The sequence below is a fragment of the Lactuca serriola genome, chromosome 7, assembly GCF_051521515.1.
Source record: "Lactuca serriola cultivar US96UC23 chromosome 7, Lser_US96UC23_V15, whole genome shotgun sequence".
NCBI lineage: Eukaryota > Viridiplantae > Streptophyta > Magnoliopsida > Asterales > Asteraceae > Lactuca > Lactuca serriola.
Window position 1 is genome coordinate 7,007,110 of NC_136414.1, and position 72,089 is coordinate 7,079,198.

Sequence of the window (72,089 nt, forward strand, 5' to 3'; positions counted from 1 at the left end):
AAGTAAATACAACTCATTATTATGCCTTTGTTCATACTATAGAAAGGGTAATCATTTCAGACAAAAGCACATTTTCATGAATACGTGACTTAATTGAGAATCCGTGAGTCATGCATCTTCATTATACCTATCAAGGTATCGCTAGAAAGTCTTGTTTTATTACCAGAGTCTCCTGTCCGGAGAAGGTGATAAGTGTGTATAGATCTATACGGGACTGATGATCCCGTGCTCTGACTGTTAGCTACAGTCCGCGAGGTGACAAATATCATAACACTTCGACGCCAGAACTACGTCGCTACATGCAAATCAATCATAGTACGGTTATGAAAACTCACTGGGTAGACAATTATTATGGTATTATGTTTTCATGGGAAAAGTGATATTACAGTTATCATCACATACAAATACAAGCTTCTTATAGTTTTGTTTTATAATAAGACTATACATCATTATCTTAAGCATGACATATTTGCTTACAAGTTACGGTCTTGGACATTTAAGACTACTCCTCACTTTTAGGAAAATATAAGATTTTCCTGGTTCAAATACATACAATTTATACAACAATCATTCATACTCATTTCATACACTCATAAGAATATATTGGATTTTCTGGAAAACAAACGGGAACTTTCGAATGGCATACATTTTCTCAAAACACTACTTATGAACTCACCAACTTTATTGTTGACACTTGTTCTTTGAAATAACTTGTATTCTCAGGAAAACGCTAAACCAGGTAGCAACTACTTTTGAAGACTAACTCGCTGGCATTAGTAACATATTTTGGATCACCATATTATATTTGATATTCAAACATGTAACACATACAATCATGTAAACTTTTCAAATATATTTATATTATGGTCGTGTGTACTTTCTTTACTATTCAGTTGTTATGATACTGTACATGACGTCCTCCGCCCCGAATGTTTCCGCCATTCTGGTTTGGGGGTGTGACACTTTACGTGCATGCAAGGCCTCACAAGGCTAAAGCATCAAAACTAAGCTTCCTACAAGGTTTTTGTGAATGGAAAGGGCCTAAGCTGGATAAAGTGAGCAACTTTATGTCATTGGGGACCTAGAAAGGTCCAAATCTAGAACCATATCCTTGTGATAAGTCCAGATCTGAGTATGACTCAATTTTATACCAAAAATGGCCATTTACTTCCAAGAAAAGGGATCTAAGCAACTAGAGCTCAAGGTAACGACTTTATACCTCAAGATAGTGGCTAATACAGTGTAGATTTCGGATATGCTGCTTCTCTCCTTGCTCCTTCTTCTTCAAGCTCCAAAATACTTCACAAACACACCAAAATTGCTCACAAAATCTCTTCCTTTCACTCAGGAAGGTGCAAGGTCCAACTAGGGTTTTCTCTGGCTGACAGATTTTGCTCTTTAAATATGGTGCAAACCCTAAAAATTAGGGTTTTCCTTTACAGCGCCTACTCGTCGAGTCGGGGCCTTCTGACTCGTCAAGTAGGATTGAAAATTTGCGTCCTCATAATAACTTCTACTCGCCGAGTTGGAGCTCCCCAACTTGCCGAGTCCATGCACAAAACCCTAAAAAATTAGATAAATTAAATAATACCTAGAACAGGTGTTACAAATCATGTCAATTTCATCAAACACACAAGAAGTTATCCTAGGCTATCAGGTATCATATGTTGGTAAATTGTTTTACTAATTGTATTTAAGTTTAATGGGTTGACTTGTTAACCAAAATCAATTTTGATGAATATTAAACAAGTAAGGAAGGTGCGGAGTGCACACTTGTTTAAGTTTATTCAAGATTCAAAGTACACTATTATTTATGGGCGAAGCCCCTGAACGAACAGGGGTCTAGGGGCAGCACCCCTGGGAACGGGGTCCAAAGGGCGGCAGCCCCTGGCTGGGGTCGAGCTGATTTTTTACTCTTATCCAAATACCCATTTTAACAGTTTTTGTGGTTTGCGACAGTTTGAAACTTTCTTGTGACAGTTTCAAACATAGATTAAAAACCAGTTTTTTGGTCATAATATGGTACTCACGAAATACATACCCTCTCATTCTCTTTCTTTTTCACTGATTTTATCCGAGTCTTATCCAATTGAGGATTTAGGAGTACCACCCAAATACATCGATTTGAAAGTGATAATCACAATTCTCATATTTCCAAGTGTCATTAAACCCATATTTCTAACATCATACATCAGACAATTTTATCATGCAATTCCTGAAGATCCCTATCCCACAAACTAACATGCAATTTTATCATAATCATCATAGCAAATACAGTGTGGGTATCTTGGAGTATACTTTCTTGCTCTGGCTGATCGTACACATCTCATCATTCTCTGGTTACTTTTGAAAATGGTTTCGAAATAAATTCTGACCAATTCGCTTAAACCAGGGTTCTGATACCAACCTATAACATCCCAAAAATCTAGGTAAAATTTTTCATATTTGAAATCAATCCAAAACCATAAGCATTTACAAAATCATAGTTTCCAAAAGTCATAAACATGAATCAACGTATCCCAAAATCATAATCTCATAAAAATCCAAGATGATATGCACGATCAAGCATTCATCTTGCCCCGATCATCCGAAATACCTGAAACATAAAATTGAAACTGTAAGCCAAAGTTTAGTGAGTTCCCCCAAAGTATCACCACACAAACATATAACAACATGTTTATTTGTCACACCCCCAAACCAGAACGGCGGAAACGTTCAGGGGCGGAGGACGTCATATTCAGTATCATAACAGTTCATAGAAAGGAAAGTACACACCACCATACATATTAAGGTTTCCAAAATGTTTACATAATTGTATTCGTTACATGTTCAAAAGATAAATACATAAACATCTTTCAAAAGAAGTAATTAACGTCAGCACGTTAATCCTCAAAAGTTGATTTCCAAACCTGCTTAGCGGTTCCCTGAGAATACAAGTTATTTCAAAGAAAAAGTGTCAACAATTAAGTTGGTGAGTTCATAAGTAGTGTTTTGAGAAAATGTACGCCATTCGAAAGTTCATGTATGTTTTCCAGAAAATGCGGTATTTTCAAATGAAAAGAGTTATGATTCGTTGGGTTGAAAATGAATGTATTAGATCCAGAAAATCCCATATTTTCCCTAATAGTTGAGATATGATTTGTTGTGCTTTTCAAGAAAAACCCTTATTTTCTTATAAAAGTATGAAATGCATATGAATGTTCGTGTTATAAGTTGCAAATAGTTGCACCAAGAAAATCCCTTATTTTCCTATTAGTTGTTTGTTTTAGATGCAGGAAAAACCCTTATTTTCCTAACATAACTGGCAGTCTCTAAGACCGAAAATCGCAAGCAACCGACGTGCTTAAAAGTTGTGGCATAGTTTTATATAATAAAGCTATACGAAGATCGCACTTGTTAGATGAAGAATAGTTTTAATAGCTACTCGTTCATAAAAGCATAATACCATAATAATTGTATATCCGGTGAGTTTTATAACCATACTAAACATAATATGCCTGTACCGACGTTCTTCAGGCGTCGTAGCGTTATGACAAACTGTCACCCCAAAGGACGGACTGTAGCTAACAGTCAGGGCGCGGGATTATGACTTCCCGTATAGATCTATACACATTTGACACGTTCTCCGAACGGGAGACTCTGGTTATAGACAGGACTTGTAGTGATACCTTCTAGCAAAAAGGCAGTGTTTGAAGATGTACTTGTCTCACGGATTCTCAACTAAGTCTGTATTAAAGTAATAGTTTTGTGTGCAAAGATCATCCTTTCTCACAAAGTTTTGACAATGCATAAATCATAAGTTTTTAAAATGTATTAAAACGGTTTAACAACGAAGGATACTTTGGAATTTCTAAATACTTTGTATAAATCTAGTGCATGCAAAGTATGACAAGAGTTTTCACATAGTAGTAATAAATCACAAGTGATTCATTTGATAAAAACGAGTAAAGTGAAATTTTTGATGTAGAAGACAAGTTTGTAAACAAAACATATATATGTATATGGTTATATATATGTATAAGTTTTAAAAGATGATTTGGTATGTTTCGTAATTGGTGTTCATATTCTTACGTTTTTATTAGAAACTTTGCATGAAATAATCCTTAAGTTTGATACTAAAGACCTTTTTGTACTTATCACTTTTGTAAAAATGGTAATTAAACATATTTAAATTATTGTGTTTTAACTTCCTTAATGTATAAACATTGCTCAAAAATGTTAGAAGGTGTTAATAAATCTATAAACCACTTTTGACAGTTTTACCCTTTACTGTCCCTGTTTTTAGAAAACTCATAGAAAAATCATCGTAAGTCAAAAACTGAATCCGTCACCTCTGAGAGTTTATAAAATGAGTCTACTTTGTTCCCAATTTTTATTATGATTTTTAGTGGTCTCAAACTAGTGTGAAAATGAACATCTTCACAGACTAGTCCGAAATCACTTCTGAAATGACAGGCAGTTTTATAAAAATCGCCATAAATTGTAGAAAAATCGTATGAACGCGTGCGAGTAGTCTTTAGAAAGGTATAAACTTGAACTATTTGCATATTGTACAGTTTTGAAATATATTAAGTTTAAGATGGTCAAAACAGTCCGTGAACAGGACTCAACTTTTCTGTAGAAAGCTGTCATTTAAATTTAAGTTATGTTTAGTGTTTTAACTTGTATTCCCCCCCCCCCCCCTTAAAACTTGAAGAAAACATGAAAATGTAGGGGTATGAACTCACCTTATGTGAATACTTGAATAATGGAAGGTTGAAGATGAACTTTTGGTTGTTGGTTTGATGCTCCAAAACAGCCACTCTTTTGGCTATGTTGCTGTCACGAAAATTTCACAGCAAAAGAGCAAGAAAAAGGGTAGTTTACTCACTGTTTTGAATCAATAATTTTGAGTATCATAACAAGTAACTTCCAGGGGTATTTTGTGGTAAAAATATCAAGAAAAAAGGAAGGTGTAGATGGGTGAAATGGTGGCTGAAACACAAAAGGGACAGCAACCCTTTTGTTCATGGTTTTGATGGCTTTGGAAGGAAGTTCTTGTTCTTGAAAATGAGATGAAGGTTGAGAGTAATTCCATGGAGTATTGGCTGGTCAAATGAGGGTAAAATGAAGAGTAAATTTCATGGATACGAAGGAGGAAAGAGTGGAAGAGGATAAGGGGACAAAACCTAGACTAGCTTGTGATGGGATGTGAGTTTAAGTGATGTGATCTTGTCTAGCCACTTGCTTGGGTGGTTGCTTAGAGATAGAGTTAGTTAACTAGCTAACTACTAGTTATTTAGTTAGTTAGGAGTTCTAGGTAAGGAGAGGGAAGGTCTTAATCTTGAAAATTAGAAGAGGGATTAAGAAGCATTCTTAGTAAAATGTCTTAAGTGATTAAGCACTTATTAGTTAAGTTGGCACTTATCTCCACCAATTCTCTTATCTTAATTGATTTAGAAATCATATTCCTTACATGAAATCACTTTAAGTAATGACCCATAACTAGTCATTCACTAGATAATAATACATATGTACAAATACATACATGTATACTTAGTATAAAATAACAATGTAGTTTTTGTGTATTTGAACTTTAATGTTTATGTTTTATTCTTTTTATTCAAAAACACTTAGATACATTTTAATTATACCTTATAATAATTCATTTTATATTTTAATTTATTTAAATATAAAATTTATTGACCAATGTATAATTTCGTGACATTTAACCGGTTAACCATATCGTTAAACACGTTTTGTCACTTTGGTTCGTATATTTGTCGAATTTAGATCCTACACAACTATTAAGCACACGTTTTACATAGAACCTAACTTAATTATCAACTAGATACATGTTGATACAAAAATTAAGTTTGTTGCGTTCAAATGATGTTATATGCTAATTTCACAAACCGGTGATGGTTCGTAGCCATACATCATAACGAAATTTATCAATAGCTACTTGTTTTATATTTCACAATAACTTATTTAAATAAAAGCGGTTAAATTCCTTCAACAATTCTTGATAAAATACTCATATTGCTTAATAATCAAAACATAGCATCGTACGATCGTTCCTATTTTTACCAAATGTTACATTATTGGGTCCACAACTAACAGACTGGATTACCCATGACCCACAACATGAGTCTTGCTTGCCTTCCGACCCACAACTCATGTATGGCTTACTCCATAGTCAACAACATAAATTTGGCTCGCCTTTCGGCCCACAACTTATGTCTGGCTTACTCCCGAGCCCACAATAGAAGTCTGACTTGCCTTTCGGACCCACATATTATGCCTGGCTTGCTCCTTGGTTTGTTGGCTTCCGCACAAAGAAGCATTGCCTCAACCCAACCATATTATGTCGACATATACATAACAAATAACATATATCCAGTAAACAGATAATGATATAACCAGTCAACAGACTAACAGATATATCTAATGATCACTCTCGCATGACAACATCTTATATACCAGGAATCACTTCTAACAGATCAATACAACATAACAACATCCTCTATTCTAGGATATATAACCTAGTGGGCCGACATTGGTGCCTTCAACCCATAAGTACAGTGAGGAAAACTTACCTCACAGTGTGACAAAATAGTTGAGCAATGCGTTGCTCCGAATACCAACTCTACAGGTCACCCATACAAAAAACAATGGCAAAATCTCAACCCACAGCTCAAAATACCCAAAATGCCCTTAAGCTAAACTTGGCAAACCCTTGGTTAAAGGTTAAAGTCAAAAACTCAAAGAAGTCAAACTGACTGAGTACGCTAAGCGTACTTAGTAACTACGTCCGACATAGTGTATCCTTGACCAAAACATGGGACCTTGACTAGGTACGTGCAACGTACCCGTTGGTACGCCCAACGTACTAAGTCTGGACACCCTCCTTCTCATTAAGTGTTTATTCCTTAAGGTCATTCCATCCAGACTCGTATTTAGACTCAACACATCGACTTAAGTCATAAAGTTTCCACATTTATGACTTTCCATGGCTAGAAAAGGTCCAGATGCTAAAACCCTAACTATTAATCCATTCAAACATCATAACTCTTGCATGGAAGGGATAGAAGGACCAAGATCACATTTGTATGGTTCCTAATAGCTCCATAATGGTTAAAGTTTCCAACTTTATCCATTATAATGGTCCAAACAACCAAGATCTAGTATTTAAGTCTTAAAGGGACCAAAAATGCATCTTTCTCAACTTAATTCATTAAGTCCAAATCTCCAACCTTCATATCTAAATCAATATGATATGTAGATGGATAAAGTTTCCAACTTTATCCATAAACAAGGTCACAAACTTTCAAGATCTAAACTTTATGCACTAAAGTGATGTGACATCCCCATTTTCACAGCCAGAAAAGACTGATTTGTTTATGCTTTGTTTTATAAAATCAGAGTAATCTTTTAAAGAAAACGGTTGAGGAATTTGTTCCCAAAAAAAGATATGATAATAACTTATCAAAACATTTCTCAAAGAGAATGTATTTTCATTTAATAATAAAACCTCGGGATGTCATGTTCCGATACAGACATATAAGCATAAACAGAACTTACATTCAATTACACTAATGATTTACATCTCCTTTAATCTCTCAGTGTAAAGCAGCTTCGTATCGATACCTGTGATACAATTAAACTGAGTGGGTCAGGCTTGGGAGCCTGGTGAGCATATAGGGTTTTCAACCCACAATAATATAATTATTATATTCAATCATCAAACAATCAACCCAATTACCCATCCCCATTATCTTCTTTTAATCTTCCCTAAAGATATTATCCTAAGGGTCATCTCCTATATCATATTTACCGCTCATCTCCTTACATCTTATATCCTTATATGCTTGTTCCTAAGAACTTTTCCTAAGGATCATCGCTTATATCATATAGACAATGCTAATTCGGGGATCACTCCCTCAATATATGTCTAGTAAGGGTTAGGGTACCATCGCATGATTTCACAGCCACAACATCGCTGGACTCGTAAATCATAATAAGGGTTAGACTATCATCGCATGAATATGCAGCCACAACATCGCCTGGACTCGTAATTCATAATAAGGGATAGACTATCATCGCATGAATACGTAGCCACAACATCGCCTGGACTGGTAATTCATCACCTATCTATCATCACCTAATTATCATCACCATTACATCCTCACCTTTCTCTTATCACATTCTTTCAACACACATCAACTATTTCATCTACCCATGTTCTACCCAACATATTTGTAGATATAAATTATATATATAGTTTAAATCATTTAACACCCATATAAAAACATCAATTCCAAACCCATCTCATATAGACAATTAATATATAACACATAGCACGTATTTCATAGCTAATACTTTATATTTATGTGTTTAGAAGAGAGTAACCACACACTCATACATATAAACAACTTTATATTATACACATAACACATATTTCGTATAAAATATTTCATAATTATGCGTTAGAAGAAAGTAACTATATACTCACTTGATCAGAAGATGATCAGACAGCACTACGGCTTGTAGAAGTAGTATTCTTCGGCAGATCTGGAAGATCTTCACAAAAACCGGACTCCTCGCGGGCAGAGCTTCGGCTCGGGAATTGCACTTCTCGGGATCTTCGGGGCCTCGGGACTTGCTTCGGGGCTCGGGAATGATACCGGGGCTTCGGGATAATTCTTGCACGAAAAACGATGCAAAAACGCGAGAAAAAGGGAAGAAATGAGCAATGAACTCGGTTGCCCTCGACCTCCTTTTATAGGGGCTGGAAGGTCGAATTACGCTGGGCATAACGACGATAAGATCGTTGACTCCCCCCCCCCCTTCGGATAATATATATATATATATATATATATATATATATATATATATATATATATATATATATATAAAATATCGAAAATATTTAATAAACTTCAAAAATTCATATCTTCCTCATACAAACTTCGTTTTCGACGTTCTTTATATCCACGCGTAGGTGAGACTACGATCTACAACTTTCATTTAGACTCCCTCGGCTAATTTTGATTTATTTTTTATTATTTATTTTTAATAAGCCGGGACAGGAAAACTCCGTTATAAAATCATAACTTCTTCATCCGACGTCCGTTTTCGCCTATATTTTTTATCGTTTTACTACAATTAATGAGATATTTGATTCTCATTTAGATTGTTTCGACTAAAAACCGTCCGGTCTCAAATCGAGTATTCGGGCTGCATACCGCTAAGTCGAAACTTCGAAAAATCATAACTTCCTCATACGAAGTCAGATTTGGGCGTTCTTTTTATGCACGCTCACGGTTTAACGTATTCTACGACTTTCATTTAGATTGCTAAGGCTAAATATCGCTCTAACGTAAATTCACTTTTTACATCGCGCTGTGTCGTGCCGGTTCTGTCGCGAAACTTCGACAGGTCATAACTTCTTCGTTATAACTCGGATTTCGGCGTTCTTTATATGTACAGAATCCTTGTAACATATACTACAACTTAGTTAAGATTATTCATTCTAAATAATCTTTCATCAAAAAGTCATTTTTGACGCTTAACGTCTCTAAATTGACTAGCCCTGATCTACGGGCGTTACAAGTGACCAAAAAGCTCAAAACACCCAAGACTAGGTAGATCTAACAAATGCATCATCAAGATTCAAACTTTATACCTTCTAGAGTTGAGAAAAGCAATGTAGGCTCTAGATCCACAAGATTGAGCTTCAACAATCAACAAGCGTGAACTTCTCTTTTTATCCAAAATGCACTCAAAACACATAGAAAGGCTCAAGATTTGTTCTAGAGGGCTATGGTTTCGAGTTTGAGGCTCAAGAGGGTTGAGGCTGATGTTAGGAAGGACCCCAAGGGGTTTAAGTCCTTAAATATGGCTCAAAACCATGAAAATAGGGTTTTCACTATGCGACGGTACGCCCAACTTACCTAAAATTACAACTAGTGTAATGCCCTAAACACATGACTCCTCAACCTAGTACGCCCAACGTACTACCAAACTTTCTTCTTCCGGCTTAACTTCAAACAACCATAACTTCTTCGTTGCAACTCCGATTTTGGCGTTCTTTATGTGCACGAAAATGTATTGAAGATTCCCACAATCCTATCTAATTACTTTTAACTTAAAACATACCGAACTAAAATCCTTATTCCAAGAAAGAAGTCTGAAACATCACTTTTCCCGTTTTACCCTTTGACTCTAAAGCACAAACCAATGGCTCAGGTCTCATAACCAATATCATAAATAATCCAATAGGTTCTAAACCCTACTCCTTTGAAGCCCAAGAACTTTACTTGATCCATTTATTGTCTATAATCTTAAAATAAGAAACTTCTTGAAATAGGATGTTACAAGATATTACGATTTTAAGATCCCATAAGTCAAAAACGATCCTAACCTCATTATAATCCATTTGAAGCAAGATCTATAGTGGGATCTTAAGATTTCGACTACGATCTTAAGATTTTAACAAAATATGATCCCACCTCTCTAGTTTATTATATAGTTAGAGCCTCAAAATTTTGTCTAGGCAATTACACTAATGATATTCAGTTTGTGATCTTAAGCCTTTAGTCGTATATGATCATAATGATCTTGCTTCTTTTTGCAATTAAGATTTTCTTTCTATTTTTATTATTTGCAGCAAATAAAATTATTGTTTATGTTGAAAAATTAAAGTTAACTCCATATCAACGTCTTAATCAACATAAATGTATAATATATATTCTACACCCAATACCTTACAAACAAATCTAAATATGAGTTCATTTTGGTAGGATCATACAATCCCGATCACGATCTTGCAAAACATAAAACGATCTTTGGTAAGATCCTGATCTTGCCAACATTGGTCGGAAGAGTTAGGATCATTTGGGTTATAGGAAGTCATTTTGAGCCAACATTGGTCGGAAGAGTTAGGATCATTTGGGTTATAGGAAGTCATTTTGAAGAAAATGTGTGTCAAAGGTTTGTATACAGTGATAAAATGGTAAAAGTTGTGAATATAGATAATGATAAATGTTTTAGAAAAAGCATTAATTACATTTTTTTTTCTTTTGAAATTATGTACTTTTGCCGTTGGATAATTGCCGCCGACAAATTAGAGTATCAGGAGGCGTAGCTTGCCGACGGCATTCAACCCTCCACACCGTGCAATATTAATGGTCGGGTTTGAACACATTTTGGTGATTTTTATAGCTTAGGAAAAACAATTAATTTGAGTAGAAGTGTAGAACTATTGTATGTGTTCACGATACGATAGTGTCAATTTTGATGCAATAAAGGTTGTATAATTCTTGTCGACTAAAGATTGTATAATTCTTGTCGATTATTTTTTAATGAGAAAAGACAATGAGGTGATACGTGTTCTATTTCTTTTATCGGAATTATCCTATGATTAATTCTCCACAATCATCGTGTCTAAATTCTTTTCTTTTAAAAGACCTCACAAGTCACAAGACAAAAATTTATTGTTTATATCGTAAATTCATAATCCACTTTTAAAGTTAGGTAACAAAGGAATTACGTTTTGACCATATTAGTAACTAATTTAACTTATTTGATTTAGGCAATGTGCCATAGACGTGAAATTAAATATTATTTTATTTTTTCTTTCTATTTATTTTCCTATAAATATTATACTATAAATGTTTTAAAATATTATTAATTTTATCATGCTTTAGTGGGTATTATTTTTGTTGCCACTGAAATATGTTGGCGTCAATTTTTTTCTCTTGAGTGTTGACTTGTGAAGTTAGTGATACGAAATTTAACATTTATTATAAATATATATAAAAAGTAATTTTTTCTTTGTAAGAAAAGTTATTGTAGCTAAATGAATAATTCGTTTTTTCTCTTTAAGTGTTTGACTTGTAAAGTTAGTGATACAAAATTTAACATTTATTATAAATATATATAAAATGTAATTTTTTTTCCTTTGTAAGAAAAGTAGTAGCTAAATGAATAATTTTCAGGCACAAGATACAATTATATTAATACTTACATTGCAATGTTACTCCTAAACTTTATATAATCTGCTTATTTGCAATCTTTTTATTTTATAAAATAATATTTTTGATCTCTATATTTTTTAGAATATCATTTTTATCTCTCCATCTTCAATTTTATAGAATATCACTTTCACACATTTCATCTTTCATCCCTCAATTTTGTATAATCTGTCACTTACAACCCTTTATTTTTGTAAAATGATATATTTCATCCCTATACTTTTAAAATATCAATTTCACCCTCTCCACCTTTAACTTTGTAAAATATAACTTTCATCTTTCATTTTCTAAACTTTTGTGTTTATCCCCCGTCCCCCTACTATATATAATATGATTTTTTTTCTCCTATATTTTCTTAATACGCAACAGACACACATAAAAATCCGCAGCAAAATACAAGCTCAATTACTAGTTTTGAGATACATACTAAAAATTAAATAAATTAAAACATTTTAATACTTTAATACTTGAAATAAAACCAAAACTGCATAGAAAATCTAGAACTCAAACCAAACAGTCAAGAGGGGGGGGGGGGGGGGGGGTTACGTCTGCATGGACCATCCAAAGTCCAAACATCCCAACTCGTTGAACCCAACATGCGCATAGTTGAATCAAAGGGTCAACATTATTGAAATGTAAAATCGCACTGATTAGTTTATAATATTTTTATAGATAAAACTCAAATCTTCTAGCATTTTGAGATCAAAACAAGAAGATTTTCATAAGTTAATAAAGGATCATTGCAAAATCATCTATTTATATCTCTAATTTAATCACTTGTAAGAACTAATCATCTTACTATGTATGTTAAATGGTATAATGATCACCTTGCACCCATCTAACACCCGGTTAATCTGCACAAACTTAGTGTTAAACGTTAATGTATCTCTTTTAATATATGAAAATGGTTTCTTTGAAATTTCACAAGTCTATCGTTTATCAAAATCTTTGTTATCCTATTTTAAAATTCGTTTAGTTTGCATTTTTAGATGTTTTTCACATGGGTGTGATAAACATGCATTTCGTTATTTAAAAAAAAAAAGTGTTACCATAAAACACTATTGCCTTTGAGTTTTCAACAATTAACATTATTACTACCAACACTGGACGCTAGACTACGAACATCCTTCATTACACATGACCTACCCTCATCGCTAAGGCAAATATGAAACATACCACCACAATTGTTTGTCTTCTCAACATAAATAATGCCTTTACTGATCTCAATCCTCACAAATTCCGTATTGAACACAATTTTATCAAACTTGCCCGCAAAACACAAACCCATTGACATGGTTGGAATATGAAGAACATCTCGAATGGTAACCTCTCAACCACGCCTGAACTTTAGCCTCATGTCATCTCTTCCAAATAGGTGGTCGGCCACACAAACCACGACTTTCTCTGGGGTGCAATACGATAAGTTCGGACAGGGGCGGACCTAGGGGTAGTCCACGGTGGCACCGGCAACCCCTAACTTTTTTGGCCGCAGTGGAGACATATTGATTTTGACTTCTTGATAGGGAGATTGTTGTACGGATGTAACCCATGTCCTCAAAGGTATTTACAACACTCTGTATAACCCCATGATTTTATGGAAGAAACAATCAAAGCAAAAACAATAACCGAAAACCATAAAGAAACAATCAAAGCAAAGCAATCAATCCAAAACCGTGAAGAAACAAAATTAGTGCAATTATGTGCTTACAAACGCTCAAAAGGAAAGAGGAGAGGAGATGAGAAATCGTTGCATGAGAACAAATGGGGCTTCGAAGGGCGTATTTATATTAGTTTGAAACCTTATGAATCAATTTAAACATGGAAAGCCCAATCAAAGAGTGCTATATGAGACTATCTAACAACCCTAGGAGGTGCTGTCCTTTTTTATAATGGAAGACGAGAGTTATCATCACAAAGCTGTATTCCTCATCCACGTTGACATCTAGGTATATGCTTGTGGGTTTGACCACCACCGAATACTTCACAAGTTTAAAAAGAGAAAAAACTTATAAACCCATTATTGTTTCTCTATGTTAACCTTTAAAATTTCCAACACTAGCACCTGGTTAATGTACACACACAAACATGGTTTTTCTAACATGCAAGTAATATTTCCATATCTTAAAAGCAAGTCATACACAGAATACTAATATGATAAAAACAGGCACGACATACATTATTGCAATTGTTGACTGCAAATAAAAAATCATACAAAAACATTGTATGTAACTGCAATTTATATATTAATAATTATTTTAATTTTTAACAACGTCCACATCTAGCTTTGGGTACTCATCATTCATCTGCTCAAGACGATTTGGACTTGGGTGGTGCTGGAAGCAGCTGCAAAAACCAATACCAATACGTATTTAACAAAAATCTCAAGTTTGGTCTTTTTTTTTTTTGAAATCCTCCTGAAGTTGTTCGTAAGTTTACATTTTGTTGCACATTTGGTCCCTCTACTTTACTCAAAATTTACCAGTTTAGTCCATATTTTGAAATCTTCAGAAGTCGTACTTAAGCTTGCATTTCACTCTGACCAAACTTGTCAAACAATCCATAATTGGGGACCAAAAATGTAATTTACTCCTGCTTTTAAGACTTGCATTTCGTTATCAGAGGGATTAAATCCAAAATGCAAACCTAAGGACAACTCATGAAGATTTAAAATTATTGGCCCAACTTGCAATATTGAGTAAAACACAAGGACCAAATTCGTAATATCGTCTAGAAAGTAGAAACTATATAATTACAATGGTATCTAATTTTTCGGGTAAAAACATTTTTTGTCCAAATTTTTTTTGACTTGTATAAATAATTAATGGTTATAAAGTAAGTAAGTACCTGATAACAAGATATGAGGGAGCTGGCAAATCCAAAGGCTCCTGTAACACGAGGAGTCACCTTTTTGGGAGACAACTGGAGCAACCCGGCTGCAACCACAATATCCATGGCTGCTTTGATCAAAGCCAATGACCTCTCGTTTGATGATTTAATTTTAGCACGATACTCTTCATTCTGTATTGATTATTTAATTTCAATTTAAATTTAAATTAACTGAATAAATTATCCAAGAGGTATAACACAAACCTTGTATTTATTGGTATCCTTGAGTTCCTTATCCAATTTCTTCATTGACTTCGAAAGCCTCCCAAGCTCTCCTATCTGAAGACGAGCAAGGGTTGAATATGTAAAATATCAAAGACGAGGGTCAGATATGTAAAATGTTGAAGATGAGGGTTGGATATGTATGTACCTCGACTAAAGTAGTACAGACTGAAGACCCCATCCAACAGAAGAGAGATATCCTGCCAATTATTTCTGCCCGTTCTTTGTTCTAAAATAATAAAACTTCATGAGTCCAAAATGACATTCTGCTTTTATAAAAGTTTCTGTTCTGTTAAATAGTTAAAACGAATAGATAATTAATCAAAACTAGAAAAGATATCACACCTTGTAGATGCCGGATCTATGGAGCCAAACAACTTGGTCAAGGAACAAGAAAGTCGACAGTAATGCATTTTTTGACTGGACAAAAAAAGCATTTTTTTTGATATTAGAAATATTAAAAAGAGAGAATTGACATTTGAAGATAAGAATTAAAGAATGCATACCTTCCCCAATAAAACTATTGGGAGGGGAGTTCCAGGGGAGACTGGACTGATAAGAGCATGCAAATCATTGACAAACTGCAAATATGATTTACAAATAAAATCAGATTCTATATTGTTGTGTTTGGTGCAAAATAGTTTGAATATTGTAACATAATTCAGACCTTAAAAAGACGGAAAACTTTCCTAGCCAAGCTAGTTGACTTGTCAACATTTTGTGCTGTTCCTGGCTCCCCATTACTCACGAATTTTGAGCCGTATTGTATTGCTCTGCAGATCTTGTCTCTGGCTTCAGCTTTGTTCAAATACAGAACAGCAAGAGCAAGTTCTGTCCTCGCAACATCTAATGTACTCATCTTTTATATTTTCTTGTATCTACAAAGCAAACAAAAATAAAACATGATTTTGTGATGTATGCAAGGCATGATTTTATCACTTATATGATGCAAGAATTTGATTCTATCACAAATTTCAATTGGAAAACTGGTTCTATTTCTTCGCCTTTTTGACAATATATCAGAATTTCTATCAAGATAGGTTGGATTTTTGGATATACAAGTTTAAAACGACCAATTATGATTCAATTAAAGTTCAAACAATCAAGAATCTTGTTACTTCTTCAACATGAAACCAAAATGAATCTTTATACAATGGTGTCCAACTCTCCGATGAACACGGAACGCCATCTATGCCATACACACAAAGGTTCTATTCATGGATTGAATTAACAGGAACATATACAGTTAAATAGCAATCATAGTAACAAGCAATTCCTCAGTCTCTTTATATGTTTTTCATCCTTTACCACCAATCAAACATTTTAATCAACAAGTGAAGAAGTATAGCCTTTTATCACACAAAGAAGACAATTCTGTCACATTTTCGTGAAAGGATTCCTTTTATAGTAGTATATACTTGCCTCCTTCCACTTTCTGAAAAATTTTGAATCTAAAGTTTCCTTTTCGCCTATTATTACTTTTACAAATAATTTATACCAACGCTTTTGGTCCACAGATTTTTACTTATTCGAGTGTAATTGAGACATATCCGATTCATCCTCGAGCTTTTCAATTCAGCAGTATGTAAAACCCAACGAAGGAAGTAACCAGTCCAGAAATTCTACTTAATACCTACAGTTTTATCGAGAACTATAACAGAAGCACAAATAATTTAACAACATGAACAGCTCCATATCTGGAAAACCAAGGTCAACATACTAGAAATCTCTTCTTGTTCGAATAATAACCAAAGAAAATCGACAGACAAGCTTGAAGTTATCATAACTAACATACTGATCAACAATCCAATCCAAACAAAAAATTGGAAAACACAGACTGAATCATTAAGAGAACGGATCAGTATTCAATCGAAGTTTGCACAAGAAACATCAATAATTCGATATAAACATCAACTTGTAAGGTGAAGAGAGTAAAGAATTTGTATACCTGTAAGCTGAGAAAGAGATTGATAGCAGAAAATTTAGGGCTCAAAATTTCCACCCTTTATAGAGTACACACATTGAGTGTGTGAGAGAGAAAGCGATCGGATTTGTATTGGCGAATGTGCCGAGCGGTCATCCTTTGAAAATCACAAAAATAAATTAAAAATTAAAAATTAAAAAACAAATTTGTTTTAGAAAAGGGATATGATAAGGCCATGTTTGGTCGTCTATTTTTCTCTAGTAAAATTAGATTGATACGTCACCGTATTTTGGAATTTCTATTTTAAATATAAATTTATTTTTCTAATTAATCAAAGGTTTCCGGTAAAACTTATCTCATGTGATCAACTAACTATATTACGCTATGAAGTTTAAAAATATTATGGTAGGGCTATACAATCAACATAACCAGAATGTTATAAAAGGAGATAAATAAAAAGATATATAAAAAACAATTAAGACTAAAGATTGGTATAAATTCTTCCATGAAAAAAAAAAGACTTTGAGATTGAAATTTCAAATGTAGTGTATATTGTAATTACACAAAAGAGAATGTTTGTAATGTACATAGTGACCATACAAAATAACAAGCCTACAAATTTTAGTTTTTTTTTTCCCCACTAGTGGAGTAATAAGCAATAAAGATACTTCACAAAATCTTGCAATAATTTGACACTTCTTGATATAAATGACCCAGCAAAATTGGTTTGCCCAATAATTGTACCTTTATGGTTTCTAATGACTCTAAATTTTAATGCCTTTTGTGAAATAGGTTATTGGACAAATAAGTGAAAAATAAGTGAAAAATGAATATTCAAATGGGATATGTGACCGAAATAATTACATCATCTTTTTTGTTAGCTTGAACAATAAAACTTGACATTCGATCCGAGTCCGAGCTAAATTCAAGTCTATTAAATTTCCCACTAGTTGATCTCAGGCTTTGAAGATGAGGCTCGAAAGGATCCAACCTCCTCATAAATTTGAACGGGAAGAGCTCAAGCTTGGATAGGGTCGGACTCATATATGCTCATTTACAACCTTAAAAAACATATTGGATATGTTTTAGCTTTGAGAATTGAAAATGTTTTAATTCTTTCTTTGTAGTTCATTTCCACTTTAGAAATCCGATGTAATTTTCAACCCATTGAATGAAAAACTACATTCCATTGAATATGTTGTTTTAAGATTAACACGCTTATAGTTCCATTAATTTGTATTTAACCCTTATTCTACAAACGTATTTAAATCTTTTTGGACGAAAAATGTCCTAATTTGACTTATGTTTTCCAAACTTTTTGAGAATTTTGTTGCATTAACATTTACCTTAAGTTTTGTAAAGATAAGATGTTTACTGAATATTCTCTTATTTGCAAAATAATTACACATAAGAATCCTTATAAGGCATTGTAGTATGGAAAAACCGATCCCAGTCAACGATATATAATGTCAACTATATATAATGTGTTATGCATTTGCATGTCAAGGTGTAAAAAGTTAACATTGTAATTTACTTTGGGACAAATCAGGTGAAGACATTGAGACATGCACAAATTCACAGCATTGTAATATGCATTAGTTCTATTTGCCTATGTTGGCTAAATAGTTAAGTATGTTGCTATTTTACATCATGTTCAGTACTTCAATTCCTAACACCAACAACAATAGTTTTACAATATTTTTAGAATTTCCTAAAAATACCTCCATAAACACGTCCCGTACATATACCTAGTATACATAGATACAGTCTGAAGGTCTTTGATGTCGTGAATAAATATAATTAATAATATTGATGTACGATACACAAATAATTAATAACACCCATGCATATATACACATGAAATATTGAATGTGTTTTGATTTAAAATTACCTACCTTTTTGGTTTCTTCTATGTTGAATCTTTTTATCAACTTTTAGTAATCTTTGTTTCAAATAAGACTAAAGTTTGGTAGTTTGTTCTATTTTATAATTGGACCATATGTTATGTAATTCATATGATGTATTTTATAATCTCTTATAAACTATGAATAAAAAATATAATAATAAATGATTTTTTTTATTTGTTTTAGTACTTTGTTAAGATTTATACCATATTTGATCAATATTTGGATACAATATATCTAAATGTAAGTTCTAAATTGTAATTTCCAGGATATAACAGAATACATGGTGTTATTATATTTTTATAACAAAGAATAAATATTTAATAAAGTATTTTTTAATAAGAAATATATCTTTTTGAAATATAAATATATTAAATATTCCAAATATCTACTTATTTAGTTATTTATAATATCTATCTATTTTAATAAACGAAACCTAAAAATATCACATGTTCATTTTCTAAAATTCCTATTTAACACGTGTCTATTCTATGATTTCTATAATTTTTTTTTTTGTAACAAATCAATTTTAATTCGAATTTTAAAAATACAAAATCCTATCTTAATACTAATATTTTCGAAATATATGATAAAGTATTATATTTATTTTACTTAACAAGTTAATTTAGAATTACTATACACTTATTATCTTTTTGACATTTATTATTTTTTTTCTATATAATAATTTTAAAATACCGACCGTACATGTCAAGTCGTATATCATTACTAAATATTCATGTTTATAATATTACTTTATGGTAAAAATGATAATGTTATAGTTACTTAAATATTATAAGTATTACCTAATAATAAATACTTATAGGAGAGATGGTGATACGAACATAGAGGTTGAAGGGTATAGTCTGAGTGTCTGATCCTTTATCTATTAAAGCTTTCTTTTGTAATCTCTTAACATTTTAATTAATAGGCACATAAGTTGCTAAATGTTTAGCACAATTCTTCTAATTTTGGGGTAAAATTGATTTGTTTTATGAATCCAATAAATTATTGCATAAATATAAGTTAGTGTGTTAAAACTTGGTGTGATATAGAGTTAATGAATACTTTGTGTAAAGTAATTCTTAAATTATGTTTTTTGATGAAAGCATTTATAAGATCATCATACAAAATTTAGGTTAATAACTTAATATCATAAAAAATATTATATATCGAGTTTCTTTTTAAAGCTCTTTTACTTACTCAAAAAAATCTTATATTTTTTTCAATTTAACCATTTTAACAAGTTTACCATATTTTAACAAGTTTAAAGCTCTTTTACTTCCCCCCCCCCCCCCCCCCCCCCCCCCCCCGAAAAATACCCTAAAATGTGACAATTTTTAAATTTAGTTTTAGTTTTTCATGTTTTTCCGATTAGAAATAATTTCAGTCTTGAAAGTGATTTGATCTATAATAGTACCATTATATTTCTTTGAGACTTAATTTTTGTTTCCATTCGAACCAATTTTTTTGTTTTACTTCATAATTATTATGCTTTTTTTTTTTGTTATTTATAGTGTTGTTAACGGTTTTTAGCATTAGAATTTGAAGAGAAAAAAAAACATTTGATACTACTATTATGAAGAACAAGGTCTAAGTTTGTTTGGTATCTTATATGCTCATAGATTACATCAAGTGAAGAACTATGGTCTAAGTTGTTTTGGTATCTTATGTTGTTTTAAAAACAAAAAAGAAAGATTGTCAAGCCAAACTAGGCAGTTGTTCTTCATCTGCTATAATTTTTGTATGAATTTAATGATTTAAAAATAAAATTTTTTACTATGATTGATTTCCGCATTGATTATTACTATTTTACTCTAATGTTTGAGAGATATATTTTACTATCATTGATTTTTGAACTAATGTTTGTATGTATTTAATGATTTAAAAATGAAAAATATTACTAGTATTTTTGGGACATTATAATAATTCGAAACCAAATTTGATGAAGTTAGTGGCAATTTTACCTTTAACATGCCAAATAGATAAAATAAAATAAAAATGTTAAAACCCAAACACGTCAAATAAATAAAAGTCCTATATAATGTATCTTTAATACATTCATGATACATACATGAGTATGAAGATAACAAAATCATCAAGGTTAATAACAGTCAACAAGAATTAAAATCATCAAGGTTAATCAAAGTCAACAATAATTATAAGATCCAGTTATGTAATTAAATCAGGTCAAGAATATGGGTTGTAATCTTATTCTATTGAATTTATTTTATGATTCATATGTTTAAACCTATAAATTTCTTCGAAAAAAATCATTTTCGCTTATATGCATTTTTCCTTTGAAGAATCTGATTTTTGATATTCTTTAACTTATCTGCAAACATCAGCAACGATCCTTGCGTGCTCATCTTCCGTTCTGCATTCAATAGTGGCCCATGGTGATCACCATATTTCCAAGGCAAGTATTCATAAAACTCGAATCCACCTGGAAAAAAAAAACTCTCAAAGATGATCCATGAATCAAGCGTCAAGATTTTCCATAGGAAATAATCATGCTAGCTAAAAAAATAATGTTGGATGTAATTTAGGTACACAACGGTCTGCTTGTTGGATGGCATCTAACTTAGAAGGAGCCCAATCACAATGGAAATCAAACTCTCACATGAACTAATAATCATGTTTAGAACTCACATCCTTTAGACTTTTTTTTTTTTTTTTTTTTTTTTTTTTTTTTTTTTGTCATAGAGCGAGAACATAGCGTTCATAGATATCGAAAGATTTGTGTTTAGAATGACTTTTGAAAAAGTCAACAAAGTCAGTCTCTAGGAAGGGGAGAAGAGCTTCGAGAGCTCCTGTAAATTATACATTAGCATGAAGAACATTTTTTCCTTAATCCCTAAACTTGTCGATATCTTATTTGACGAACTAATATTTACTGATTTTTCAACGGGTTTGAGAGTCTCTTAAAGTTGTTGTGGTCAGTTTGACAATGGTTAAGTTATAGAATTACTTAGAAATGTTAAAGTGAATTTTTAACATGGATATTCATAATAATATTTACTGATTTTTCAACCGGTTTGAGAGTCTCTTAAAGTTGTTGTGGTCAGTTTGACAATGGTTAAGTTATAGAATTACTTAGAAATGTTAAAGTGAATTTTTAACATGGATATTCATAATATTCAATCTCAAAAGCATATTTATACTATTTTCTCTCTAATAAGGGACAACAATTTCTAAATGACTTGGAATATCATTGGAGAGCATATTTGTGTATGATTTGTAATCGTGTCTCATTACATATTAGAAATGGAATTAATTTCCAAATTAGTCGAGCATACAAGATTAAAGAGCGTTTTTATTTGTGTTGAAACGAAACGACCGACTCTTAATTTTTAGATATACTAGAGGGGGCATATGGTCAAAAAGGTAACAAAAATGCCCCAAAATGGCCATTTAGTCGTTACAATAAATAAAATTAAAAAATTCATGAAAAGATATAAGAAATAACTACACGTCCAGTTAGACCATCTCCATTTTTTTCACCATAAATGGAGTAAAAAATGGAGTAAATAGTGTTTCATCTTCAAACCTACTCCATTTTCTACCCCAAAAAATATATTCCTAAAATATTCCATTTTTATAACTTATATATATTGTCAAATACACCCCTCTACTAATTAAACTCTATATTTATGATTAATTAATATAAATTAGTATACAACATGATATTAAAAATATTAAATATTGCATTTAAATTATAATTAGTAGATAAAATAAACTAGAAATATATAAAATAAAAATGAGAGGGACTAAAATTGACAACCAAACTTCACCTCCATTTTTAGAGATATGAATAGTATTCCCACATATATGGGGGAATACTATTCATATCTCAAAAAATGGAGATGAAAATGGGGTAGGGTTGGAGAAGAATGGGGGAAGAAATAAAGTATGAGGGTGGTTTGGAGATACCCTTAGTCCTTAACTTAGTTGGACTTTTCTAATTGTTCCATCATAATTGGCCCCTTAAACAGTCTTTTTTTTTTCAAAACAAATCAACCTTTCAAAGATCAGAAAATGTCTTTCAGGTTGGGCGCGGACCCTTTTTGTCGGGCCCAATGCACCTTTATCGCTCTACTACTACTAGTTGGCAAGGGGCATCGAGGCATGTACAATGTTGAAATAAAAACGCCAAATTTGGTGTATTAAATAATAACTTATTAGTTTACGTTAAATCACCTAATCCCTATAAGCACCAGTGCCAACTAGTAGCCGCAATTTTGGGAGGGCTATGGCAACGGTTAATCACTTTAGTTATTATATAGAATTTTTGTTTTATAATATTTTCATATTTTTCGAACCATTTCCAAGGTTTCAAACGAGGATGGCTCACAAAAATGGACCTGGACACTTGGCCCTGCTGGATTATTCACTGTTTCATCGCTGAGATCCCATATTGACAATATTACCCTTCCCTGTAGCGATGGAAATTGGATGTGGAATCCACTTGTACCAGGGAAGTTAAACATTCTTGCATGGAGAGCATGTAAGGGTAGACTTCCATCTATGGATAATCTTTTCAAATATGGTATCAACTCTTCAAACTGGTGTAAAATGTGTAATGCGGCTCCAAAATTTGCGGATCATATTTTTGTGGGTTGCCTTGTCTCAAGGGAAGTATGGCTGCAAGTGTGTAAATGGTGGCGACTATTGGATTGCTCTTACAACTCATGTCGTGAATTGCTAGACTGTAAATTAAAGATTGGTGGACATCAAAGGCTGCTGATGATTCATGAAGCTATAATGCTAGTATTCATGTGGGTAATCTGGAGTTACAGGAATGTTAAGGCTCATGGATCTAATGCAAAATCACACACGATGTTGGCATCTAAGGTTCAAGCTCTGTCTCATCTATGGATAAATGCTCGAAAGAGGAGAGGTCAAAATATATGCTGGAACGAATGGTGCTCTGACCCGGTTTTGGAATGCTATAGAAAGTTGTAGTTTCTTTTTTACAGTCTTGCGCTTTGCTTTTGTTGTGTTTTACTTTTGTACTTCTCCCTTTTGTATCTCTAGCTCCTGGCTAGCTTTCTTTTTTAATTTTATGCCTGCCGTTCAAAAAAAATATATTTTTAATTAATTCACGTAAGTTGCTAAATGTTTAGCACAATTTTTCTAAACTTAGGGTAACAACGATTTGTTTTTTAATATAATAAATGCATAAATACTGAGCCAGCAATCATTATCACACTAATCATGTAATTCACTATTTAGACCTTGCATGTGTTGGGCCTACCAACAATGCAAAACTAATCATGTAATTCACTATTTATTGGGCTAACAGTTGGTAACGTTAACCCATTAGATAAGTCTCACAATAGAATTGGAAATGATAGAAACCAAATACAAGTTGTCTTTGGATTTACTTTACTTTCGTTTTTGTTATTTTTAGAGATTATGTAAACTTATATATTTATTCTTAAAATATATTCAACAACTAGATTATGACCCGCGTAAAACGCGGGGAACATATAAAAAATACATATAAAAGTATAAAAAGTTGGCACAATAATTAAAAAGAAAGTAAAAGAAATAAAATTAGTTTTATTGGTAACATTGAAAAAAACAATGAAATACTTGAATATCTATAACCGATGAAGGACCTCTTTGTATACAACGTTTTTTGTTTTATTATTTGGACGACCTTGTCACATATGAGTACCTTCAATACTATATCTTTTTAATTTATACTCTTATTAGGTTCAGGAACCAATGTCAGTTGTCTTTTTTCTTTCTTGTTGATATATCAATTAATGCAATACAAATTGGTGCTACATTTGGAGCTTTTAGTGCTATTAGTCGATTTGTTAATGATCTTCCAGTAAGTTCATGTTTTTTTCAAAAAAATTACAACTGTTTATATGTTCTTCAAGTTAATGTTTTATTGATTTGTAATAATAATAATATGATCGGTGTAGGAGGGTCCTTAAACACTTGTGGGAATTACATTTGACTCATTGCAATAGGTTATTTAAAAAAAATAACCTTTAAAAAAGAATTATTCCTTCAAGCTCTTTTGCATTTTTTATTGCAGCCATTGATTTTCTTAGTTCCAGACATATATGATGTTTACACTCCTCTCCCCTCTGATGTTATTGTTCAACTTTCTAAGGTGATGAAGTTACCAAAGACTAGTGTTGACGATCATTGGACAATAGCAAATAACATAAATGCTTTTTCAAGAATCCTATAAGTAAATCTATTTCTAACTCAAGTTACGACAACACCCTTGTGTTTGTCTGTCGTGTGTTTATCATAACATTTATTAAGGGTATTAGTATCAATTTATACATATCTCCAAATATAAGTCAATTTTAATCAAGGGGCAAAATACTCCCTTTTCTTGAGTTGGCAAAAAACTTTAACCTGGAGAACACAAGCGCGACCTATATGAAAACTGTCAAATATCCTCTAGAATCTGAAATGTTATAAGTTGTCGTTGTAGTTGAATTATCTGTAATTTTTCATTTTCATTTAAGTTCTTTTTGGGATTAAACAAAAGGAAAAACAACATAATTTCGTTGTATGAAAAAAATTCAGAGTACAAGGCTACAATTGACATAAAACCCTAAAATGATAGCTCATAACATTGGCCTAACTCATCTAATTTTGTATCATACACTAAAAGAACAAATAAAAGAATAAAAAAGCAGTGGCAATGAAAACCTTTGTTTTGTGTACCAATAAGTTGGCATAAAACTCAACAGTTCTTGAATATAGGAAGAGTCTACTCTTCAAAAATGAAATTGGAAACTATAATAAGTAACCAGTTCATGTAGATGTGCAGTCCGTAATCAAATCTGACCGTCCGAGTATACCTGAAGGGCTAAATTTCTCATGGAGAGCATGACAAAATCACTGATGAGAAATTCCTTTGGTGGCAAGTTAAAAAGCTTTTTGAATGTCGAATTCCTATGAGGTGACTTCATATTGAGCTGTCAAGAAGTTAGAATAATTCGTATAGATGTGTAGTCCATAATCAATACTCCTATAATGCAAAAGTTAAAAGATTTTACAAAAAAAATGAAAATAAAACGCCCTAAAAAAAGAAGTGTAAAAGGGTCATTTACCAAACTTTAGATGGCTGTAAAAAAGAAACGCTCTTTGTTCATACTTACTTCACACAGACATCATTTTAATAATGCAAATGTCAATTTACCTATAAGGAAATTAAAAATAAATAAATAAGCCAAACCTAAGATCCTTTTTGACAACATATGCATCCAACTTAACTATATTGGATCTTGGAAAGCAAATGTATTGGGTAATGCAGGTGAAGAATATGAAATTGATTTTCCAACATCCATTTTGGGTAACATCCACTTTCATATCCCTTTTACACATACTTCGACTCTCATCATGTGCGATTCTTGATTCTGTTAAAAAAATACAAAGTTATACAACCATATAAATCAGATAAGAATTGCACTTTTAGAAAGCATGCATATTATGCAATACGGTTAGAACACGTTTCATCTTCAAATGTAAGAATCTTAAGAATGACCTAACTACAAAGATTCTCAAGTATAGTGTCCCGCGGTTGATTTTTTATTTCAGTGAAAGGGATTGTATCCCATTACCTCGATGGTATATTATCTAAGAAAGTAAGAAATAAGGTCAAATAGAACTTGATGGCAAAACACCATTCTTTCATTGGTTATACTAAAAAATATATAAATTTTATAAATTCTTGGAAGTGGATATATTCTGTTTTGATAATCAACCTTCTATACATAAAAATCCTAAATCTTCCCGATGATAAACTTTGATAGTACACGGTCATTACAATTTTTTTTTGTCTTAATAGCTTAAGCATCTAATAATAGCTTAAGGATATGAATATAAACTAAAGAACTACATACAATACATACCTAATAACCTCAAATGCTCCAGAGCTTCAAATATTCATCTCACACTTCTTCTCTCAACTTTTACATATTGACGGCATGTCTCTAATGGGTTGAAGCGCTTCAAGACTTATGAAATTGTTCATAATCTGTAATGATAACATAATACTTTTTAATCTTAATCCAAATATAAATTCTAATCGAGTACCTAAAAAACTATATTATGGTGTCCCTACTTTACAGTATTAGAAAAATAAATAAAAAAATCTTACCTTTTTTTTGCAACTTTTTCATAAATTGCATAAAAATATCAATCTTTTTTTTGTCAAGGATTTAATCTCCCTCATCATACCAAAATCATAGTATATTAATGACTCATGATTCATGATTTATCTGAGCCAATTGCAAGGTTTCTAGGATGAGGATCAACATGAAAAATAACCGGTTGGTATCTACATAAAATAGGAAAAATATATTAAAAATTCAGTAAAAACTAAAAGCATTTTTTTATTTTTTTTAATGAGCGTATTCATCTGGGTGTTGGGCGTCTTATTTTGGGAGTTTTTTGATACTTTTTTTTAGTCCAAAAGAAAAGTTTCGTTTTATTTTAGAGACAGAATTATAAAATTATTTGACCACTTCTATTTTTTATGATCATACAGACAAATGATGACCATTTTTTTATATTATTTTACCAACTACTCAATTAATCTGAACTCTGAAACTAATAACTCACATAATATCTTTTGACGACAACTTTTCTGTCTATTCTATCGTTTTCTACAACTAAAAACAAATAAAAAATAGAGATATATTTACCTATCATATTACTTGTTCCATCACTAACAACAACAAAAATTTAGCAAGAAACATATTTGAAGATTGAATTGCTACCTGATGCAAATCGACTCCTTTTTTATTCCCTTTTTTGTTTATCTTCATATGCTGATAACATAAAAAATTGGTATTTGCAAGATGATGTTAGATGTTCTTGAGGTACTGAGAGTTGAAATCAAGAACACATATCATAATTGTGTTCAACAAAAACCCAACATCAACATCAAGATAGCCCTGAAGAAAAAGTAAGCACACAAAAGCTATATATATATATATATATATATATATATATATATATATATATATATATATATATATATATATATATATATATATATATATATATATATATATATATATATATAAACAGAAAATGGTGAAAAAAAATGAGGGAAAAGAAGAAAACAGTAACAAAAATCATATAAAATGCAAAGCAAAAGGTTGGAGTGGTGTAGAAAACAAACCTATGAATAAATCAAAAACACGAACGCGTTAACTGTGTGTGTATGTTGTCTTTCTAGTTTCTGCAACATATAGAAAGAGTGAGGCGGAGAAGGAGCGGCGATTCCCTTAATTCCTGAAAGCAAGCGTAGAAATTAAGTTTTTTTTTAACAAAATTGAGAAATAAACACCAGAAATCGAAACATAACAAATCAATTATAAGTTGTTGTGCGGAGAAACAAATAATTGACTGGAAGAAGGAGAACCCTAAGGTGAAACGCAATAAATATGAAGAAAGGGAAGGAGACGAAATATATGAGTGCTTGCGGTTGTGATCATAAGATGAAAGGGATTCGGGGTTACATAAGGATGAATCAAAGAGATAAGATTATGGATTGTCTGCGCATAGAGACTTGGGAAGAGAAATTGTATCTGGATTCGAGGTCGTAGAAGGGAGAATCGGTTGAATCGTTGTGAAAGAAAACGTACTCATCATTGAAATTAGTGGGAGAATCTTTCTTATGTATCTTCCAAACCAGAACAAAAGAAACGGGTAATGACGGGTGTGGTTGACCGAATGATGATGTCATTCATAAATTTCATAATTTTAAAAATAATTTTATTTTTGGTGAGATTTAATTGTCATTAATAGATTTCCTAATTTTAAAAGTAATTTTATTTTTGGTGAGATTTAATTATAATTAATAGATTTCCTAATTTTAAAAATAATTTTATTTTTGGTTAGATTTAATTGTCATTAATAGATTTCCTAATGTTAAAAGTAATTGTCATTAATAGATTTTATAAAATTGGTGGACCAAAAAAAGATTGACCGAATGATGATGTCAGCATAACGATCTAAAGGTAGAAAAGATATGAATGAAACACAATCAATGACCCTGATTGTTGAAAGTGATGTCATAAAATTTCTCTTTTAATAATATTTAAAGATAGATCGTATTTGTATCATGATCATGTTTACTTAGTCGTATTATAAACTTTTTTTTTTATTTTATTAAACAAAAGTTATGATGTAAACATTTTTTCTAGACAAAACTTCAAAAATGGTCCCTGTGGTTTCAAAAAATATCAAGTTTAGTCCCTAAGTTCAAAAAACCTCACAGATGGTCCCTATGGTTTCAAAACTTTTAACAAAGGGTCCTTCCGCCTAACTCCGTCAGCTTTCTACCGTTAAGTGAGGGGCATTTTCGTCATTTCAATACACAGGGACCATTTATGAGGTTTTCTCTATATAAAAAAAAGAAAAAAAATATAATTATTTAATTAAAGGGCCCATCTCTCTCTCAATTTAACCCAATATGAAACAGTTCTTGGATTTGGAAACCCAAGATCGTCATCCCAATTTCCGACCATCTACACTCCGATCAAACCCTTACCCAACATCACCCTCTCCTCCCTTACTCCTTCTCCACAACTATAATTTCCGATTCATACTCAACCCTTTTTCCATCGTCGAATTCTCCACCAAAATTTGGACATGTTCCTTCTGCCTCCACTGCAATCACTTTCCTCACCAATATCAATCCAATTCCGATGATAACCTCCCGATGAAGCTCTCTCTATCTTATACAAATACACAAAATGTCGACTTGTTTTCATCAAATCCTCTCCGTAGAATCAATTGAGAAAACTGGAGGTGACGGGAAAGAAAAGCAAGTAATAAACAGACACACACACACAACTTATACGTATACATCATCAGAGCCGAAGAAACCCAGGAAAGACTTGTCAGAATCAGCCACCAGATTTAAAACCCAAGAATCCCTCGTCGGAATCTCTGATGGGTTTTCAAACCTGTAAAAACAACCCAGATCTAAAACTGGAGATAAAGGAAATCTATTTGGATAAAGGTTGTTGTAATCTCTAGACCAAGTGTCTGATTAAAACAAGCATATATTAGGGATAGAAATAGAGATCGACGTTGTCGATCCTCACGGCAGTCTATGTGAGCCTTCGCCGCCCCCAAGAAAGAATGGATCCTTGTGGTTTTGATTCACTGGACCACCTCATCTTCCGTGTAATTTGATTTGTGGTTTGATCCCATCTCATGACCATCGAACCCTTGACCTCGTCTATGTGGTTCTGCATCACTGTGTTTAATTAACACTAAACCCAAATCTTGAAAATCTTTGAGAATCCCCTGAATCATTGAGCTTAATCCAATGGAAAGCGACATGAATCTGCATGAGCTCAGAAACCAGCAACACCATGAATGATAGGTCCTTGAAGAAACAAATTCGGGTGAGTAATCGACAGGTTTTTTGTAGAGTAAATTACATGAATGGTCCCTATGGTTTGGGGTAATATGCATGCTTGGTCCCTAACTTATTTTTTTTAACTCGGAAGGTCCCTACTGTTTGTTTTCGTTGCATGTTTGGTCCATATTGTTTGTTTTTGTTACACGTTTGATCCCTATCTTACCTAAAAAGACTATTATTTAAATAGTGAAAAATAGTGGGGTATGTAAGGTAAGGCGAGGGGGTGAAGTTGGAGGTGTGTTTATTTAAATAAATCAAAAAATCAAGGGCAAAATAGTCTTTTTTTAGGTAAGACAGGGACCAAGCGTGTAACAAAAACATATACTAGGGACCTTCCGAGTTAAAAAAAATAAGTTAGGGACCAAACGCGCAAATTACCATAAACCATAAGGACTATTCGTGTAATTTACTCTTTTTTTTACTTCAAATCCATTTGATCGATGATCAGAGTAAGTGATGGCAAATGAAAGAGGGCCAAGGAAGGAGGGAGAGAGAGAGAGAGAGAGAGAGAGAGAGAGAGAGAGAGAGAGAGAGAGAAAGAGAGAGAGAGAGAGGGTGGGGCCCTTTAATTAAATATTTTTGTACTTTTTTTTTATATAGAGAAAACCTCACAAATGGTCCTTGTGTATTGAAATGACGAAAATGTCCCTCACTTACCGGTAGAAAGCTGACGGAATCAGGCGGAAGGACTATTTGTTAAAAGTTTTGAAACCACAGGGACCATCTGTGAGGTTTTTGAACTTAGGGACTAAACTTGATATTTTTGGAAACCACAGGGATTATTTTTGAAATTTTGTCTTTTTTCTAATATATCGGGTATCTTTAAACCTTTTTTTTAATATCAGTTAAATTATTTGTATCTTTTTTAAATTTCTGTAAAGGTTATATGTTATTTTAAACATATGTAACATTTATAAATTTAAACAGCACTTAACAATAACATTAAATAAAAATAATTTACTATAATATATAAAATTAAAATAAATACTATTTAGAGTTTATATTTTGTTTTTATCATGTCACACACCATTTAATAAAAAAATATATCATATGATAATTGCACTTCTACTATTGAAGCTAAAAAACAAAGCTTTGGAGTTTAAATACAACGGGGGTAAATATAACATTAATGAGTAATTAAGTTATACTAAAAAAAATTAGAATAAAAGTGGTCGATATCATTGACCCATTAAAATAGTAAAAGCCTAGGTTCTAAAAAGATTGTCATAACGCGTCATGACTCTAAAGCTTGTATTTGACGTCATGCTTTAACAAAATATTTTCATAAGTCATATATGTATATAAAAAATGAATAATAGTAAATATTCCTTTCGAGATGCACTAAATGAGGTTCTTTGAGTTTTATATTTTATATAGTTAACTATATTTATTCAAAATGTTTTATTTGCCCATATCTATATTTAACCTTAAAATTTTTATTATATGTTGACTTTAGATTTAGTAGTTTTTATTTTAATTTCATATATCGTAATAAATTAATTTTAAGCTTTTAATTACCTTTCAACTTTATGAATATTATATATGCCTAAAAAAATAATAAATTAAATGAAAGGAATTTATAAAAGATTGTACAAAGATAAGGGTAATTACTAATTAGTTATATCTTTAAAAAAATGGACAATGTTGAAGAAAGTTTGAATTTATAGCTTTTAGTTTATCAAGGTTAACCACACTAGTTGTTTCTATTTAGATTTATAGTTTTCCTTTAACCAAGGTTCAAAAAAGACATTGAGACAACATAGTTCGTTAACCAATGAAAGTCTTTAAAATAATACTCCCTCTGTATCAAATTGATAGTTTACTTTTGATTTTTTAAGTCTTTTTTCTTCAACTTTAACCTTAAATATTTTTATTTGTGTTATATATTACTTGATAAATCTTATAACCATGAAAAAACATTTAAAAGACAATTCATTCATATATTTTGCATCAAGTATTATCTATCAAAAACTAAAATATTCAATGTCAAAATTGAAGAAAAAAGACTTCAAAAGTCAAAAGTGGACTATCAATTTGGGATGGAGGTACTATCAGTATGGACTCCGGTCGATTTCCCAATAGCACGTTTAATCGATAGGTTATTAGTCGATTGCTTTAGATGGGTTGGAGCGGGCAACAATGAGCGAGTTATTCCGACGTGGCATCCAAATAACGCCGGTATAACGGGTGGAACACCGACCCCGGTCTCCGTTTTCGACGTTTGGGTAACGGGACGAAACGCATGTAACGGTTTATTTTTCGACCGTTGTGGAACAATCACGAATAAAAAAATCACTTTAAAAGGATGTATTTTTTTTTTTGTAAAAATGTGTTTCAACGGATAACCAATACAATGGAAAACAGGTATCGTAATTACAGTTGTTTTAAAAAATGTATGTTCTTTAGATTATTAAATAATTGTTTTAAAAATTTAATATATGTTCTTTAGATTATTAAATAATTGTTTTAAAAATTAAATATATGTTCTTTAGATTATTAAATAATTGTTTTAACAATTAAATATATGTTCTTTGGATTATTAAATAATTGTTTTAAAAATTAAATATATGTTTAGGTATGAATATTTCCGAATGAGGTATGATGCGAGAGGTAAACGAGGTTTTATAGGGTTGCAAAAATGTGTTGCTGCAATCAACCTTATGGCTTTGGGGGAGTCACCCGATTCTATTGATGACTATATGAGAATATCAAAACGAACTGTAGTACTGCACGAGAAAGTTTGTATAGATTGGCGAGAGGTGTTATCGAAACCTTCGGTGACAAATACTTGCACAAACCTTCATTGAATGACATGAAACAACTATATACGTCGCATGAAGAACGACATCGTTTTCCTGGAATGTTTGGAAGCAGTGATTGCACAAAGTGGATATGGGGAAATTGTCATGTGGCGTGGAAATGTCAATACACAAGTGGTCATCTTATATCACCTTCGTTAGTATTAGAGGCTATTGCGTCACAAGACGTATGGATGTGGCATGCTTTTTTTGGAGTTGCGTGTTCTAACAACGACGTAAAAGTTCTTGATCAGTCACCAATATTTCAGGACCTTTTGATAGGAAAGGCACCAGATGCTCCTGTCATAGTAAATGACCATGAGTATAAGTTCGAGTATTACATCACAGATGGAATATACCCACCATATTATATGTTTGTGAAGGCGTTTCGACACCCGATACAATCAAGAGACAAAATTTTCAAGAGAAGACAAGGAGCACGTAAGGATGTGGAACATGCTTTCGGAGTTCTGAAAGCAAAATGGCACTTAGTTGAGCATGCGACACGTCCATATGAGTTGGACACTCTACGAGATATTATGTATGCATGTATCATAATGCATAACATGCTGATTGAAGATAAATGACAAAACATTACGGAGTCTACACCTACGAAACCTGAACACATTCAATTTCAACCAGGGACAGCAAAATACTTACATAGAGTCGTTGATATTCAAGACCAATGAAAACACAAACAACTTTGAAAAGACTTGGTAGATCATATCTACGATGGCATTGAAGATGAATAATTTATGTAAAAAGTGTAATTTCTTTCGTTTTTTTTAAAGGTTTTTAAATGTTTTTATCTTTAGTTGTAATTTTTTTATGTTGTTTTTAATTTAGGATTTAAAATTTTATTTTTACTTTTTAAATGTTATTTTTAATTTATGATTTAATTTATATGATAATTATAAATATTATGACATAAAAAAAAGAAATTGGAAATATAGAAATTCAAAACATAAAAAAATAACAAATAAAATAAAAAATAAGAGGTGTTATTACATGTTATTTGGTGTTGCCCATTTTCATCTTGAGTGTTATATAACACCTTTTGGTTATGATCACATACAATAACATATTGCACACACCCAACACCTAAACTTTTACGTATTAATCAATATGAGATATTTATTACAAACTTTTCTATTAAAATTCTTATTTTATATCAATGTGAGATGACTTCTGAGTATAATCAATATGAGATGAATCATTACAAACTTTTCTATTAAAATTCCTATTTTATATCAATGTGACATGAGTGGTTGCATACTCACACAATTCAACTTTTTATTTCATATAACTATTAAATATGTTATTGCATTCAATTAGAGTTAAATCTGTATAAAAGAAGAAATTGCTTTATTCATTCTTAGTGACAGTTTTGGCCATTTATTAATAGATAATGATAAAAACAAATTAAACAAAAACATGTGGCCCTTAAATGCACAATGTGATATGATGTTGCTACTTACTAAAACCATTATCGGGCCACTAACTTTAAGTATTATAAGATTTTCCTTTATTTTCTTATAGAAATCTAAACATTATTTTCTGAAAGAAATCTGAAGTTGGTTTTGTTAAACATGATGAGTAAACAGTACTTTTAAAAATTCGAATAAGTTACTTGTAAACAAAAGTTATATTTTTGTTTAATTGTCTGGTAAATGTGAAATATTTTTACAAGAGACAATTATACGGATTGGAGGGAATCATTAAATCAAAGACTTCATTAATGATGACCCATCCGGAAAAAAAATCACAGTATAAACCATTAGAGTTGTGGTACTGACTTGGTAATATATGTAAAAGATATGGTTAGATGCAATTGTTATGCATCTTTTAACATGTTTTTTTTATTACTTCCACCTTATCATTTAATGGTGGGTTCCCTTGTGTTTCAATAAATTGTGTATGTCTCGTTTTCTTTGCAGAATGTCCTACTATTCATTTTTAATATAATTTTCAGGGTAAATTGGATTGGTACGAGAACATGAAGATTTGAGGATGCACGTAAGGAAACACTGAAGCATAATCGGAGCTGAAAATTACTAATGGAAGATGGGCACTGGATGGAAGGAGCTAAAACTTAAGATTTATGCATGAAATGCATGGAAATGCCTTTACACGGTTGTGTGACCCTATTACATGACATGTAAGCATCCTACAGAAGTTGTGGACCATTTATTCATGCATAAAACCACCACAAGATTACATGATCGTGTAAGACTACCGCAAGTGTTATACAACCTTTCAAGCATCCCAAGCAATCCACAACATGATTACATAACCGTGCTTCCCTTTACATGATCATGTTTTTTTCCTGGAGTCCCAAAATGGCATTGTACTTCATTAAACCGACTCAACATTTTGAAAGTGTCTGAAGGATGCCAAAATAGAGAAAGTCGTAGGTAAAGGGTTATCCATCAATTAGTGAACACCTATATTTTTAAGGGAGTGAAAAACTAATTTTCGGGGATAAAGACCTCGTTGGCGACTCAAAAATGTCTTTGGTATTTTTCAGATTAATCTAACATCCTAGAAATTCTTGAAATACTTCCCAAACATGCTAGCCAGATCCCAGGACGCCCCAAAAATGCCATTATGATGTTGATTTTTGTAAAAAAAAACATCCCATCTTGAAAAGCCATAAATGCCTAGGCGTCCTAACGCCTAGTTCCAGAGTTTAGCAAAAGAAAAAAAAAAAAGAGAAAAGAAAGTCACAAGAAAAAAGAAGAGAAAGGAAAAGAAAACAAAATTTTTCTTTGTGTTCTCGAGTTGGAGAGAAATGGAAGGAAAATGAATCATTTTATTCTTTCTTTCCAAATCCTCCCAAATCGGAAGGAAAGTTAGGAGGGGAAACGATCCTCCCATTTCCCTCCACTTCCCTCCTTTAATGAAACTCGGGAACACCAATTTCTTTTATTTTCTTCTCAATTCCACCTATTTTCTTTCATTTCTCTCGTTAAGTTGAACTCGGGAACGGGGTGTAAGAAGGTTAAAAAACTCATGAGTTCCAAGCTAGTTTTGGTAATGAAACTGGCGGAATTATCTTAACGAGCAAACGCCAAAGTTGTGGAAAACTCTTGAATCACATCGATCGGAGCACTAGAGTGAAAGATATGGTTAAAAGATTGAGGACTTTGCTCGACAATATATTTTATTCAGTACTTTGTTTGGTTTGTCCCACATGCTCGTCGGCCCCTATTTTCTTAGTGGTATAGTTTTCACCAATTTCTTTCACTTTTTTTTTTTTTCATATGCATGTATATTCAATAACTTTATCAAGGAAGACCGTTGTTTGGCAAACATACACTGAAATAAGTGTTTTCAAACATTTTACCACATACATAAGATGAACCAATCAAGAAGACACATTAACTAAATGTGGAATGTGGAATGTTAAGTAATAGGACACCCAACCAATCAGTGTATTTGAAGTATGGACGGATGAATGTGAGATGATATAGAGTACCGACTTGGCTCTGATATAAAATGGGGTAGCGACAGGGGCTTAGATAAATCTGTTTTGGACTCGGTGTCAGCCAGAGTGCGATGTAGGTTTGTAGTGAAGCATGCGCACATGCTCAAAGATGTATGTGACATATTCCATTGACTTAGCGTGATGAGTGCGAGTATCAAAAATCCTAAGAAAGTAATTTAGTTACTTGAAGTCGGTACATGAGAACTCGTGACTTAGAGTTGTGATGAGGTGTCACATAAGCGTCGATGAGGATGTTGTCAAAAGGATATCATATAGATAAAAAGAGACCGGATCTTGTTTGGAATATTAGGGTTTGCGGTGGAGATCTGGATACCAACTTGGATCGTGATATCACTTTCCGAACTGATATTTCTACCCTATGTCTGGGTTACAAGAAATTCAACCTAGGATAATCCAAGCGGACACCTACGTTTCTAGGCACAGAAAACGTAAGCTATTATGCTAAAGGGTTCTGTGAATGTGTGATGAAAAACGAGAGCTAAAGAACGTCTGCTTTCTGGAAAGGAAGAGTTGTTTATATACTAAACACGATTAGGGTTTCATTAGGGTTGGGCCGTCATTAGTTGCTTTGGAAGCAAGTAATATTAATCCGGATTAGGGTTACCAAAAACTAAGGAGTTTCGTTAGTTTTACCATAATCACCCTCAAGGAATTGAGTTTTCCATTATGATGCCACATGCAAAATTCGGTGAGGTTTTGGGGCGCAGCGGGACCCCAGCCAGGGGCTCTGCCCCTTGGACACCGCTAGGGGCACTGCCCCTTTGGAAACCCCGAACCCCCGACTAGTCGTCGAACCGGCTTCTGACTCGATCTTATACATGTGTGCACTCCACACATCCCCGTACATGTATTAGAGTACAAATCATGAAGCCCCTTAGCTCACATGTTAGTTCCAGTTACTTAAAATGACATGATGACACTAAAATCACCAACAGATCTGGTGATATATAAGAAAGAGTTTGGGCGGCTGTGATGGAACCCAATACATGTAGTAAACTAGGTAAAACAATGGAATCATGTGCGAGAAGCTTGCTTGAAACCAATAAGGACCTTTGAGGATGATAGCATGATCGAGGTAGGTTGATCACTGAAACCAAGGGTTGGTAAAAATCAACCACTTGGGAAACGATGTGTTTATGTTAGCTAGTTTAAAGGATACAGTATGATACCATATCAAACAATGTATTTATCTTCCTATTAAACATGATAAATGGTCTAATACACATGTATTTTTTGCCTAAACCGTGTACCGTACCAATTGTAGTTGGTATAATTTTTTTGCTACAACTACCGTACCAACTATAGTTAATACCAACTTGTTTGACTACTAATAAATTCGGTTGATACAAGTTGGTAATGGTATATACAATGATGTACGAAAAAATTGTAAATAACGATTTACATGTTCTTGAACATTGTGAAATACTGAAATGTGAATGAGGTTTTGTGAATTCGAGTTTGGTAATGATTGGGATTCAAAACTCGATCCAACCAAACATGTTGACTACCAAAATTCGAGTTTGGTAATGGTTGGTATTATCGTGGTATTGAAAATTTTGTACAACTACCGTACCATGATTCTTCAATTGGTATGGTACTACCAACCAAACATGTTGGCTACCAAACATATTGATTACTTACATTTTTGGTTCGGTTGGTAACATGTTGGTTGATTTTTCGTGGTACATATTTGACAACCTTAATCTATATATACACTTACATTTACACGCAAACGCCCCATTGTGTTCAATATTTCGTATGACAAGTTTGAGGTTTAGAAGCAACAAAAATTGCTTATAATAGCTGCGAAAAATATATGTGATGAAATCAGTAACATAACACGATTTATTAAATTAAGAAAAATAATTAAAAACAGAAAAAAACCCACTTAATTAAACTGAAAATATTGAGTTTAAAGTTCTATACGAAAGAAATCAGGTTCCAGTGTTCCACAGTTGCATCAAACAAAACATGTGATCGTCGAGACCTTTCTACTTATCCAATAACTTTTGGTTTCTACAATTCTACTCATCCATAACTTTTTAGCTTTACTCATCTAATCCATTAGAAACAAATTTTAGCAAATCGACGAATTTACCTATAATTCAATGCATATTAATCTATGTACTTTCTTTTCTCATAGCATCATAGAACTGTCTACTTTCAAAAGATAAAGTAACAACCCAAATCAACAAAATAATTTACTTACAACAATTACTTATTTCTGTAGAAACTTATGAAAACATCCCAAAAGTTAATAAATTCATACATTCACTAGTGTTTCTGTTTCATACAAGATAATGAAACAACAAAATCTACTTTTTCCCAAACAAATTTCTCAACCTCCCCCTTTCCAACTTCTCAAGCAACTTCCCACAACCGGGAATCTCTGACTCATTGAGTTTCTTGAGATACCCGATTGCACCGTAGGAAACCATTAGTTTCCTACACCTTTTGCTCGAAGAAAGCAAACCCAAACAAGAAACTGCGTATTTTTTAGCCGTATTTTGTGGACTAGAATCAAGCAGTTGAACCAAACTCGGGACACTTTTATCATCTTTTTTAACCTCTCTCCGATTACATTGAACCGTCATTAGGCTCGCAAGGGCTTGAGCCGCCACTTCCCGAACCCCATTTGATTTAGCCTCGAGCAAACCGATCAACAACGGGACACACCCACTTTCACCCACGAGTTTTTTCACTTCCGTCGTGTTGCAAATACGACATATCGATGACGTGGCAGCCTTTTGGGCCCCGAGTGAACCCGATTTTAACACGTGGACGATTCTCGGAAGCAGCCCGAGTGAAATTAGGGTTTCCATTGACACTAACCCGACCAAATTCCGTAAAGCTGCAACCGCGGGTTCTTGAGGTAATGGGCCATCGAGGTAAGCCAATAGACTGCGGACCCCACCTTCGTTAATCACCGATCTTTTTAGATCATCGTTGCTCGAGGTTAAATTCCGTAAACATTCCGCCGCGTATTCCTTTGATCCCAACAAGATTCCGGTATCGAGAACCGAAATCATGATTTTCACGATTCCTTCTTCAGCTAGGGTTTGGCGCAGTTCGGGGATTACAGATAAGTTTTTCAAGGTACAAGCGGCCGAAGCTTGGGAAACAGAATCACCGATTCCGGTGGAGCAAATGTCGATGAGTGGCGGGACTCCGCCGTGTCCCGCTATCGCCCTTGCGGTTTCTTCCGACATTGACAGTCTTTGAAGGGCAATTACGGATTTTTCCCTTCCAATTGAGCTTCCAGATTCTAACAACCGGATTAGAGGTGGAAGAACCCCTTCGGAAACTAGCCAACTTTCACAACCGCCGGATTCCGCCAATGAACAGATCAAAGTAACCGTTTTTTCCCGGATTCTTGGTGAAGTAGCGGTGAGGAGTTGTACCAAAGCTCCGATGTTACTACGTCCCACAATGGACAAAACCGTCTTTTCATCTTCTTTCATCACGTCAACAAGGGTGTCGAGAGCTTTATGTTTAGCTTCCAAATGACCAATTTGCAGCCTCGCAAGTAATTCCCGGATGTTATTGTCCGTGCTTCGATGACTTGTACCTTCAAGATCGGTTGACATGGTGACCTCACCAAGAACACCGGTTTTGATTAAAAGCCCGCAATCTCGAAGATTCAAATCGAGTTTTCCTGATAATGAATCGAGGTCGCTTTGCATTTGGAGCTTTCCATCGTATTTTCCCTTTGAACATGTTTCTGCCAACTCGATTGATTCATTCAAAGTCTTGGAGATTGCTTCTAATTGTTCGTTGCATAACGTGTTCTTCGAGAAACATGGGTGGCTTGATAAATCTGATAAACGAGATGGGATTTGCTCTAATCGAGATATAATCATTTTCCATCTTCCTGGGAATTCTTTCACTTCTCGTGCCTTTTCCAAAGCCACCGGAACAAGATCTTTAGCACGTGAAAGCGACTCATCGGCTAATCGGAGGTCGGCCATTGAAACTTAACCAACTCTAATCTGCAAAAAATACGAAGAAAAACGCAATATTTTCAGGGGTTTAAATTAAAATAAACTCGAATTTGAGTTATTGAGGTCAAATTTGAATCTTTAAGCCTAAAGAAACCGACGTACAGAACTGAAAATCGAAAAAAATCGAAGCTTTAAGACTAAAAAGATGTACTTATTAGATTTTACATGGATATTATAGATCTAAGACCTCAATTTTGACTTTTTTCCGGTCAATTTGAATCGTCAAGCTCAAAAGAAACCGATATGTTTAAGTAAAGCGATCCGAAACAAGATAAAAAATCGAACCTCGTTCTTAAAAGATGTGGAAAAATCCCAACATGAAACTTTATTAATGAAATAAATAAGAAAAAAGGGAGCAAGATCAAGAAATTTAAGGAAACCAAGATCAAATTTGATTCTTGAAGCTTTGAGAAACCAACATGCTCAAGTTAAGTTATCAAAATAAGATTAAAAATCAGAAAAAATCACAACTTTTTCGTTAAACTATAGAAAAGTTTGCATCACCTAACTTTCAAATTATCAAATAATTAAATAAAGACTAAAGAAAGAAAAAGGGACCAATATATAGAAGATTGGAGAATCTTGCATCGTCATATATAATCTGTTTACTTAAAATAAGAGAGGCAAAGTAATTACAAGGAAATGCAAACCCCACATGTGTGTAATGAGTAATGACCATCAAGTTCTAATAATACAAAGAAATTATATATATAGATATATTTATCTATATATATGAACAAAATTGCTGCTTATTTTTCTTTTTGATTTACTTTACACGATTGTAGTGTAAAGATGATGAAAGTGAGGGGACGACATTTCAGTGGCTAAGAAAGAGCCGCCTATTAAAGGCAATTATCAAGAAAGTTTCTGATTTTTTATTATGAAAATGATATGACATGTACGTTTTTTTTCTCTGTGAAATAAACTGTAAAAGGACAATTATGGCTATTATTTATCAGAAAATTATATATGTATGTGTGAAGTCATGTTTCGAAATGCTAAGATTCAAATTTGGGCCTTTTTTGTCCTCATTATATATCTTATTTTCGAAAAACGAATCTAGAGTCAATCGAGTTAACTTCTAGCTATAAAGTCAAACGAATTTTGCTTCGTTTCAAGCTCGAGATTTGATAATTACTACATTGAATGAAAACATGTTTGGTGTTACAAAACTATAAATAATTTTATGATGTTTGAGTTTTTAATATAAAATTTTGGATTTTTCCAAAATTTTAGAGCAAGTATTCTTTAGAAACGAAGAAAACTGAATCGAGACTTTGCTTTGAAGTGGGGACTTTAGAGGGTCTCTATCAACCCTCACTACAATCCACACAATACAATATTTTACAAAATTGAAATGGCACCAACCCATCAAATTATTTTTCAAATAACAATTTTTTTTTTGTTTTTTTTTTTTTGAAAAGGGAACATTCTGGTGGACTCATGCTTTAGAGTCATTACAGATGGATCTCCATATAGCTATAAGGACCGAATAGTATTAAAATTTAAACATAAGTCAATCGGTTATCCATCGATACACAAGTTAACTTAAATTAACTTAAAGTTCATCTTTTTACTCTATTATTTTTAATTTTTGTGGGTCCATAATCAAAATTTCATTTATACCCATGTCGATGATGGTCCCACCAAATGCAAAGTAAATTTTGGGACAATTAATACAAGATCAAATCCATACCTCAATGTGATTGGTTCCTTGCCATCATTTGAATTACTCAAAATCCAAGACTAATGCTCCTGTGAAGAACAAATACAAAATGAACAATTATCAAAAACTAAAATCAGAGAATTTGGAAAAAAGGAAGGGGCTTTGGTGGGGTATTGTTGGCTGTGTTCTTTTAGAAGAACTTCAAGCAAAAACCTTTTAAACAAATTTGAACTTTACGTAAAAAAAAAAAAAAACTTTCCTTAATTAGTTAAAAGCACAATCTAGGATTCGGAAAGTAGTTTCTAAGAAATGTGTGAAATGCCATCCTAAAGATTAAGGTTACCCTTTTTTAGACCAATTGCGGATAATGTATAAGTTTTAATGCACAATATGAATCGATATTGCTTTTGGAATTGAAAATTGTTGCTTTGTACAAAAACAATATCAAAGATCATGCTTTGAAAACACTATTTTCCTATTTCACGGAGTACATTCAATGATTAAACAATAAGTTTTTAAAGGATTTTAGACATACCCACCAACGATTTGATCTTTATGAACACTATTATCTAAAATTAGAATGCACAATCAAGGATTTAATCATAAATTTCTTGGAAATTTGACATATACCCACCATAGATTAGAACAATCCCAAAAAAAGGGTATGATGGGTTTGATGTTTCAAAAATTATTTTCCAAAACAAAGACAAAAATAGATGCAGTAATCTCAAAGAATTTGGCTTTTGAGAAATACCCTCAAAGATTTAATCTTTAAAACCTATTTTCCGAAATTACATCACAAGTGTTAAATCATAAGTTCATAACTGAAGTGTTGACTTTGACAAACAGTCAAACACCCAACAAAGAATTGAATTTGATCTAAAATAACAAATTTCCCTAAACTTAGAGAACCTAAACAGTGACTAAACAACAATTTCTAAAGATATCGACAAAACCCACCAAAAATTTGATCCTGAAACACCTTATAAATGGTAAAGATTGATCTGAAGGAAATTTTAGGAACACCCACCAAAGATTTGATCTTAAAAACACCAACTTTGACCATGAAATGCTGAAGAAATAGAAGACCCAACGGTCAAATGTAGTATCCAAAAACGGAAATGCACAAGAATCAGGGAAGAATTTAAAATTTAAAATTTAGAAGTTTACCTGCAAATGAAGACGATCAAGCTCGCAAATGGATGACAATGGAGTGAAGCAAGCACGACGACAAGAACAATTGCATTCAAAAATCAAAAAACGCTTCTTCCTTCTGCTTCGAATCCCTCTCTAATGTCAGACGCAAGCTCCAAGATTCACTTTATGAAACAACTGTTCAGAGTAAAGAGAGGTAAAAACACAAAACCATAGAAATTGTACAAGTTTTTATGCATATATTTCAAGTTATGACTTCATCGTTTCTCTGGCGTCTATGGGTGTTGGTGTGGAGAGAGAAATTACTTTTAAATATACCTTGGTTAATGGTAGCAGGCCAAATATCCTTCTGGTTTTTGAGATTATCAATAGTAGTCCTTCTTGTTCTATAACTTGCATTATTTACCTTATACAAGCATTCATTACATAACTATGCATTTGAAATGATTTATAGAAACGGAAACGGTGATCGGTGAAATATTAACGAACGTCACTATAAAGCTGACTGTATTTATAGATAAGACGTTGAAAAATTAGAATCATATCATCATATACACAGACGCAAAATGCATTGTTTGTTTTTTTAGGCAAAATGTATGTAGTATGTGAACCACATCTGCATATCTTTACAGTAGAAGAGGTGGACCAAACGTCTACAGTCTGAAAAAAAAAACTATTTGTTTTTTAACATTTGTATATTGTTACAATAAACTAAAATTTAATTAAACTTATTTTTATGAAAAAAAAAACTTTTTTTAAAAAAAAAAAACTTAAAAAGTTTTTCAATAATTTTATGGCTTTATTATAGATAATTAACACATGCAAATCAACTTTTATGTATTATTGTATAAAAGTGAAAATAAAATGGTATGAATTAACGTATATATTTAATAAAAAAAACCAACAAACTTTGGTCGGAAAAGTTATACCTAAACATTGTAATTAAGGTTAAAATATTTAACACCTAAATTAGATGGAAATAAACTATGATTTAAAATGAAAATTTTGAAAATTTTCATTTTACTTTTTCAATTAAATCAATTAAAAATTGGGCATAAATATTTTTTTCAAGAAATGAATGATATTGTATTAAGTAATGTTTATAAAATTTGACACAAAAAATATAAAATAATATTAAGATTTTTTTTTTCATGTCTATATAAATAGCTGCAATTACCTTACTGTAATTAAATCTTTATTTATAAATTTGTCATAAATGTTATTATGTCACCGAACCTTTATTCTTTTAGTATTGTAGTTTTTTTATTATTAAAAATTGTTTATAATAGATAAAGTTGTAATAAATCTAAGTTAAAAAAAAACAAAGACATATATGTTTTTTTAGACTAGAAGATGTCTGAAAATGTCTAAAAACTCTGGTCTACATTTGCGCCAAGAAGATGACGCACATACCTTTTTAGGTCTGCAATCTTAAAAAAAAAAACAAACAGTTTGTGAAGACCGATGTCTGCACCGCACAGACAAAAAAAAGCTAAGAGAATCTATAGACAAAAAATAAACAACACCTTAGTATTTGTGTGTATGATTTTTTTATTAGCTACAAATATCACATCATCTAGCATCTTTATTTTTTATTGTAAATAAAAATATGGCTTGACTTTTTACAAGAATGTGATTATCTATGTTCTATAAAAATTATGTATTGCATAGCCTCTTTAAAATATTTGCATAGAAAGCAAGAAAACGGTAATGAGGATAACATAGATGTTCCCTAACTTATTTATCTTTAAAAAATATCATTTTTATTTAAGAAAATCACATCTCTAACACCATCTCACCTATTCTCAAAAAAAAAAAAATAAATAAATAAATAAAAAAAAACTTATCCTTAAAAGTTCAAAATCCTTAATAAAACGTGGGAAAAACATGACGAGAAAACCCATTGTAACGTAAGTTAAGGGATTTGACATATTTGATGTTTAAAAAAAATACAATATTTGATAAAATAATGTTAACTAAGATCATTAACAAAGTATTATCATTGTATATTTATGAATGTGGTTTTTGCAGTCGAATTCTTTGAATTATATAAACATTCATGTAATTTGTGAAATAAAGAATGATTGACCTGTCCATTTATTGAGTGAAAATGTAATTAATCATGATATTTTTATTTAACATTTTTCATTATGTTTTGACATATAAAATTATTTTCTAGATCAATCAAATGCATATCCTAACTTTTTTTTTTCTACATCCGCAACTAGCTTTACGTGCTTTGAGTTATAACATGGATTACATTCACAGACAATATAATTTTTTTTCAAATGGATAAAAATATAATAATAATATGAATAAAACTTTATAGTAAAAATATAAATATTAATTATTTGTATATTGTATTACTTTTAAATTTTAGTAAATTTAAGTTAAATAAAGTGTTCACGTAAATATCATCTCGACACCACATAAAATCTCAATCGATCTATTAAATTTAGGTTTACTTCAAATTAGATTAATAAATTATATTGGTTTTTGCCAACTTTACATATAACGTCAAGAGCATTATAAAGGTTTTCTCCATGGTGATTTTCCTTCTTTAGAATAGTTCTTTACTAATAAGTCGGTTATCCAATTAAAAGATGTGAGAGTTGAGACTCTTTAATACGGGTATTTGGCGGTTGTTTGAGATTCAACTCTTTTGAGGATTCAGGATAAACTTCACATATTTGTTAGGTGATTTATCTAAGAAAAAATGGTTTCTAAGTTTCTTTGTACAGTTTTTAAAAAGTTGAGGGGGTAAAATTGAATAAGGGGCTGTTTCCAGATGATCGTACGGTGTGTAATTATGATGAAACAGGAGAGTAGACCGTTGGAATTCGTTGAAAGTTCAAAAGTGATACTTTTCAGTTTTCAAATATTACGGGATGATGACATGGTAGATGTGGGACCACTTAAGAGTTAAGAGTTTAGACTTTTATGAAGTTATGGTGACTTTTCTTCTACGCACAAGTAACTGTTTCCAAATTTTAATTAAATCGCTAAAAGTTAAAATTCTTCTAAGTATATATTTGAATTTGGGGAAAATGACTCATGGGTAAGTATGTTTTAAAATTGTTTAAAAAATACCATTTAAGTTTGGTGTGTTCAAAAAACATCATCCAAGTAAAACATTTGTACAAAAAACACCAACGAAGTATATTCTTTGTTCAAATTTAGCCGTGTGGTAACCGACAATTACCGGTAAAAAATAAGTAAAGGAAATAAAACAAGAGGAAATGACTCAAAGAGGTAACTATCTTTCAAAATCGTTCAAAAAACACCATTCAAGTTTTGTATGTTCAAAAAACACCATCCAAGTAAACTTTTTGTACAAAAAACACCAACAAACTATATGTTTTGTTCAAATATTACCCACTGGTAACTGGCTCTTACATGTTAAATGATGACTTAACATGGCATAATAATTATTATAAATGATATATTCCTCCTTTAAAACTCGATTTAGGGTTTCTTCATGCACGAATGACTTCTTCTTCTCCTATGATTGCTCTTCTTCTTCTAAAGTGATGATCTCGAACTCAAGTCCAAAACCCTAATTCTTGACTTAAGACAAAAAATGCTCTTTTACCCCTGCCTTAATGGGCCTCTCTACCCCTAAGGCCCAAACTCATAAAAAGTCCCAAAAGGCATCCAAGCCCAACTATAAGGCCTCTAAGGCCCAATATGGCCTAAGAACCCCCAACATAGCCTTAAGCCCAAAAAATGACTTGCTACAATTAGGTGGGCCTGAGGCCTAACTTAAACAAGTCCATGCATACGCCTAACATATGTTGAAGCCTCTATAATTTGGATGTCAAGCTAATACGCCCGTTGTACTCCTAGCGTACTCGACTAGGGTCAAGAATTGCTAATCTTCCAAAGGCCATTACTTCTTCACTCTAAGTCTGATTTCATCGTTCTTTATATCCATGAGAGCTAATTTAGGCATCAGATAACCATACCGAGGTTCTAAAGAATGACGAAATCGGACTTGGAATGAAGAAGTTATGGCCTTCGGAAGATTAGTGGTTCTTGACCCTAGCAGAGTATGTTGGGGGTACGCTAGGAGTACGTCAGGCATACTGGCTTGAAATCAGTATCTTAGAGGCTTCAACATATGTTGGGCGTATGCATGGACTTGTTTAAGTTGGTCCTTAGGTCCACCTGATTGTAGCAGGTCATTTTTTGGGCTTAAGGCCATGTTGGGGGTTCTTGGGCCATATTAGGCCTTAGAGGCCTTATAGTTGGGCTTGGATGCCCTTTGGGGCTTTTTATGGATTTGAGCCTTAGGGGGAGGGAGGCCCATTAAGGGAGGGGTAAAGGAGCCCTTTTTGCCTTTAGTAAAGAATTAGGTTTTGGACTTGAGTTCGAGATCATCACTTTAGAAGAAGAAGAGCAATCATAGGAGAAGAAAAAGTCATTCATTCATGAAGAAACCCTAAATCGAGTTTTAAAGGAGGAATATATCAGTTATTGTTTTGTCAATAATTATTATGCCATGTCATAATAGTTAAGCCAAGTCATCATTTAACATCTAAGAGCCAGTTACCGGTGGGTAATATTTGAACAAAACATATAGTTTGTTGGTGTTTTTTGTACAAAAAGTTTACTTGGATGGTGTTTTTTGAACATACCAAACTTGGATGGTGTTTTTTGAACGATTTTGAAACATAGTTACCTCTTTGAGTCATTTCCTCTTGTTTTTTTTCCTTTATTTTTTACCGGTAATTGCCGGTTACACAAAGTCAAATTTGAACAAAGAATGTACTTCGTTAGTGTTTTTTGTACAGATTCTTTACTTGGATGGTGTTTTTTGGACACACCAAACTTGAATGGTATTTTTTGAACGATCTTGAAACATAATTACCCATATAAGTCATTATCCCTTGAATTTGATAAAAAGAAAAAAAAAACATATTTAAGACCTCTGAATATGGTATTATATCTCCCTATCCTATTCTTTTTGCCCACCCACATAAGTCATTAACAATTAATGGGCCATAAAGAACGCTTCGCCCCTCCACGTAAACCAATTGTTCCTCACCAACCACCTTGCTCACAACTGTTTTAATCCTAGTAGCAAACATCTTTGAGATAATTTTATACATACAACCAATCAGACTGATTGGCCTGTAGTCACAAAGAGAGGTCGGGTCCTTAACCTTGGGTGCAAGAGTGATAAATGAGGAATTGCAACCCCGACCTATAGAACCAGTTTCATCGAAATATTGTACGAATCTCATGATATCTGCAGCGACACAACTCCAGTACTTTTTTAAGAACTTAAAAGTTAACCCGTCAGGGCCTGGGGCCTTATCTCCTCCGCATGCCCATACTACTTTCTTCACCTCATCAATAGAGAATGGAGCCTCCAATCTAATAGCGTCCATCATGCCAATAGACTGGATATGAGAGTTTACAAGTTGTGGTCGTGAAATCCATTTTTCCTTAAATTTGTTTTGGAAGAACCGAAAAGCCTCATCTTTGATTTCTTTCACTTCTGAAGCCCATCTCCCGTTTATCATTAGACCTGCAATTCTGTTTTTCCTGTTATTACTGTTTACGTATCCATGGAATAGTTTTGAGTTTTCGTCTCCATCTATAGTCCATTTCAGACGCGCCTTATGTTTTTGGTCCATGGCTGCCAATCTTTCAAGTTCAAGTATCTTCTGAAGGCAATTACTTTTAGATGATAGTTCCTCTGAGGTGAGTGCCCTTATTTCAGCAGTCTTTTCAATATTATGAACTTTTTCTTTAGAGTCTAATAAGTCTTGTTTTTCCTTTTTGTGTTCATCTCTTCTCCACTTCTTTATCTCTTCCTTTAGGTGGCGCAGTTTAGCTGCAAGATATGAATTTGCGTTACCATATCCTGAAAATCCAGCCCAAGCATCTTGTACAATTTTGTCCAGACCATCTAACATTAATCATGAGTTATAGAATTTGAATGAGGGAGGTCCAAAGTCTCCACTGTCAGAGATTAGTGTAATTGAAGATCCTGCTATTCAAGGTAGACTTTGACAAAGCCTTTGACTCCATAAATTGGGAATTTTTAGACTCGATACTGCTTCAGATGGGGTTTGGCTCGAAATGGAGATCTTGGACACATGTGTGTCTGGCCTCATCTCGTGCATCTGTGATAGTCAACGGATCTCCTACCAAGGAGTTGAACATCACAGAAGTCGTAAGACAAGGACACCCTCTCTCACCTTTTTTGTTCATAATAGCTATGGAGGGATTGAATGTTGCAATGAAATCTGTTGTTGAAAATGGCATTTTCAATAGCATTCAAGTACCGGGTGATGGACCAGTAATATCTCATTTATTCTATGCAGATGATACGTTGTTCGTCGGTGAATGGTCGAGGTCAAATCTGAAAAACCTAGCAAGCATTCTCAAATGTTTTCATGTTTCATCAGGTTTGCGAGTGAACTTTCATAAATCCAAGGTTTTTGGTGTTAGGGCTTCTAACACCGAAACTGCACAGTGGGCACATATTCTTGGATGCGAGGCTGGTGTACTCCCATTCACCTATCTTGGGGTTCCGGTTGGAGCCAACATGAACCTGATAAAAAACTGGAACCCAATCATTGAAAAGTTTCGAAACAAACTCTCTCATTGGAAAGCTAAAACCCTTTCATTTGGTGGAAGGCTTATCTTAATCAAAGCTGTTCTAGGAAATCTTCCTACCTATTACATGTCATTATTTAGAGCTCCCATCGGAGTCATTGAAAAATTGGAGAAGATAAGAAGGAAATTTTTATGGGGGGTGATGAAGAAAAAAATAAAATTAATTGGGTTTCATAGGAGAATGTTATCGCTCCTAAGGAACTTGGTGGCTTGGGAGTCGGAGCAATTCGTACACTAAATGTTGCTCTCATTGTTAAATGGTGGTGGAGACTTAAATTTGAACCCTCCTCACTATGGGCCAGAGTCATTGTAGGACTTCATAATCTGGGAAATAAACCTGTTGAGTACTTAGCAAAAAAAAAAAAGAATAACTGGAGTTTGGAAGAATATTGTTGGAGTTAAAAAGGATATTGATGCATTGGGACTTAGTTATAATGATATCTTTGTGTATATTGTCAATTCTGGGGAAAATACTTTGTTTTGGCATGACTCGTGGGCTGCTGGTGGTGTAAACATGAAAACAAAATACCCCAGATTATATGAACTTGAAAAAAAAAGAAGTCATGTAAGGTTTCAGAGAGAAAAAACGAAGGTGGGAACATGTGGAATTGGAGATCATGTCCTATTGTTGCTGGTTGTTCCTCTGAACTAGAACGTCTAGTCAACGACATGGATTCGATACGATTACAACATGGGGTCGATCGGCTGTCATGTTTACTATCGGCGGATGGAAAATATAGGGTGGACCTCCTCAGGAAAAAGATTGATCAGGGCTTCACCGCAAATGTACACCATTTTCAAATAAGTTGGTGTAAACTCATTCCAATTAAAGTAACTACATTCATATGGCGTGTTGTGATGGGGAAAATACCGTCAGCTGTAGCCCTCTCCTATCATAGGGTTACTCTCGACACTTGTAATTGTAGCTCATGTATTGATGGAATTGAATATGCAAATCATATTTTGGTGGAATGTCCTTATGCGAAGTCAGTCACGAATTCCATACTTAACTGGTGCGGAATAGATCAGATTGATTTCCATAATGTAGAAGAGATTACTTGTTTTGCAGCCAACTGGGGGAGATGCCCTAAGAAAAGGGAACGGTTAACAGCCATTTGCTACGGGATGTTGTGGAGTATATGGAGAGCTAGAAATGATCGAATATTCCAAGCAAAATTCATCACTCCAAATGGTGTGGTGGACAATATCAAAGATTTAGTTTATTTGTGGGTAAAATGTAGAGGTGAATGTGGTTTTTGTAACTGGGAATAGTGGCTCTCTTGTCCTTTTTTGTCTTAGACTTAATTTCTTTGTATATGTAATATGTAACCGCTAAATTTTCCCCTATAGTTTATTACTATTTGGGTGCGTTTTTATAATATTGGTCGTTTCCAAAAAAATCTCCCTATCCTATTCTAATAAAGGAGTAGTTCTTTTGTCAAGTGTCACAATCCTAATTAATATGATGTCACTTGTCATCGTATTAATTTTCTATTTTAAATTCATTAAACCTCCTAATTAATGTGATTCTATTTATGTAATGTATATGGAAAATTAACTCCACATATTTATTTGAATCAATGATTATAATTTTACATAACTAAAAAAATATCTTTTAATTAATAATTTATTTAAAATTTTATGTAAAGTAAAATTTTGAATTTTTTACTATGAAAGTTTAATTAATTTTGTAACCGTGGTTCTCACGGGCTATAAACTAGTTTTAATAAAAGAATAGTTTTAATCTCTTTTTGACATGTGTCATTTTATTAGGCTTTCTAATTAATACATATTTTATTTTTCTTTTGTCATGTATCACCTATTATGTCTCCTAATAATGCATGTCATTTGTCAACCTATTAATTCTCAATTTCAAATTTCAAAATTTAAATTTCTCACTCTAACTATATTAAATTAATAACATTAAAATAAAAACTAAAATAAAATTAATGCAAATTATAAGGTGATATAATTTCACATATTTATTTAAATTAACGATTATAATTTTATATAACTAAAAAAATATCTTTTAACTATTAATTTATTTAAAATAATTGATTAATAATTTTGAGTTTTTACTATTAAAATTTAATTAATTTTATAACCGTGGTTTTCACGGGTTATAAACTAGTTTTATAATATTTAGTTACAGATTATTTAATCCCATGCTCCTACATCTCACAAAATTGATTGGAATGGTAACATACTTTACAACTTTTTTAATGTACCTTATTAATTATATAAATATTTAAAACACATATTTATAATATAAAAAAATTCTATTAATTTAATTAAAAACGATTACATAGTTAAAACGCTAATTAAATTAAAACACTACAAAAAAGACTAATTTTCATATTTTTCATGATTTTCGCTCTAACTCTCAAAACCATATCGAACTCGTTTCCGATGATATGAGCGGTGTTTTTTGTTGAAAATTTCATATAGCGACTGTATTTTCTTTTCGCCTTCTTGCTTCTCCTCTTGAGTTTTATTTTCTCCCCTAATTTTCCATTTTCAAAATTCAAACGATTTTTTATTCAAAATTTTAATTTCGAAATTACTAACGACCTTTTGAATGACATTTCCTCTTTCAATTCTCGATGTATTCGACGAAGACCCTCTCTTTTTCGCCTTATCTCGACCTATCGAACGAACTACCTCTTAAAGTTCGAGCTCATCCTCTTCATTCAAATCAAGCCCAAAATGCGCATTTGATGTAGTGTATGTAACTCATCTTGGAAGCTTTGGTGCTTTTTGAACCAACTTTATAACTACCATACTCTTTTACCCATTTCGGGGATGCGGCTAAAGTTTTCAAACATCGATAAATTTCAATGACCTTTTATTGTTATCGATTTGAAAATTTTTAACCATCTTCTTGAAAACTTGTTGATCGTTTTCCTTGCTTTTCTGTTGACTTTGCAAGTTGTAGTAAATCAAGTTGAATTTGTAATTGTTTTGTTCATTTTGCGTGAAAACTTTCTATTACATTGGTCTTTTCTACGGTACTTGTGACATCCCCATCTTTACCGCCAATTTAAAGTTTTTTTTATTTATGCTTAATTTATTTCAAAGTATTAAAATTGATGCGGAATTTGTTCCCAAAAGATGATAGTATCGTTATCAAAGCATTTCCGTGGAAATGTATTTCATTTATATTTAAAATAATGGGATGTTATTGTCAATATAGATACATAAGCGTAAACAAGTCTTAATAGACCTTACAAACATCTTACTATAGTAATGACCTACAAACTCCTCAAATCACTCATCATTTATGTGCCTTCGTACCGCTACCTGTGATACAAGTAAACAAAGTAGGTCATGCTTGGTGGCCTGATGACCACATATGGTTTTCAACCCACAATAATTAAGTTCTTTAATTATATATTTTACATCAACTAATTTACCCGATTACGCATTCTCGTTATTCTCACATACTGATCCTAAAATATTGATCGCAAGGGACCTATCCTAAGGATTATCATCATCAACGGATAGATAATACTGCTTGGGGGATTCCTTAAGCAATATATGTTAATAAGGCAACCATATGGGGGGATATAATACATCAAATGAATAGATAGTTTATTAACACCTACAGGGTGCGAGCATGCTAGCGTTTCCACTAGACTATCCATAATTTTATGTGGTCACCATCTATACTCTGTTAGATGACTGATTCATCAATAGTCAAGTCATCTCGTCACTATCTCATCATTTTTCATCACCCGTCACTACCGAATAGATTTTTTATAAATATATGAAAATACTTATATGATTAAGTCAAGTAAAAATCTTATAATTCACCTAGCACGGATATCAAGTAATATAGATAATATGTACACATGACATTTTAATCATCTATATACTTTATATCTATGTTTAAGCTAAATGTAACTATGCACTCACTTGTTAAAGTGGATGACTGGAAAGTTGGGCAACACTTTGCTTCAACACTTAGCCTTTCCTTTGATGTGACATATGTTAAATTATTACTAAGTCTTAGTTTAATATTCCTCGTGACTAATAATAGTCTAGGTTCCTCAACAATCCCAATGTCTACATCAAGATCTATCTAGTAATGAACAACCAGGTAGGATCATATCAGAGGTAGGGTATGTTTGGTATACATAGTATACTGTTTGGAAATCCCACTTTAAATGTGACATCCCCTAATTTCTCGGCCAGAAAAGACCGATTTAATTTATGTTTTGTAAAATAAAATCATATAAATCTTTTTAAAAGATGTTGGGGAATTTGTTCCCAAAACAAAGCATGATAAAAGTTTTGTTGGGTTTTGAGCAATCTAACACTTCCTAAGTGTGCATGCAACCCTAATAAACCTTGGATCTATGTTTGTCTAAATACATGCAAAATAATAATTTTCCAAGGTTTATAACCTATCTAACATGGCATGGGGAACATTTCAACATAAAAGAGTTAGAAGAGATTACATACCTTTTAGATGAGTTTGGTTCTTGAGGAGTTTGAGGGCCAAGCACCAATAGTGTGAATGCCTCAAATGGAATCACAAAACACCACAAACTCTTGGAAAACTTTGAGAAAGAATACACACTTGTATTTTCGGCCACACACAAGCACACACACACACTAGTTCACTAGTTGCAATTTCATGCTCCATAAGCATGCTTATATAGTGTGCATGGTTAGGGTGAAACCCTAATAACCCATGACCTTTCCTTTCCAAGGATCCATGGGTTAAAAGCTCCATGGATCATCCATGGACTTCCATCCAAGCCTATCCCATTAATAAATGAGTGTTAGCCCACACCATATAAAACCAATAGCCCATAATCTAATTAGTCTTCCTTTTAATCTCTAAATTAATTCATAGTTAATTTAAGACTAAGACTAATTAAATAACATGACTTCATATTAATATATTATAACTTATAATATATTAATAAACATATGTGTATAACTCTCATAAAATTATCCATAAATAGTTCGGGTGAGATGCAACCCAAATGGACCATGCCGGGTCGGGTCAAGTATATACCAAATAAGTTATGGACTTAGACACCTTATCCAACGACTGTGGAGTGTTTAAATAACTTAGTCATTCGGAAAGAATAACCTAGCTATTCAGGAAGTCAAAACATGCAAAGTGAAACACAATAATAATCGAATCCAATATGGTCTCAGAACCCTTTTGAATATAAATAGAACCACCTTTTATTTATCACCGTATTGAATACACATTATTCATTGTATAATGTTTCAAACAATCAACTTAAGACTTGAATAAAAACAACAGTCGTCCCATGCTCCTGGCATGTACACTTTGTTTTTCTAAACAATAGTTATGCCATACTCCAAGTATGCACACTATGTTTGTCTATGATCCTTACCTTGTGATGTAGATCAATTGAACATGATTCCAATGATACTCATTTCACAATCCTAAATCCTTATTGTAAATGTGAGAATCCCCGATTCCTACCATTTACCAAAAAATCTGTTAGATTTTAAACTTTTATGCAATGTTCCTCTTGTAATGATTATGCACAAAGTCACCAAAACCTTGTCACCAGTCATTACAGAGTATTCCAAAGAAGGTCAACCTCTATGGAACGGAAGTCTCATATTCAAAGTACATTGCTTTGAACATCCTTCTTGCATTAAGGTTTTCTAATCTTACATAGATTGAATAACTTCCACCTATGGAGACATTTCCATAGTCCCATTTTGACTATCACTTCCGAACAAGAGTTACTTCTTTTCAGAATATGTCAATATGGTCCTTTCCGATAACTTACATCATACTTCCAACTGTCCCTGAGCAACCAATATTTGGCGAACCTCAGATTTGTCCTCGACAATTGCTTAATCACTTTAGTCATATCCAGTTCTAGACTTTTCCCTTCTCAATGCCTTAAGCATTTGGAAAATTTAGAAAGATGAATATTATAGCACATGCAATCGATCCTATATCAGAAGCATATGGGACACGATTCATGATGTTTGACATAAAGACATGATACTAGACAAGTCTTTTGCTACAATATTTTTTATTTGCCATGTTTTCAAAATTTAACTATGAAGAGGGATGCCGTAATCATAATCGAATTTTGAAAACGCAATATATAAAGATGATTAAAATCTCAATCTAAGTTTTAGAATTGAAACGAAGTATAATTTCCTCTCCCTTAATTATAGCAAAACAACTTTTTCAACCCCTGCAACTTCATGAATTGAAACTTTTGTTTTTCTATAATTAACATTGCTAACTTGCAACACTAAACGTAATAATCATGCTCCCACTAACATGATGATTATTAGCATAACACTTATGCTCCCACTAGCTCTGACATATTTCCAGAAATCTGCTGGACTTCTGAAATTTAGATTCATACACCCTTTCTTAGATAGCTCACATGTGTGTCTAAACAATTTTCAGAACTATGAAAAGGGATGCCGTAATCATAGTCTCAATTGCTTAGGCATTTGCCATTTCTCACAAGTCCATGTTAGTGTGCCGGTTAACCATACGCGCTCCACTAACGACTTTTGAAAATGCAAATAACACAATTGATATCTACGTAAAATCTACTTAGTGAAAGCGTTTCCTCACCATCATTTTCATGAATCGGAGAGAAACCTTATGACACTTAGATTTTATAGTGTATGAGTTCCTATCCATGTGAATTTGTCAAAACCATAATAACAAGATAATGGATGTTCAGCCTTACATGGATTAAACTTGTTCAATCTTTGTTTCTTGTCACCTTGGTAGCACAAGGCCCACCAATGCTTCCAAGTTGAACTCTGATAACTCACATGCAAATTCAACTTATTTGAAGTAGGTACAGAAACAAGAATTATGTCAACACGATAGGATGCAAACCTTAAGTTGTGTGCTAGTGATAAATTACAGGTTTTACTCTTGATTAAATCTTGAAACTCTTTCAGGATCTTTAAGGCTCCCACTGTCCCCTTGACATATAAGTTTCCCCAGTCAAGAACCATTCCTTGACAAAACAAATATTCAAGGGATAGTGCGGATTCTTATCAAGACTAACACTTCACACAATTGGTCTTTGTTGGTCTTTTTCTCATCCAAGACATCACAACTTACCAATCTCAAATGTACAAGAGTAGAAAAACATTTTACTCTTACATTTGACTAGTGTTAATAAATCTTCCTTTATGTCACTCAAAATTACAATCTTGGAGTATGACTCTAAGAATTGTTTTGGAACGAAGTATGACTCATCTTCTTGATTTTAACCAATCCAACAATTCATGACCTCTCTTCTTAGCCATAACAATGCACTAAGACGTCCTTAGAGTATGAATTTGTGATATGGTTTCATAATCATTAAGATGATCATGAAATATGATACTAAAGTACTCTCCCATCCTTTCAGATTTGAGAAACTTTTATCTTTCTGCCTAATTTGATTCTTCTCATTTGTTCTGTCATACATTGTAACCTTTCCAATGTTACAGAATTATACTTAACCTTATAAGTATAATCATATTTACTAATCTTTAGTAAATCATGACAAATCAATCTTTTTGGTGGACCTTGACCAGCGCACACCCAGTGTACCTAATTCCTTAGTCCTTCAACTGACTCACATATACATGTGATCAAAGAATTAGTCTTAATTTTCAAAGATGAAAATTCTCATTCATCATACAATACAACTTGTATGATTCCAAGTTTCTGTCCAATTGAAACTTGGGTGATGGAAAACTTTCTTCATTTGGTAAATTCAGACACTACCACAAATGAATGAATCAAATCCACTTTCCAATATTGCTATTACTGGAAACATATAAGCAATATATTATAACTCTTAAGCAACGGCTCAAAATTTTGATTGCCGAACCATGCGATCGAAACCCACCTTCGCAATCAGAATCAACATATACTTATTTTAAGCTTCCTATTTTTTTCTTTGATTCTTAAAACATCAACATGTGACCCATTCACATTATGTAATAAGAATCTCTAAATAGGAACTTAATAGAGTTAGACAGTGGACTTTACCCGAAGTAGAGTCAAACCTCTTGACTTGATCAACCTTATGACCTTTCAGGCGAATAGGGCAGCTTCGCAACCAATGTCCTTTCCTTTGGCAACAAAACACATGGACCCTTTGGTAATGGCACATGAGACTATCTCAGACTTAGCCTTTCTCTTTACCATTTGGTCAACCGAGTTGACTATGGCCGATCCCTTTCCATTGGGAAGAGAAATCCTTTTCTAGATATCCAATGCTACCATTCTCAATGTCCATTTAAGACTTGGGAAGTTGTTCTTTTAATCAAATTTGCTTTACTGGTGTTCCAAATCATTGCTGATTCCACAACACCAAGCAAAAAGATAACATCATTAAGGGTCATGTCATAGTCTGCCTCATAGTAGTCCCAAAGAGACTCACTATGTTACTAAGAAAGTGATTGAACATCCAACTTTCACGAGACTTTGACACCCAACTCTCCCGGCTTGTCAGTATGTGACTTTATCTCCAAGATGTGAGCACACATAGACTATGCTTGCCAATAGGGATTGAGTGACTTTAAACTTTTCAAGAATTTGTGGGGTGAGGGAGAATAATTAGAGGAGGTGGAGGAAGTGAAGCATGATGTTGAGGGACACCATCTTCAAGAGATTTGGGAAGATCATAGTTGTCTGAACCAGACATCTATAATGGGAGAAAATCAATTTAGTTGATTCAAAATCCTTAATATAACATCTAATATGAAATATTAAGGCTAGGACCCAACACAATATTTTATAATTTGGAAGAGGGATGCCGTAATCCAAGCTATAAAATATTTGAAGGTAGGCGAATGACGATTCACCAATTTCCACCATGAAAAACGAAATAATTTATTAGGTTTTAATTGGATTTGAAATTCCTAGATCTTTTGAGATTCATTGAACTTTTCAATGGCATGTTTCAATCTCGAGTGTGCCCTCTCAAATTTTGTGACTGGGATGCCGAGGATCACAAAACAAGGTGTGAATAACCATACCAATTCACTTGGTACCCTTAATATTATCACCCAATCAATGTGCCGGTTAACCACACACGCTCCATTGATCTATGACAAACATTAAGTCACCCTTCGTGATCCTTACTAGTCCAAGTTAGTGTGCCGGTTAACCACACACGCTCCACCAACGACTTGGTAAGGTACAAAGTGTGAATTCCATGGGCTAGCACCAAATTCACATTTTTCCTAAAGTAACTAAGATTGGGAATTAAATAAAAAATATTTAGTTACTTTATAATAATCATTATACTTTTAATGAGGATTTAAAGTCATTGTCCTACCCGTTCGGCTAACGACCCTCCACCGATCAAGCAAGCGGTGGGTGAGAGTGGACACCCATTAAGTCGCCATTTTATAGGCAACAACCTTATACCCACCTTATAGACCGGCTTCGTGAATGAGGCCTACTAACGGTAAAACGACTTGTTCTTATACATATATATATATATATATATATATATATATATATATATATATATATATATATATAATTAACCATTAATGTTATAAATAGTATAAGGGTTGAATTTTAACTTTTAAAATTCTAAGTGTTGGAATTAAAGTTTATTAAAGTGTGTGAAACTTTTCCAAATTCCAAAACTTGAGGGCAAGTTTTGAAACTATTCAAAACTAATTAATTCCATGATTTATGTGTTTAAAGTAGTTTGAATCCAAAAACTCTTCAAGTTCCATAACTTGAGGACAAGTTATGGAAGACTTTAAACTAATAAAAGAATTACTTTTCTTTATTTTTATAACTTATGGAATTAATTAAGGTTACACTTTATTTATATATTTATTAATGAAGTGACTCTTGAACCTCCATAACTTAAGGACAAGACTCTTCATCTTTTGTAACCATCCAAGACTTTTCATTTCATAACTTATGAATTAAAGGTTCATAAAAATGAAGACTCTTCATTTTCATGTAACTTATGTGTTTAAAGTGTGTGTTAAATAAAAGTGACATTTGGATATCCATAACTTGAGGACAAATTATGGACTCCACTAAAACACATAAATGATCAAGAATTAATTCTAAACAATTCAGCAAATAATTCCTATCATCTTCTAAATTCATAAGAACATGAACATGATCATCAAAATTTCAAGAATTATATGAACACATAAAATCATGGAATTTTGATTATAACTTTGAAATTGGTCCACCATCATCATTACCATATCAAAACAGGTTTTATGAGTCCAAAACAGTTTAAGGTAATGATTCTAGACCAATTCCAGCACCAAAACTCGAAGATATGCTGTCTGGGGGTCCAACTCGTCGAGTGCATGAACCAACTCGCCGAGTTGGATGAGTTTTGCCTTGGACTCGTCGAGTCCCTTCATGGACTCGTCGAGTCCCTTCATGGACTCGGCGAGTCAGCTGTGCAGACAGCATAAAATCTTCGATTTTCAGCAATTTGCATCAAGTATTCAAACAAGCAAGCCTAGGCTCTGATACCACTGTTGGGTTTTGAGCAATCTAACACTTCCTAAGTGTGCATGCAACCCTAAAAAACCTTGGATCTATGTTTGTCTAAATACATGCAAAATAATAATTTTCCAAGGTTTATAACCTATCTAACATGGCATGGGGAACATTTCAACATAAAAGAGTTAGAAGAGATTACATACCTTTTAGATGAGTTTGGCTCTTGAGGAGTTTGAGGGCCAAGCACCAATAGTGTGAATGCCTCAAATGGAATTACAAAACACCACAAACTCTTGGAAAACTTTGAGAAAGAATACACACTTGTATTTTCGGCCACACACAAGCACACACACACTAGTTCACTAGTTGCCATTTCATGCTCCATAAGCATGCTTATATAGTGTGCATGGTTAAGGTGAAACCCTAATAACCCATGACCTTTCCTTTCCAAGGATCCATGGGTTAAAAGCTCCATGGATCATCCATGGACATCCATCCAAGCCTAGCCCATTAATAAATGAGTGTTAGCCCACACCATATAAAACCAATAGCCCATAATCTAATTAGTCTTCCTTTTAATCTCTAAATTAATTCATAATTAATTTAAGACTAAGACTAATTAAATAACATGACTTCATATTAATATATTATAACTTATAATATATTAATAAACATATGTGTATAACTCTCATAAAATTATCCATAAATAGTTCGGGTGAGATGCAACCCAAATGGACCATGCCGGGTCGGGTCAAGTATATACCAAATAAGTTATGGACTTAGACACCTTATCCAACAAGTTTATCAAAACCTTCTTTAAGAAATGTATAGTTTCATTTCATATCAAAACCTCGGGATGTCATGTTCCGATACAGATCAAAAGCATAAACAAGACATTATAAGCCTTTCAACAGTTATTTACAACTACTGGCCTATAATCCAAAAATCTCTCATCGTCCTCCGACTATGCTCGGGGTCCACTACCTATAACATAAAAATATGAGTGGTTCAGGCTTGGGAGCCTGGTGAGCATATAGGGTTTTCAACTCACAATAATAATAAACTTATTAAGTTCACCAATCAACAATAACCCTGATTACCCGTTCCCGTTATCCTCACTTTACGTCCCTAAACACTTCTCACAAGGGACCTAACCTAAAGAATATAATCGGGATGGACACTACTGCTAAGGGGTTTCCTCAGCCATACATATCCTAAAGGCAACCATGAGGGAGATGGAGTACAACGAATGAACACTCTAGTTCATTAACACCTACAGGTTGCAGACCTGCTAAAGTCTCCCACTGGACTATCTAGAAAGTCCGTGGTCGTCATCCAAACTCCGCTAGATGACTGGATCTCAAAAAACATCGAGGCCTCTCATCAATTTTATTTTATCACACATCACTATCTACCCATGTTCTACCCAACATATTTGTAGATAAAAATACTTATACATTTTAAAACTTGTATAAAACATCAACTCAACAGTCACCTCAAATAAACAATTAATATATTTACACATAACACGTATTATAAGGTAAATACTTCATATGTATGTGTAAAATGAAAGTGACTATACACTCACTTGATTTGATGATAATCGGGCAACAATTCGTTTCCTAAAACGATCGTTTCTAATAAAACCGAGAGTTTTATTGAGAAACCGGGCTCTACAAAGGTCGGGCTTTGAAACCGAAAAGATAAATTTTTCGGGCTTCTCGGGCACTTCGTGGAGTATTCCGGGCTTTGGAATAAGTACCGGGGATTCGGGGGTTGTGAAAATAGCCAAAATAGTGAAAAAGGGGCCAAAATTGCCAATTTCTAAATTCTAGCCGGGAGGGTTCACACCCTTCTATTTATGGGGGCGAGACTTCTGATCGGACGGTCAGGAGGGAAGACACGCGTCGTAGATCCAGAGGCTCGTAGGGGGGTGGCTCGCACATGGTTTGCGCATGCGAGGGGCTCGTTGTTAGTCTGTGATTGGACCGAGGTCTAGGTCCGAAGTAGGGTGGGTTCGTGGCAGCTTGCGAGAGTTCGGACATGTGCTAAGAGGGTACGTGTCGCACCGCTATTGGACCACTTCGGATAAGGCCAGGTGCTCGGAGGACTCAGCAGCTCGAATGACTCAACAACATTTTTGGACACGTGGCGCGTTTTGAGCGAGGGTGACGTGGCAACTCGTGACTATGCGAATTTTCTCGATTTTCGCGCCAAAACTTCTAAAATCCATAACTTTTGCATACGAGCTCCGTTTTTGACGTTCTTTATATGCACGCGTAGCTAAAATTACGCTCTATAACTTCCGTTTAGACTTTGTTGGCTAATTTTGAATTTAATTTTATTATTATTATTTTTAACAGACCGGGACAGGAAATTCGTTAAAAATTCATAACTTCTTCATCCGACGTCCTTTTTTGTTAGACTTTTTTACCGTTGTGCTACTAATGACGAGACCTTCGATTCTCGTTTAGGTCGTGTCGGCTAAAAATCACTCGATCTAAAATTCGAGTTTTTAGTTGTCTACTGCTAAGCTAAAACTTCGAAAAATCATAACTTCCTCATACGAAGTCAGATTTGGGCGTTCTTTTTATCGAACTTCTCGGTTTAACGAATACTATGACTTTCGTTTAGATCACTAAGGCTAAAAAGTAGTTTATCAAAAACTCACTTTTTACGACATTCAGCACCGTGCCGGTTTTGTCGCGAAACTTCGACATGTCATAACTTCTTCGTTATAACTCGGATTTTGGTATTCTTTATATCCCCGAAATCCTTGTTTCGACAACTACAACTTTATGTAAAGATATAGGGCTTATCTCACACTTTAATTTTGACGCTTATTTTTATTCTTAATTAATTAAACCCTAATAATTAAGCATAAAACACATAATTCACATAATATTCACATAATTCCTTTTCATTTCTTCAAAATGAGTTACAAAGGTTAACCTAGACTATCACCTCAATATAAATTCCTAGGCTAGAAACACGAGTGTTACATTAAACACCTCACTAGAGCGTAGACATCATCATCGTAAGTAGATCAATCAGTATAACGAGTTGGAATTACTAAAAAAATCTTATTTATAGATTCATGATACCGACAATGAATATAAATATACATTATACGAAGGTAAAGTTAAGTGTAATTTAACTTACAGAGATTTCTTAGACAAAAGTCCGGAAATTGCAATGGTAGAACTTCGGCCTGATAGCAACTAGATGTCAGGCTCTTAGAGACCTAAGGGTTTCGCCAAAATACCCTAAATCTAAGGAAAATGGGGCTAATATTGAGAAAAACTCAAGAGAAGGAGTGAGAATTGTGTAGAGAAAGAAGTGAGCTTAATTCAGTATTTATAGGCCAAAATTTGTGTTGTTCCCTACGTCCAGAGCAGGTGCGCACTGGTCCGGTCGGCCCTCTCAGATGCTGACTGACAGGTGCATTTTATGTACCTATTTTGCACGTCTATTTCTATATTTTCATTGCATTTTACTTCATAATTCTCGCATTTAGTTAATTATTTGGGCACTTGCATGTTTTATTTGGAATGCCTGTTATTTCACTGTTTTTTATTAATTTTGTAGGCATTATGGAGCTTAGAGCATTGGAACTATGAAGACGAGCTTGGAGCTTGGAGCATTGGAGCATGAAGAGAAGATGGACTGGTCATGTCAAGGAAGAAAACATGAAGACATAACCCGAGTCATTGTATATCATCATAGCAAATGACTACATTTCAAACACATGTTGTGTCACACCGACACGTGTCATTTTTGTCCTTTTTATCACATAGTTGAGCAACATGACTCGTGGTGAAGTTAGACCGAAGACGAAGCCAGGTCTGAAGACTTATTGGAGTTTTAGCAAAAAGGCATGGCCATGCTAAAAACACGTAGGCAAAAAGGCTTGACCATGCTAAAAATTCATGTTCTTATGGCGAGTATGTGAGTCCTTAATAAAATAAGGGAAGTCGCCATTTTTCATTAGAGATGGTTTTGGGAGCAAGTTTTGACGATTTTAGGAGATTTTTTGGGAGTTCTTGAAGGCTAGTAATCATTTCAAACATTTTTTATTTCCAATTTTAAGAATTAAACTCTTCCATTTCCATCTTTTTGTTGTTTGATTTGTTCTTATCCATGTGTGTCTAAGAACCCCTAATTTCTATTTCTTGTTCAAAACATGTTGATTGCTTGACTTGAAGCATATGGCTTGATACTTGATTTATGATTATATTCTAGTGATTATGTTATTGTTGAAACTAGAATCCGTGAATTTGAGTTATATTTGACTGGCCACTTATATTAATTAAATTCTTGTGTAGTTAATTAACTTTTATGGCAACTAATCATTTTATAAAGTTAATGATTGGTAACAAACAATAGGTTTTCTTACTGTAGAACATATATCACATGCTTTCACACTTTCGAGCGTATGGGAATAAATGAACATTGCTGGGAAGCTTGTACAAAACTTAATACAACTTTTCAATACAATCTAAGAGCATGTTTAAGTTGAATTAGTAAATATAGGTCTAGTCAAAGAGCATGTTTTTGTTAGATAATTTGACAAACGAGGGGTATTAGAGTGTGTTAATACCTTTCAGTACCAACTTAGAATAGCAATCATGAATTACATCAAATCATAATCAAGTTAAATGACAACATTGAGAACTATAACTATAATTATTTCAACAACTTGTTTACAAATCTATTTCCTTTTTCTGCATGTTTTCAAAGTAGATTCCCAAGCATGATACTTAGAAGGGAATAGGTAGAAATGAGTTTTTAGAGTGTTGGAAGGTTCGGGTCACTAAATTTTATATTCATTTTATATTCTTCTAGAATTTGGAATTTTGTTATAATTGAGCATTTACGAACAATGAGACTAGTCGTGAGTTCCAAAAGCCAACATGTATCTATTATTATGATTCGGCGTTGAAAACCTCTTCATTTTCTATTTTGCACGAGTAGCTTCAGGAGGCGTGTTCGTGTGTGATTAGGTCGCTTTAAGATTTTTTTTATGAAAAACAAACAAGTCTAATCTCGAGGCACGGCTCATTTACTAACTCAACCGATTCAAGAAGATTAGGTTCCCTTGGATTGGATAAAAAAACAAAATAGAAAAGAGAAATACTTGTAACGCCCGCGTTTCTCGGCAGACATTAATAAAATGATGTAATTGTAATAGTCAACAATTGTAACCCTTTATAATAATCAATAAAGATAATCATTTGAGTATTATGTGATCTATGTGTAATTATATGTAGTATACGTGCTTAAATCAATAGAATAAAATAGGAATAAAATACACGTCTAAAATAGAACATTAATTAGGCCGAATATCCTTGATGAAAGAGAAAGTAGTCATGATGAGGATTCCAAAGATATAAGGAACGCTCCAATCCAAGGTATATCGAAGAAGTTACGATTCGTTGAAGTTTCGCGTTCGAACCGATACGACATCAAGTGTCGTAAATAGTTAATTAGAGATAGATCACTTATTAGCCTCCGTGATCTAAACAAAAGTTGTTGTAACCGTAAAACCGAGAGCGTGCATATAGAGAACGTCTAAATCTGACTTCTTAAGAGAAAGTTATGATTTTTCTAATATTTCATCGTAACTGTATTAGCATAGAAATCGAGTTTTAGATCGATTATTTTTTAGCCAAAACAATCTAAATGAGAAACAAAGATCTCGTTAATAGGAGTCCATTAATATAAACGTAACACTTCAAAAATCATAAAAATTTTAAATTTTCAAAAACAATCATTAACCATAAACGTTTGCAAAAAGAACCATTGTTTCAAAAGTAAAGTCATATCAGGGTGTCCCAAAAATCAATATCATGAAAATAGGAAGATGTACACGATCAGGTCTTCGCTTCCCCACGATCCTCTAAAGTATCTAAAACAATAAACTAAAACTTTAAGCCAAAACACAGTGAGTTCCCCCAAGGTACCATCACACGACATAACAAACAAAGCATGCAAATATGAGCCTTCAGCCTGACTGGACCGACCCGCAGGGCCTACAGCCTATCTGGACCACTCTACGGGCCTTCAGTTTTTACGAGGCACTCCAAGGGTTGAATCTTAGATCCATTGAGATCTACCGATGTTCTAATAAAAGCTCTAGCCTACTAACGAAGAATATGCCCAATTTAGGTCAAATAAAGGTTAAACTACATTCCAACGATTTCCTGTGGCTCAACCTTGACCACCTGTCGGACAATAGGTGATGACGTCGACACTCCTTCCGCGACCCATGTGGGACAGTCTGGTTTGAGATGACCCAATTGGTGGCATAGAAACCGCATCCGTTTGTTTTTGTAATCGCGCACAACATGCCATTTCTCTCTATACTTGTAGCATTAGAACTTGTGGCAAGCAAACCTATGGGTTCCTCCACACTTGTTGCAAAAGTCGAAGTCCCCTCGACTTCTAATACTCGGGCTAGCCACATCAAAATCCTCGCTTACACTCGAAAGTGTTGAATCATGTGCCCGCTTCCTCTTCCCTCGCTGCGTTCCCACTTCATGATCTCCCTCCCTAGCTGTTTTAGTACTTTCTGTCACAGCCTGAGTGAATGCAATCCGATTCTCAATCTCAACAACCAACCTGTCAGAGATTCGATCAATGATACTAGGTGGCTCTTCCAGTAAAATCTATGAATCCTCAGCGGCAATATAATCACGAAATTGATCCCCTTGAAGGCATAATGCATAACTCACCTTCGATCTCTTGGAGCAAGAACTAGCAATATGATCCTTGTAACGCCCCGTCTTTGGTATGATGCTTTCGTGGTTTTTATTTAGAAGTTTTATTGAGGGACTCGGCGAGTCAATGGCCTGACTCGTCGAGTAGGGTCGAGTTTTCGTGCACGTGTTATTAGGCGACTCGGCGAGTCCATATTCGGGACTCGGCGAGTCTGCCTGCCAGGTAGAAACCCTAAATCCCCGGGTTTGCACCCTATTTAAACCACCTTATGAGCCCCCAAACTCGTCCCCTTCACCCTCAGAGCATCATTTAGCAAACCCTAATCGTTTCCTTGGTTATTTGTGCATTTCTTGGGTGAATCTTGAAGTTTTGAAGAAAAGGAGGCTAGATCCAAAGGAGAAGAAGAAGATCCAAGGTCTTGCTCCCATTTCAGAGTTCATTGAGGTATTAGCCGAATCCCTTCTGTTTCTATGATTGATTTCTCTTTAGCAAGCATATTTAGCCTCTTTTAGCCATTTCTTAGCTTGTTCTTGGTAGAGGGATCACATTAGATTGATTAGCCTTCGGATCTAGCCATGTTTCAGTTCCAAAATCGTAGATCTATCACCTTTATGGAGCTATTTTGCATAATAACCCTAGATCTACTCTTCTAAGTGCCTTTTTAGCCTTTATCTCCTTTTTCATGTGTATGTACACGTAAAGTTGGAAACTTTACGTGGTGAATCAGCTTATTGGACTCAGATCTATCATTTATATGCAATGGATTCAAGCAGAATCGAGTTTAGAGTAGTTGCATGGATGTAACACCCTAAAGTTTGGAAAGTCAAGAAAAGAAAGAAGACCTCAATTTTAAGGAGAGACTCGACGAGTCCATGGAGGGACTCGGCGAGTCCTAGCGGGATCCGGGTTGTGGTGAAAGCGACCGACTCGGCGAGTCGGCCAAGGAGACTCGACGAGTTGGGTCTGATCGAGGAAAACCCTAAATCTGGGACTTGGAGACTATTTAAGCGTCTCATTCTCTTTCCTAGGGTTCCTCTACTGCCTCTCTACCCCAGAACACCAAACCCTAGCCGCCATATCCGTTTTTGAGCTAGATCTTGCCTTGAAGAATGCACTAAAGCTTGGAGGAGGAAGAAAGACATTGGAGGTGCAAGAAGGGACTGTAGATCTGGGATTGTGGAGTCATTTCAGACCAATTGGAGGTAATAAGCTGTTGCTTGGACTCCCTTTTCTTCTAGATATATTCTTATGTGTGAGTTTTGGTCATTATTGGTATGATTTGTAACCAATTCGAGTTGGAGGTCTAGATCTGAGGTTGCTACCTCAGATCCATGTTGGTTTTGGTCTTGAATCCCCTAAAGTATCAGCCCTTGGTATGTTGAAGAAACATGGTTGCCATAAACCCTAGTTTAGTGTGTTTTGAGCATAGATCTCTCAATCTACACGTAAAGTTTGCCACTTTACGTGGGGAATAGGCCCTAGAAGTATAGATCTATGAGTTGGAAGCTCTGTTTGGCTCGAAAAGCCACTGCATGGATTGAGGACTGGATAGACTCGGCGAGTCCTTCGAGTGGACTCGGCGAGTAGCTTGAAGATGAGGAGGAACTCGACGAGTAGGATGAACAGCTCGTCGAGTCGGATGAAGTTAGGCATGGACTCGGCGAGTTGGACGAGCAACTCGACGAGTTGGTTGAAGATTGTCTTGGACTCGGCGAGTCTGTTCTTGGACTCGGCGAGTCAGATCGTGAAACCCTAAAACCTTTTGAGTTGAGACTCGAATCAGTGAGTCGGGTGGTGACTCAGCGAGTTGGACAGGTCAGGACTTGGAACTAGTTGGACTCGGCGAGTCATGGACTGACTCAGCGAGTCGGGTCGCGAATAAGAAAGACCCTGAGCTTATGAACTCGGCGAGTCTTTAGGAAGACTCGGCGAGTAGGGTTGACCTGGAAGGTTGACTTTGACCAGAGTTGACTTAGTTGACTGTCAGACTAAGTGTTATATGTATATTGATAGCTCGGAGAGCTAGAGGAGCAGCGGTTTAGGGGATTGTCGAGTAGCAGCCAGAGGTTTATCAGCAGGGCTCAGCAGTTCAGGTGAGTTTCCTTCCAGTAGGAACGGGTCTAAGGCCACAATGCCGGCCCGTTTAGCTAGCAGTAGTTTTCGGATGTTGATCTGATACAGTAGTTAGTATGTTTGATGCCTTTGTGGTTCAGACAGGATTTATGTGTTATGTGTTCCGGGCTACGGCCCGATGTAGTATGCAGTATATGTGAGTTTATGCCAGTTGATATGTTATGATATGCTGTGTTCAGTTAGCTTCGGACTTCGGTCCGATGGAGGGGCAAGGCCCCAGTCAGTTAGCTTCGGACTTCGGTCCGATGGAGGGGACAAGGTCCCAGACAGTTAGCTTCGGACTTTGGTCCGATGGAGGGGACAAGGTCCCAGTCAGTCAGCTTCGGACTTCGGTCCGATGAGGGGCAAGGCCCCAGTCAGTTAGCTTCGGACTTCGGTCCGATGTCAGCTTCGGACTTCGGTCCGATGGAGGGGGCAAGGCCCCAGTCAGTTAGCTTCGGACTTCGGTCCGATGTCAGCTTCGGACTTCGGTTCGATGTAGGGGGCAAGGCCCCGTTAGTCCGGACTTCGGTCCGATGCAGTGGGCAAGGCCCAATATGTGCTTTATATGTTTTGTGTGATATGTGGTAGATTGGGGGAGCTCACTAAGCTTCGTGCTTACGGTTTTCAGTTTTGGTTTCAGGTACTCGGTTTTCAAAAGAGGAGCTCGAGAAGATTGCAGAGCACACACCATAGTCAGTTAGCCTGGGAATGTTTGACTCTGATAATGATGTTTTGTTTTGAATTTAATACTCTAAAGTTATGTTTGACTTATGATACGTTTTATAAATCCAGTTTTAGTAATGTTTTAAAAGAAATTTTTTAGTCGTGATTTTTGGGTCGTTACAAGTTGGTATCAGAGCCTTGGTTTGAGGGATTCGGACGCACTTCCGAGTGTGCCTGAACTCAAACTAAGGAAGTGGTATAGAGTTTTCAAAAGAAAAATCGTAGTCACAAAAGAATTTTGAGAAAAGAAAACGATTTTAGAAAAAGTGTAAAGAAAAGAGTTTTAGGAAAAGGTAAAAAGAGTTTTGAAAAGAGAAAAGGGTGTGGTGCATGCAATCAGCCGAGCTCAAGTAAGTACTCCCAATTTACCCATACAAGTTATGTTATGATTATCAGTTCAGTTTCAGTTTCAGTTTCAGTTTCAGTTCCAGCTTCAGTAGAACAGCATGCGAGAATAGGACTAAGGATCTACGATGATGCCTTATGTGCCTGTTTTATGTGTTCCAGCTTGATGACAATTGCATGCTAGTATTGAGTAGACAGTAGTAGGATAGCCTGTGTAGGTTATGCCTGATAGTATGAGCTTAGCATTGTATGCTAGTGCAGTTTCTTGTTATGAGAATAGTTTTGCCTGAGCACGTTTCCTTTATCCGAATGCTGCTTGCTTTGTGCTTTGTGGGACTCTGAGTGATGGGAGTTAGCCATTAGGTGAATACGTCACATCACATGTGATCAGGGTTGAATAATCTCAGAGTGCTGGATTTGGCCCTACTGCGCAGCTCTCGTCTGAGTCCAACCGTTGTAGGGACGAGACTTTTACTCGACGGATTATCCGAGCCTCATTGCATATGATGATATTCAGGTGGTGGCTAATTGGCATTACAAGGAGGCCTTCAGCAGCTGAGGACTAGGTTGGGTGGAGTTAGAAGTTCCCTAGGACAAGCCTAGGATGAGAGTAGCAGAGATCAGTAGTAGAGAAAATGGGATTTGGTGGAGTTGAGGTGACTCTTGAGGAAAGTACGGATAGATGTGGAAGGTAGTAGGGGCCCATACTACAAAAAGCAGAGGATCCGTACTCGATTCAAGAGGGGCCAAGACGAAACCAGGGAATGGTAGAGTGTGTGAGAGGTCCCTCAGCAGTAGTATGTACATTGATCAGGATTTTGTTATATTTTTCAGTATGGTGACATTGCGCGAGCTACCAGTTAGCAGTTCAGGCGTCGAGGAGGGATCTGGCTCAGGTTTTGGAGTCGGGCAGCTTGATGATCAGATGAGGGATTTCATTTCCGCAGAGATTGTGCGCAGCATCATTGATCAGACTCCAGTGATTTTTGGTTCAGTTAGAGAGGCCATCGTGGAGCTTATGGACAGTCATCTTGAGGCCTTTAGGCCCGGGATAGTTTCAGGGCAGTTTGGGGCTCGTCTAGAGCCTGGTTCTTATGTAGATCGGGGATCCATCAGAGAGGGGGATTCCATTTCTGACTTTTGCCATCAGGGGTCAGGAGTGAGTGGGGCACCCTGCCTCCGGGAGAGACCCTTGCATGATTGGGTATCTAATGAGGTTTCGCTAGTCATTCGTGAAGAGTTACCCAACATCATTGAGCGGGTCACTGGTCGTTTGGCCGTTAAGTTCCAGGGGCAACCAGCTACTTTTCATGCAGTTGATGGAGTAGTCGGAGTCACTCAGGAGCAGGAGATTGGTTTGGATGGGCAACTTGGAAAAAGGAAGCGAGCATGTGTCGCAGGGAGATTGGGAAGAAGTGTGGAGTCCTATTCAGCTGACTTGGGCGCTGGAGGTCAGGAGGACCTAGAGGTGTGTGGTAAGTGTGGAGGAACTCATGGGTTTGCTTGTCACAAGTTCAGGTGTTTCAAGTGCGGGGAAAGGGGGCATGTGTATCGGGATTGTAAGCAGGATCAGAGATGT

At 34.1% G+C, this 72,089-nt stretch overlaps 4 protein-coding genes across 7 annotated transcripts; 2 read left to right on the forward strand and 2 right to left on the reverse strand.

The window, feature by feature from the left end:
* Positions 1 to 14,152: 14,152 nt before the first annotated feature.
* Positions 14,153 to 17,211, reverse strand: LOC145061283 (peroxisomal membrane protein 11D-like). The gene is made up of 8 exons (XM_079008716.1): positions 17,074 to 17,211; positions 15,793 to 16,003; positions 15,632 to 15,706; positions 15,471 to 15,545; positions 15,274 to 15,354; positions 15,108 to 15,182; positions 14,862 to 15,035; positions 14,153 to 14,360 (listed from the first exon to the last, which is right to left on the reverse strand). Exons 2-8 carry the CDS (start codon positions 15,982 to 15,984, stop codon positions 14,325 to 14,327), a joined length of 708 nt encoding a protein of 235 aa, XP_078864842.1. The 5' UTR covers positions 15,985 to 16,003; positions 17,074 to 17,211; the 3' UTR covers positions 14,153 to 14,324.
* A 15,976-nt stretch (positions 17,212 to 33,187) lies between these two features.
* LOC145063702 (uncharacterized) lies at positions 33,188 to 33,760 on the forward strand. The gene has a single exon (XM_079011293.1). The coding sequence runs from the start codon at positions 33,188 to 33,190 to the stop codon at positions 33,758 to 33,760; it is 573 nt and encodes a 190-aa protein (XP_078867419.1).
* A 5,109-nt stretch (positions 33,761 to 38,869) lies between these two features.
* On the reverse strand, positions 38,870 to 43,669 carry LOC145061236 (uncharacterized). Of its 4 annotated transcripts, XM_079008662.1 has the most exons (3): positions 43,519 to 43,669; positions 42,379 to 42,437; positions 38,870 to 40,670 (listed from the first exon to the last, which is right to left on the reverse strand). In XM_079008662.1, exon 3 carries the CDS (start codon positions 40,647 to 40,649, stop codon positions 38,997 to 38,999), a length of 1,653 nt encoding a protein of 550 aa, XP_078864788.1. In that variant the 5' UTR covers positions 40,650 to 40,670; positions 42,379 to 42,437; positions 43,519 to 43,669; the 3' UTR covers positions 38,870 to 38,996. The 4 variants fall into 4 exon arrangements, with proteins under 4 accessions (XP_078864788.1, XP_078864789.1, XP_078864792.1 ...); XM_079008663.1 differs by lacking the exons at positions 42,379 to 42,437; positions 43,519 to 43,669 and adding an exon at positions 41,319 to 41,470; XM_079008666.1 differs by lacking the exons at positions 42,379 to 42,437; positions 43,519 to 43,669 and adding an exon at positions 41,241 to 41,316.
* Positions 43,670 to 50,733: 7,064 nt separating this feature from the next.
* LOC145063703 (uncharacterized) lies at positions 50,734 to 51,405 on the forward strand. Its single transcript, XM_079011295.1, has one exon. It carries the CDS (start codon positions 50,734 to 50,736, stop codon positions 51,403 to 51,405), a length of 672 nt encoding a protein of 223 aa, XP_078867421.1.
* The last annotated feature ends 20,684 nt before the right edge of the window (positions 51,406 to 72,089 follow it).

Coding starts and splice junctions, on each gene's coding strand:
- LOC145061283 (XM_079008716.1), bottom strand. CDS start 15,984: ATGAGTACATTAGATGTTGCGAGGACAGAACTTGCTCTTGCTGTTCTG. Junction 15,546..15,631: donor CAATAGTTTTATTGGGGAAG/GTATGCATTCTT, acceptor TTTTTTGTCCAG/TCAAAAAATGCATTACTGTC. Junction 14,361..14,861: donor CCCTCATATCTTGTTATCAG/GTACTTACTTAC, acceptor TGGTTTTTGCAG/CTGCTTCCAGCACCACCCAA.
- LOC145063702 (XM_079011293.1), top strand. CDS start 33,188: ATGAAACAACTATATACGTCGCATGAAGAACGACATCGTTTTCCTGGA.
- LOC145061236 (XM_079008662.1), bottom strand. CDS start 40,649: ATGGCCGACCTCCGATTAGCCGATGAGTCGCTTTCACGTGCTAAAGAT.
- LOC145063703 (XM_079011295.1), top strand. CDS start 50,734: ATGTGGAATTGGAGATCATGTCCTATTGTTGCTGGTTGTTCCTCTGAA.